We start from the raw sequence: 68,327 nt of genomic DNA on the forward strand, positions 1-68,327 counted from the left end.
GGTGGGTGGGTGGGAGAGAGATATACATACGGCGGGGAGGGAATATATACATGCGGTGGAGAGGAGACTGTCTATTAGGAGGTGGTGGGGGTTTTGGGCATTTACGGTGGCCAGTTTCGAATTGCAGCCTCCCGTAGGTGCTCTTTAAGAGCGATTTTGAATGTGGGTAGGGATTCACATTCCTTTCAGCTTTAGGTAGGGCGAGTTGTATTGTACTTGTGCTGTATGATGACAATACATTTACAAATCTAATCGAATTGTGATCAGTCGCAAATCGGTTCTGCACTACCTGTTGAATAAGGATGAACACAGCACAGAGAGGCAATGCAGACCCTCTCACATCCATATAATGAGCTGGTGGAGCGTGTCTGTATGCAAATTAGGAAAAATGTGAACGCGCCTGGAGTTGTGAATGAGTGACGTCAGTTCATTTAGCGGAGCACAGCTGCAAACGTTTACCCCCACTTACGAAGACCGTTTCACACGTTCAGGAATCCGAAGGAGGATTTCCGTAAATCTGTTGGTACGACATTTTTACCAAGCTAAACATTGTCACCGGTATGGCTGTCCGCAACATGTCATTAATTGTGTGCGAGAGGTCGATCAGTAACAACGTTAGCGCAAGCTAGGTTAGCGAGTTAGCGTGAGCTAGATGGAAAGACAATGTAACGTTACTGGTGAAAAAGTGATTTACCTTGGAATACTCCTTTGCCAACTTGCTGTACTTTGCTTGCAGGTCTGCAGCCATTATTTCTGGATTATGAATAGCACCCAACTTTAAAGTTAAAGCTAAAACGAGCTTTTCGGTTAGCTCTTCAGCTAATGCTAATAACACCAGCAAGCGAACACATAGCTCCCCGTCAACACCGCTCTGTCGAGCCGATGGCATTTAAGAAAGTATCTGCTGTTAAAATGACAAACAGCATTGACACTTTAATTCACGGTCGATTAAAAACACGTTATAATGCTCACTCTCAGCAGGAGGATACTGCACGTGTTGTTGATAAATGACGTCATATGGGATCGGAGGCTAGACTTTCAGCGTACTCACCAATACCGATACCAGCATTTTAGGGTGTATCGGAAACATTTCCGATACTGGTATCGGAACAACTCTAATAACCGCCCACCATAATCGCCAACCATTCCACCATACTTTGCAGTTCTATTAATTGATTGTACAAACTCTATTATGTTTGCATTTATTGTGTATATATTATGCATGTATGCTCCACGCAAATGAAAATGAGGGCTTTCCTTCAAACTTTCAAGTTGAAATAAAGATTTAATTAATTAATTAATTAGTCAGGGTGATGCTAGTTCACACCAGGTCATCTCTGTTTTATTGGGGCAAAGCCGCAAGTCATCATCCTTTTAACCTTAAAAGTAGTTGATTATGAACCTATGCCTAACCTTAACCATACCCTCTACCTAAAATCTAAATACATTTTCATCCGGGATCGATCATCTACTTTAGACAGACCACTATACTACTTGCTAGTGGTTGATCCCGTTTAGCCAGCATGGTGCTGGAGATCAGTTTTGGCCAGCCCTCATCTCTCAACCTAATAGCAGTGTACCATGAGAGCAGTCCTATGATTGTCAATCAGCACTTTAGCCTCCAAACACCATGGAATAATTAGCTTGCATATCCTGGCTGCCGGACTTGGAAAGATCCCTCTTGTTTTTCTCTCACTCCATTGTTCCTTTTCTTGTGTGTAGCAGAGACATTGTTTGCAGAATTTCTTGCACGCTGCTTGTGTTAGGGATTAGCCTATCCCTGGTCGTGAGTTCTTAATTGATTTAGTTGTGGACCAGTCGGCCGAAAGACGAAGCGGAGACAGAGTATTTCTCAAACGGAGCTTTTATTCATTAGAGAAGAAGACAGTCAGTCACCCCGCGCGGGCACATCACCAGTAGACAAAAGGAGGAAGGATGTCCATATTACATGTCACTTTATACACTCTTGAGAAAGGGGAGGGGGGTGTGTGTGTATGTCTCTGTGTGTGTATGTATGGGTGTTTGTGTGGTGTGTGCTTGTGTGTGTGTGTGTGTGTGTGTGTGTGTGCTGAAAGGGAGGGACATGATTTTGCATGTATAACTGAAAAACCTATCAATTATCTTTGAGTGCTCTGATGTGCCAGAGAGAGAGAGTGCCAAGGGAACTAGGATTTTGCATGTTCTGCTACATGATTTTGCATGTGTGTGCATAGGGCCCTGTGTAGAAGGAACCTCTAGCCAGAGGTCATCAGGTCACGCCACATGCAGGGGGAGAGAGACACAGAGAGCAGTGTGCAGCCTAAGCACAGATATCAGATATTACCAGGCATCATCAATGAACTAAATCTATCAATTCCCCCTTTTGACGTTAAATAAAACGTCAACACACAGTTCATTGATCTGTATCCGTCGATTGTCACCTCATTACATGCATCACATCCAATACCAGACGGGATAATCAACATCAGGAGAGCAGAGAGAGAGATAGAGGGAGGGGAGAAAGCGGGAGAGAGAGAGAGAAGAAAGAGAGAAACACAGATTCTGGCAACCTAACAGAAGATACAGTAACCCCGTTGGACCCCCCTTACTCAGGCACACACAACGTCCATCAGGGCGCTACCTTCCCTCTGTCACAGTGCACCGCCCACCTGGGTCGGCCCCGTCTTCTGGAGGGCAAGGGCTGACCTCCTGAGGTTGGTCCCCGTTCCAGGGTGCGGTCCCCTAGACAAACGTGCCTCCTCCGGTCCGCTGCCTTCCCAGTGTCTCAGACTGTCCTCTCCACCTCTCGCCGGCCGGCCCACCATCACTCCAACTCAGCTCAGTGTCTCTCCTGCGGCCGCTTCCCCCGTTCTAGTCGTGGATGAACTGCGTGTCGTAGACGACGATCAGCGGTGATTGATCTGCGGTGCCAGCGGTGCCTGGCTGCGGTGTTCCTCTCCGGCCTCTCGCACAGCTGCCATCTCCTCCGGTCGCCTCTCATCCTGGCCCGTCTGTCCTTCGTCTCCTCCTGCCTGTCATCCGGTCGTCTGGTGGTCTGGTCACGGACGTCTGAGGGGCTGCTGGTATCTCACCCCTGGTTCAGACGCGCTGCAGACAGCTGGTAGTGACTGCTGGATCCTCTGCACCGTCTCCTCCTCCTCCGCGTCCCCATTCCCCGTTCCGTCCTTGGTTGCGGCTGGCCCACATCAATTCTCACTGGAACCTCCATTTGTTAGGGATTAGCCTATCCCTGGTCGTGAGTTCTTAATTGATTTAGTTGTGGACCAGTCGGCCGAAAGACGAAGCGGAGACAGAGTATTTCTCAAACGGAGCTTTTATTAGAGAAGAAGACAGTCAGTCACCCCGCGCGGGCACATCACCAGTAGACAAAAGAAGGAAGGATGTCCATATTACATGTCACTTTATACACTCTTGAGAAAGGGGAGGGGGGTGTGTGTATGTCTCTGTGTGTGTATGTATGGGTGTTTGTGTGGTGTGTGCTTGTGTGTGTGTGTGTGTGTGTGTGCTGAAAGGGAGGGACATGATTTTGCATGTATAACTGAAAAACCTATCAATTATCTTTGAGTGCTCTGATGTGCCAGAGAGAGAGAGTGCCAAGGGAACTAGGATTTTGCATGTTCTGCTACATGATTTTGCATGTGTGTGCACGGGGCCCTGTGTAGAAGGAACCTCTAGCCAGAGGTTATCAGGTCACGCCATATGCAGGGGGAGAGAGACACAGAGAGCAGTGTGCAGCCTAAGCACAGATATCAGATATTACCAGGCATCATCAATGAACTAAATCTATCACTTGCCATCAGAATCTGCAATGTTGTGCAAACCGCAGTTAAACCTTATTGTTCTTCATTTATGTTGTGTTGTTTTGTAGGTGTGCTTTGTTGGATGGGTCTGTGAAAGGGGCTAAGGTGGGCCTGGGGGAAGCCATTTCTGATTTATCCCACATGGACATAACCCAGATGCGGCACTTTACCAGGCCTCAAGACATTAGCAATGGTTTATCCTCAGCTCTAGGTGTGCCGTCTCACTAGCCCAGAAACTCTTTGTCCTCAGCTCTAGGTGTGCCCTCTCACTAGCCCAGAAAGTCTTTGATCCATGTCTCACAAGAGATCTGAGCTGAAACAAACAATCAGGAAGAAACAAAAAAATAACTGAATGGTTAGATGGTGGTTGTGGGATATTCGTGGATATCCTGAAGAAGAATGTTCTCAGTCAACCGAGGTTTAGTTAATAACAAAGGTTTATTAACCAAACAGATAAAAACATACAAATAGTATTTAGAGAGAGAGAATGGCTGAGGGGCTCTCCCCAGGTGATCAGCTGAAATTACCCAGGTAAAGAGACCTGGAATGTTGTTGGGAGGAGTCTTATATAGTTAAAAGGGGGGGAGGTGGTCCCATTTGATAGGTCAAATGGGGGGGGGGATACAAGATTGGGGAGAGGGGGGGGGGGGGACAGGATTGGGGAGAAAGGGGAGGGGAATGTCTTTACATGAGGGAGTTGGGGAATCATTATATTATTCCACAGTTACTCACTTTTCTCTTCATAATGTGGGTGAGATTAATGTATTGGGGGATGTCTTTACATGAGAGAGTTGGGGAATCATTATATTATTCCACAGTTACTCACCTTTCTCTTCATAATGTGGGTGAGATTTATGTATAATATACCAGGATTATTTGGAACAGGTAAAATATTGAAAAGTGAATAGATATGGTAAAAGAATGGGACCGATGTAATCCATCGGTTATCAGATAATGAATGAAATAGAAACAATTAAAATAAATGAAAATTTTGGCCAATGTGATCTGTTGGTTGGCATAACAGTTTAAAATAGAAATATTTACATACGTGATTCATGACATGATTGACTGGACTAAAGTCTGTGTTATTTTGATATCAGAGATGTGGGAATAGATATCACCCTTTTCTTTTATTAATAATGGTCTGATTTAACCGCTCAATTACCTATATCAATGATTGGTCCTCAACTCTGATATCAAACACCAGACAACATAATCATTAGAAACTCTAGTTGTGCCTATCTTGGCACTTACCTCCAGTCATTCACGTCGTGAATCAGACATTTAAGTGGTAACTATGTGTCTTCATGATAATATCTATGGGAGCTAAGATCATGGTCGCACATACAGACATAGTAATAAACCAATTAAATACATGTGAACCCTGTCTCTGTGTGGTCAGAGTGCACAGGGTGAAAACACAAAATCGTGTGCATAATTATCAGGAATAGGATTTACAAATAGGCATTAACCTAGTGGCTAATGTATACAAAAACATTTAAAACATGTTAACCTAGTGGTTTGTATAAAAACTGATATAAAAGGTGATTATGATAATCGTTATGCATTGCTCTAGTATTTTGCTTACTATCAATGGTCAAAACAAAACTTGGTGTCTTGGAACAAACCAACTGGTTCTGCCCTCTTTAACAATATAATTTGCAATGTGACTCTGTGATCATTCCTTATTGTTTTTATAAAATTGGTTAATGCAATCTTACTGATTGTATTTCATCATATTCTTAGTTAATAATTTTCCAGATACATATGAACTTTGTGAAACAGTTCTTGTTTGTGAAGGCATGAATCTGACAGATGTTGCTTCGCTGTTGACAATCTGTTCTCTGCCAGGGGTGCGTCCTTCTGTGGTGGTCTTGATGTGTGTTGAATGTATCGTACATTCAGTTGATGTTTCTGTGAGTCTGTCGTGTGGCAGCGCCAGACAGTAAGACAGTAATCTAAAAAAATAACAATGTGAACAATATGTGCTAGGCCTGTTTTACTGCAAGTGTTAGGCGTTTCTCGTGTGTTCAGGTCCCCATCCACATCAAATCTCGTCAAAGGTCACAGGGTTATTGGGAGTGGTGGGGTGGTCGTCCACGGGGACGCTGTAGATTCCCCTCCCGGAGCCTGTGTTGCTCTTCATCTGTTGCTGTGCTCACGCTTGGCCTTTATCAGACCCAGAGACATGGCGTAGGGTGGTCTTGAGCGTGCTGTGTGGTGGTTGGTCTCCCGCTCCCCGTCATCGCGGTACCAGGGGGGGCGAACGTTTGCCGGTGTAGTGGCCAGTCAGTAGGACGCTCTCTCAGGTTGTGTCCGCAGCTCCTTGGCGGCGTCCCTCGTGGTCCTCTGCTGTTGTGGGTCGCTCAGGTCTCTGAGTTGTGTTCCTCTCTGCCTGGTCCCGCCGTCGTTCGTGGTTCAGGTCAATCACGAGTCACTCCTTCTCACTCATCGTGTCCTCTCACCAATATGATCTGAGGATGATAAAAACCTGCCTTAGATAATCCCTTACATAAATGATTCCTCGCCTTTCTGCTAAAGAGGAAAATCATTTAGGGTTAACTCAATTCATTGTGCAGTGGCACCATGCATTTTATATCGCTTGGATCTGATCTTTGCATGGAATCAGAAAAATTTCTTTTTATCTTTATAATCTGTGATGTCAAATTGAAGTTGATCTTACCTCAGGATGCGTGCGATGGGTGTACTTCAGGATACTTACCTCGTCACGACTTCTCTGGCTTTCCTCTCACCTCTAGTGTGGCTCATGTGACACGATATTAGCATAGAGAAAAACACAAAACAAAACCTCTAGGCAGCCAGGCAGTTATTTTTGCATGAAATACATCCATTCATTTTCTCGTCTAGTCTTAAGTAGCATTAATTCAATTACCTCTAATACATCTTGTGCATTTTGATAATCATTGTGTAACTGATTATCCTGCTGCCAACTGATACAAATAAATCTAACCCTAACTAACCTTACTGTTATGCACTTGTCCTAATAACCTAACCTACTCTGTAGTACTCAATACTCTGATGCAGGGGTTCCCAACCTCTTTTCCTCTTTAATAACAAACTGCTTATACACAGGCATATGCATCATAATTAGACCCACTATGCTTCTTTGACTTGTGCCTTCAATCAACAAATCTCATCTTGCACCATATGTATTTCAAAATGTTGGCCAATATTCAAATCCTGTATTCATCCTCTCAAATCAGGCCCTAATGGTGAACGGTTTGCATTTATGTTGAATGGAGTAAGAATCCACTGCAGTAAAAATATCCTCACCTCGAGTGGTGGTAGTAAGGTTGACTGACATGAGAATGTCCTGCTTCAGATCCTCATTTTCGATATACTGCACATAAACGATGAGCACAGCCTCGTCTGCGACAGTTGTAGTTTCATCAAGTTATATGGCAAATGGACCCTTTCTAAGCTTTTCTGACAGCTGCTGCTCGCAATCACTTGACATCTTATCAATTCGGTCTTTCACTACATTGTTCGAGAGTGGTACTGATTTTAGTTTATCCGCCACCTGTGGGCCGCACAGTTTCTAAACCATTTTGATGCAGGCTGGTTTGATGAGCTGCTCGCCAATATTGTGCGGTTTCTTTGCTTTTGCAATTAAAAGCGAACACTCAAAGGAGGCTTCGGTAGCCTTCTGTAAATCACTGCCACCCCTGCTCCACGCTACTCTAACATCAACAGGCTTGTTCGCCTTGAGAGACTGTTCTTTCCTCCGAAAAAAGTCCGGATCCTTCCCAACGGTTTCTGGGTGCTTAGACGCCTGATGTCTCTTCAGCTTGCTGGGCTTCAGGCTCGAGTTTGCCAACTTTTCTCCACAAATCACACACTCAGGTCATTTGTCTGGTCCCTCAGTGAAGCCCATGGTGATGTAATTTTCGCGATTGCTGTAGATCCTAACTTTTTTTGCAGATGAGCTGCCGTCATCTCCTTTTCGTTTGTCACACATTTTCGCCTCTGGCGGCTGACTGCAGACGAGCCGAGAAAGTTAACTAGCATGCTAGGCTAGCTACGGAAAGTGATACAGTCAACTGAATCATGTTTTAGCGGCTACTGTTAACGTTCAAAAATCATGTCTAGATGTTTATTTATTTATCTTTATTTTTTATTGTAGTGGAGAGACTAGTCATGCTTCTGATGATAAAAATATACTAATTAAATATTTCTCTGGCGGACCCCCTGCGCCCCCTGGCGGACTCCAGGTTGGGAATCACTGCTCTGATGGATGTTGTTACTCAGCTCATAGAGTTGTACTTTCCCGATGACCTGTCGCACAGAACTTGTAAGTCACTTTGGATAAAAGTGTCAGTTAAATGACCAATGTAAATGTACACCTTGTACATGTTGATAATTGTGCTCCAATTGGTGGTTTTGATATTTGCAGTCATGGAAAGTACTTGAAATAGCAAGGGTTTAGTGGTTATAAGCAGAGGATAGAAGGAGGAGATAGTATGCAAGTTATGTTATTTTCATCATTAATCTTTCATTTTGGGCATTTCTACTTTGTCTGATTTTATTCAGAAATCATATCTCTAATTCGTGTGCCTTCTTGAAAAGAGAGAGATGAAAACAACTGGTTAGATATTCTGTTAGTATGGGAAATATGGTAGCCTTTCATGACTGCAAATCCATCACCTGTGTCTAATTCATGTTAATTAAATGAAGGGGGCATGTTCGTTTTAAAAACATTGCATTCAATGCATCTTGTGGTTCCCTGTTGTTATCCATTGTCAGGTGAGTCTCGGTGGTAACAACGAGAACATCTGCATCTAAAGCGATACTTCCTACTATACTAAGTATAGTGGAGATACTAAGTTGAGTCCCTAGGTGTGGTCAGGGTCCTCTCTAGCTATTTGCATTGTCTTTCAGCTCCACATCGTCCTCAGCTGATTTTCGTGTTCACATGTAGATTATTTTGGGGTCTCAATTTACATGATTGTAGCTGGTCTTACTCTGTGACCTGTCTGTGTTCAGATGCAAATCATTTGAGTTTCCGTCTTTTGTGATACAATTTGGGTGTCTGCATTACTCTGCTTCTCGCCTCAAGGCCAGATCTGTCTGTCTCTTGGTTGTCTGTCAACACAAAAAACATGTTAATTTCCCACTCCTCTAGCTTTTAGATCTTGTTGATCTAAACCTCTTATTTTTAAACATAATTGTAAACGCTTATAAGGTCTAATCGCCTATACTGGGAGTAAGTGTGTTACTCATAAATTGTTTCTGCTTGGGGGGCTGGTTTACTCTATAGTTTGTGTCAGTAACTGATATTAGATGTGTCATGCATCATTAAGGTTTGTTTCATACTCACCGGACAGCTGTTGTGATGACGTCGTACTCATAGTTGTGTTCAGTTATTGCACACCATGTGACGTCATCGCTCCAAGCGACGTTCATGCGTTCTCATTCACCTCGGAAATAACGCTTTGCAATCCATGCAGTACTTTTCCGCGAGCTCTCTATAGCCTGGAATTCACCTACAACCAGCGTTTCGTGTAACCGAATGAAAGCGCCTGTGCATCATATGCGGTTCCATGTGAAACGTAAACAAATAGACAAGAAAACGCGATATCAGCAGTTTTTTTATCTTAATAAAGCAACGCGACGGGTCCTATAATACTGTGCACATACAAACGAAACGTAAACAGACAAACAAACAATAATACATACAAGATAACGTGTTTGTATACCTGATCTGTATCGGATCGCTGTTCGTTTAATCGACCAGCACCATGCTGCGATAATTTTGATTTGATTTTATTACGGATCCCCATTAGCTGGTGCCATGGCAACCAGCTAGTCTTACTGGGGTCCACACAAAAAACATACAAAAACAATTGTTGCAAAACAGAATTATTAAAAGCCAGTACTCAACATACAATACACAATGAAACTAACAATTAAGATGGCTAAAATGACATGCAAGCAAAGAAACAGAAAACAAAAAACAAAACAAAACAAAACACAAAATACAGTGTTAAATACAATTTAAGATTGTTTTTAAAATTGAATATTTTTAAGAATTGCTTTTAGAATGCTCATCAATGTTACTAATTATTAAAAGCCAGTACTCAACATACAATACACAATGAAACTAACAATTAAGATGGTGTGGTAGATTCTAACATAGATCATCCTAATGAGAGGTCAAATCAAACTAATGTGTAAAAGTCTTATAGAAACAGTCAAAGTGGAACAATTCATAGAGGGTGTGTGTGGACAGGGATCTTGAGCTCACAAACAAAGGTGAATTTGCTTACAAAGTGTGGGCAACAGCTGCAGACTAAAGATACAGAGTCATGTATCCTGTGTGATCTGTGGAACCGGTCCTGTGAGGACAGCTGCTGTAGACAAGTTTCCTCTAAGACAATAGAGCAACTGTTTACAAGCGGGGATGGGTAAACAGCTAACGCAACAATGATTAGGTCACATGCAGTTGGTATCTGATGGCTGCCTGTGACCATCAAAGGTCTGATTACACACACACACACACACACACACACACACACACACACACACACACACACACACACACACACACACACACACACACACACACACACACACACACACAGAACAAATGCATGACACACACACCTCATAAACAACTTAGTTTTGATATGAAATATAATTAAGAGTGTTTACATTGGGATAATAATTCTGAAGCTAAAAGTATTAAACTGTGTAAAATCAGATGATGTAAGTTAAAATATAAATAGAATAGGTTTGTTTATATTGGGGTAAGAATTCTGAGAAGTCATACTTAAACTATGTAATTAGTTTTCACTTAAAGTGAAAATAGGTTAATGAAAAGAAATGTGTTCAAGTATAATATCTCTGTGTTTATGTGATCAATGGTAATTCAAATATAGATATTAGGAATAGATATTAGGAAATGAATAAAAGCAATGTATTAAAGTAGATTGTTAGATTGAATGAAACAAATGAAAGTATATATATTGTTGACTGTGTAAGGACCGCCTCCGTTTGCATTCAAACATAGAGAGGCGGTGATTGGACAAACCACAGCTTATGATGTCATCACAACGAGACCCTGCGCCTTGAGATAAGATGGGATGTTGTGAGGGGGAGAGAGACTCTGGAAACCCAACTCACAGGACAACACCTCTTACCACCCATCCACACTCAAGGCGGCCAGGTCAGCAGGAGAACAAAGGACATCGCTTTTGGAGGGAAAACAAAACTATACTTTGTTTGTCAGACAGACAACAAAGACCATCAACAACTTATCAACTATCATTCTTTAATATTAGTCTGGTTGTTATCGAGACGGCATAGTGTCTTTGATCACAATTATAGCATTCTTTATTGTAATTTGTATACAACTCTTAACTTTGATTAAACAGCTGTTGTTATAACCTTTTCCTCCTGAATTCCTTCTGCCTGCACCGCTGAGAAGTTAAAAAGTAATTCCCAGAGCTTTAGAGTTATTGAAACAACGCAGAGTACTAACCACCCGGTTCTGATACAGAGCAGAACCGTTATTTAGCTTGGGAATCTACTTCATTTTGGTGTCGCGACCCGTGAACAAGCGGCGGCCCAGGACGAGAACCTTTTTTTTCCCCTTCACTCATCGACCTCATCAGCGGACGACGGAGGACACGCTGCGGGAGCTTCGTTCCTGAGAGAGAGGTGAGTGTTGGAGGAGAATGGGCTGTTCTGTTCGAACAACAAGGGGTTGGGAAAAGCAATTGCTTCATGTAGAATTATGTGAAGTAATTAAAAGACCTCGTATTGTTGTAATATGATGACGTATTGGGTGCACAGACTATCTGATCATGGTGTAATGGTATTAGCGTCGCATGACGGCAGATAAAAGGCTTTTCTGGCTAGGAAGCGCGGCGATCTGGTGTGTGCGACAGGGGCGCGTTCTGAGTATATAAATTCCCTAAAAATTATTCTCAGGAAGAGGGCGCGGGTAATGGTTGATTAAGATTTGATTGTTCTGAATGGGGAGAGAGCTGTGTATAAGAAGGGCTCTGTTGCTATTTAGAACATGCAAATCAGGTATGGTAAAGATGAGTTTGGCACCTGCATGATCAGGGAACTTGGTCTGTGCGATTACAGGATTAACATGTAGTAATTAATAGAAGGTAGGGGCCGGCGTGTTCATGAAGGCTCAATAATGAATGGTTTGCTGACTGATCGCGTGATACACAGGACGTATCTGCAGGAACCAATCGGCCGAATTAAATGAAGATATAATGTTCGTCCTTAGGCATAGTATCGAATTGGGTCCGGAGATCCCTTTTTAATCTTGAGCAAAACCGGCGTGTTAGTTGACTGCGTACGCTGTAATAATGAATAAGTACTTAAAAACAATTCGGTCGAGATGACTGATAAAGTACTTAGTGGAAATTCGATTATGAAGCTATGGTAAGCTTAAACATTCAGTATAAAAGTGTGTGCGATTACGTTTGGTCTCGTGTTTACTAGTCGCGCTGCCGTGCGACGTTCGAGAGACGATAATATGTGCGTGAATGGAGGTTTGTATTTTTATTTGTAGTTAGGAAGCGTGTATGGTTGAATGGTTGGAGAATGGCTATGGTTAGGTATGATTGGTGGTACGTATGAGAGTATTGTTGTATTATTATGTAATTTAAGTCACCGGTTAGCCGTGGGGAAATGTAATGATAACGCCGGTTTTTTGGGGCCCGTGGAACGCAGCGGCAGTTGGCTACTGTATTAGCCTCTGAGGCGACCGGAGGATGTGGCGGACAAATAGGCGTAGGTTCAAATGTATAAGGTCGATCGATAGTGTCTTGGGATTACGGGGATGTGATAGGCACTTAAAATTTTTCACATTGGACTTCTATAAAATAGTTGTATAATGTTTTAGGTGAACGGGATAGTATGTTGCGGGGACCCGGAAGTCGTTCTGAGCTCATTGGTGGTGACGACAGAGGGGTCAAACTAGTGTTTTGTGGCGGCCTATAGGCTGTTATGTTTTTATATTTCTGTTTAGATCACTACACTGGCGTTTTGAGGGGATTGGGGTTCTGTTGTGGGGAATGTGATGTTATATTAACATTGCGAGGAGACGGCCCGCGCGGCGAAACGGGTCGATGGGTCGTTGGGGAACGTTTTTATGGGATCATGGGAGAAGCTAAGCTAATGCTACCTAGCCGCGCTAACGGCTAAAGCGGTCGCCGGTTGAGACGTCATAAGGGTGCGCGGTCTGGCGGCCTGCGACGGAGCTAACGAAGCTAATATGCTAAGCTAACTGTGCTGACGTCATGGCATGACGGGACTCTCGGGATGTCTCGCGATGGGATGTCCATCTTAGTAGGGGCGCCGGCGTCCATCTTGGGAGGGGCACCAAGCGTCCATTGTTAAGGGGAAGGTGGATTTTATTTAGGAAAACGGTAGGGGGCAGAAGAGGACAGGATGAGTTTATTTTTTGGGTTCTGCTCACAGAACGTTTTCATTTGGGGGTTAGTGTGCTGGTGAAGTGAGATTGGATTGTTGTGCTTTAATCTGGTGGTGGATTGTGGGGCCTTGGCCCCCCCTCCCCCTCGTACACTCTCTCTCACCCCCCCCCTCTCTTTCTTTCCTTCTCTCACCCCCCCCCCCTCACCCCCCCTCTCTCTCTCTCTCCCCCCCCCCTCTCCCTCTCGCCTCCCCCCTCTCTCCCTCTCCCTCTCACCTCCCCCCCTCTCTCTCTCTCTTATCCCCCCCCCCCCTCTCGCTCTCTCCCTCTCGCTCACTCCCTCCCCCTCACTCCCCTCATGGGTATGGGCACAGACTATGTTGTGATGTGGTGTGGTATGAACGAGGGCTCTCGTTCCCACACCGCCTCTCTTCCATATTTTCTTCCCCCCTCGGCCCCCCCGAAACGCTCTCTCTTTCTCTCCTAGTTTGGGCCTGTATATAAATGTGTTGTTTTCTTTATGGGTTTCAAACGCAGTGTAGTGCTAGGTTTATTGTATATTGCTGTTTACTGTAGGGTTCAAAGGCAGTTGGTTGAGTTTGGGACTTATTTAGTGTATGTTGTTGTTCCATATTCAGTTTTATTGTTATTTTTAGGGAATTTCTAGTGCTGGTAGTGGTATTGGCTGGCGTTAGGGCAATGATGCCGTACTCTCTGGCTCTCTCCAGGTCTCCGGCCACCTTCCGGTCTCTTGACTTAACGGAGAAATGTAGCGCTGCTGACACGGGGCAACGCGGTGGGCTCCGTGTCAGTATTTTTTGTGTGGCGTTCATGTTGGTGGGCCGTAAGTCGGAGCATATTTACTCTGCTCGGCTGCGCCTGTGATGGGGGTGTGGGTAGATAGATCGTCGTAGCTCACTGTCTGCCTCCACGCGGTGACGGGGATGCGCTATGTGTGCGACTCGTCGATGCTCGCTGCTACACTGCGCACATTTTCATTTTAGCGGGGGTACGGGGACTGCTGGACGTCGTGGCGGGGGTGGGCTCGCTGTCTGCCACCGCGCATTAACGGGGATGCGCTATGCGTGCACTCGTCAAAGGCTCGCTGCCACACTACGCGCATTGGGTTGTATTGTGTGTGGGTATGTGGGTGACGGTGGTTACGGTGGTTGATTGGTGTCAGAAGTGCTGTGTGTGTGTGGCAGTGGTTGTGAGTGGAATGAACTTTGAATATCCTTGAGTAGGAGGCCCGGGGTTTCGCGTTCCAGGTTGCAAACTGGGGGTGACGCCGTGGGCCACAGGACGAGTTGACCAGTGGGATGTCATTGGTCGGCAGGGATTTCAATGTGGGGATGGTGTCGGCGCCTGTGTTTATGAACGGGTTGTGTGACACTGTTCTAAATGCACGGGGACTTCAGTGACATAAGGCACTGAAAATTGATTTCTGTTCTCGTGAGGAGCGCGTTTTAACACCTAAGGGGTTAGGTGTTACGGGGGTAATATAGTAATTGGGTGCGAAATATGTATGTTACTGATATGTATAATGTAATATGAGCGGAATACATTGTTAGGCTTTCACGGACAGAAATAAATATAGTTACACATAGAAGCGAAGATAAAGCGTAATTATACACATAGTCATTTGCAAAGAACAATTAGAGTAAAAGTGAGATTATTCACCTAAATTACCATGTCTAATACAGATGTTTAGAAATGATAGGCTGTAAATAACAAATTTCTGATTGACCAACAGAAGGAGAAGGCTGATGCAAAATAAGTTCCCCGGAGTTGTGTTAAGGAGGATCATGACAACGGGATTGAGAGTTCTGGTTTTCCAATGGAGACAACTGAAAAAAGATTAAGGCTGTGTCATTGATAAATCAAAACGAAAATTGCACAAATGCTCTCAAGTGATTTTTAGTATAGGAGATGCCCGACATTCCATCCTTAAAGATAAATTATGGATTGTGACCGGGAAATGTCACTGATAATTAAGTGTATGTTTTTTCTTCTCTCTTCACAGCTGCTCCAGGACGGACGGCCAGCGCTGACAATTTCGAACCCCAACAGGGAAATCAAAGAGACTGTTGAAAGTCGGGGGGTATAGTATCACACAGCGAGTTATCAATTCCTGTTTGCACCAATATAGAAGTGTGAGTGAAATTAACTCAAGTTTGGTAAAAAATAGTTTGAATACAGAGAAACTTGCTTTCCAAACGGTGACATTACGAGTGTTTGAAGAAAGGTGAGAATGGAAAATACACAGATAGGAGCAACTGGAGGGTTAGATGCACTAACCATAGAAAGGGTAGACAATCTGTCTATTTCAACGACTGGAGATGTCACAATAAAAGTGACGAAAAAATGGCCAAAGATATTCAGGCCATTACAGAACCTTGTATTTAAAGGAGGCCGGTATAGAATGCGTACCCAAATAAAAAAACAGAAAAAGAGATTACGAAAGGTGATAAAAAGAAATAATGCCGGTAGTGGGGTAATGCCGATAACCTCTGCAGACATTACATTGACCGAATTGAACAGTGACGTTAACCTAATTGACTGGAATGTGATCGACTCCCCTCTAGTGTCCAGTGTGACGGAGGGACTGGAAATAATGTCTTTAACCCCGCCACAGGGAGTCGTTGCAGCAAGCGACCCAGAGACAACTGTATTACCCGAGCCGATCCACGCTGAAGTGTCCGTTGCGGGAGACTGCCAGTTAACCAAGGGACAATGAAAGCGGCTGAGGAGAGCGATACATGAACAGTTTCTACAGCCCACTTGTGTCTCGTGCCCAGGTTTTCTCCACCCCCACCATCAGTACCAAACTGAGAGATGTGGCCCGATGACTAGGAGCCAGTCAATAAGGGCCAGGGTGGAGGAAGAGGGGAAGACGTGCCTCCCTCTAGAACAACAGCTAGCCGAGGCTAGACAGGTAGTGGAATACCTCCAAGGCCTAATCCAGTCCACACAGCCCGGAGGGGAGACAGGTTCCAATGGAGAACCAGATGGCCAGAGACGGGCCCAGTTGGGGCCACAAGGGGGTCCTGCGCCGGAACAACAACAAAGATCAAGAGGAGCAATCGGGTGGCAACCACGAGGAAGAGGTGGAGGCAGAGGCAGGAATCCGAATGGATACGCGGTGCGGCGGATGGAGTGTTGGGCGTGCGGGACTCACGGACACCTTTCTCGGGAATGTGAGTGGGACTATCTATCCACAACAGGAGGCCCTCGATGGGGGAACAGAGGAGGTGGGCGTGGGCAAAACCAAGGTCGGTATCAAGTACAGTGTCCACAGCCCGCAAGCTCCCCCTGTCCAGGACCCCCGCAGCACCAAAGCCAAGATGAGAGGCGGGGCCCAGCAATGGGAAGTCAAGCCGCCAGCGCTGTGATGGGGGAAGAGGCGGCGTCCTGTAGACAACAGGGAGCGTTTGTACAAAAACTGGTAGCGGGCCCCTCTCAACAACAGGCTCAAGGAACTGTGACTGAACCAAATAGGTACGTGGCTTTCTCCTCAGAACAGGCTCAAGGGAACCATGGCGGTGATGGCAGGCAGCAAGGACATGCTCTGGGCCCGATGACCCCAGGGTCATCCGATCACAGGCGGCTGACCCACCGGGTCCCACAACCCGGGGGATACAGCCAGTGTTGTTGGAGCTGTGGAGTGAAAGGTCATTTTCAAAGGTCATGTCTGCAGAGGCCACCGGCAGAATAAGAATATATGCAACTGACTAGGGTAAAGGTGGGATATATTGAATAATAAAATATGCTCCTAATTAGATTAGAATAAAAATAGAATAAAAAATAAATAGAGGGGCTAGGTGATTAGATTATGAATGGAAGTTACTAAAAACGGATGTATGATTGACTGACAAATGCATGAACTAATCAGACTAACAAGAAAATCAAATTATGTTAAACAGTTAATATTGACACTGCGGAAGCTAGTGGTCAGTAAATTATCCATGCTTGGTCAATATTCAGATTGGTCAAAGGGTGGCGTGCATGATTAGGAGATTAAAAAGACCCATAGTGGTTTATAGTATTGATAGATGGGTATTAACAGTTATGGGTAATATAAATAGGTGGTTACTTTTATTTTTACCTCTCTTTTCTAGTGTGTTACGAGCAATTCCTGACTTAGGCCGGGAGGGTTCATTTTGTTTATTCATCTGATTTCCCTTTTTTTTTTTTTTTTTTTCTTAGTTAATACAGGGGTGCATAAGCCTCTAGATGATAGGTTAAAAATGTGTTGAAAAGAAAAAAGAAAAAGCTCACAAGTTTGGTTTATTTTTTCATTTATTGGTTGGGCGTGGTTTTTCTTTGTATGTTTTGTTTTCTGTTTCCTTTCTTTCTATATATTTTTTCTTAGGGTACCTGGCAAGCTGGGAGTGATCTCGACACATCAGGACGGGGTAGTATGTCTGTAAAATGGACTGGGAACAAAGTGAATGGACATGAGCTGGTTCATGGATTTTTGTTCTCTGCCCATTGAATACCGGGTTTTAGGGGCTGGGGGTGTATCGTGATTGGTGAAAGTGTTGGGAAGCATGATTCTCTGTACATTGATAAAGCTCAATAGGTTTGGTCGCTATTGGCCAAATTAGTCTTTGTGTAGGGTGTGAACATGTGCAATTGATGATTGGCTTGTGGGGGACTCCGTGGGCTTGATGAAGGCTGGCGGAGAGTGTGGTAGATGTGTGTTTAAGGCGGACTGTGATTTGTTGCCATACACACAGGATTACTGGGAGAGTGGATATGTCAGTGCTGACCGTCCGGGCCGGGGTACAGCTGTCCGGGGACGAAGGTAACGATGTTTGAATGTATATTCCACATCGAAGGATGGTGGAGTATACTGTTTTGACAGCATAATATAATGAGAGCCATGTGAATTTTTCAGAATTTTGAAAATTAATGATCTAGAAGCCATGAAATATATAGATAAATGATTTGGAAAAGAAAGTTGTCAAAACTCAGACCAGTAAAGAGAGTCTGAGGGAGGAAAAGTATGGATTCTCAATCAATTGTTGTGGTAGAAGTGACCTGCACTGTCCACCGAAGCGATATATACTCACTGCAGGATACGGATGGGAGATTGGGGAGTCAGCAGTCATCAGAGTGTGGTACGAGGAAGACCAAGGACTCCATCGGTACTGTTGATCCAGGACACTGGCTAGTGTCTACCCAGCGGTTCCATGGGGAACCACAACACTGCGGGTACCAAGAGAACCAGGAGAAGCCTACCTCTCAGGCCGGGAGAGTTCCGGCCAACGCAGTGACCGGGTCTTGAGAAGCCTACCTCTCAGGCCGGGAGAGTTCCGGCCAACGCAGTGACCGGGTCTTGAGGCTTCAGAGGGAAACGACAGGCAACCAACGAGGAGACAGGCGGCTAGGCCTCAGCAACAACTCCGGCTGTCAACAAGACGGGCTGCAAGGCCTTAACCATTGACCAGGGGGTCTACAAGCGAAAGGGGGGAGCTGCTATCGCCCCTATCAACGACCAGGCGGAGGGGGAGAGAAGCAAACCTCTTCCACTAATCCAAGGGTCAACGGGGGTTGAGCAGCCAGCGACGACCTCCCCACCGCTGTGACAGCAATAGAAAAATACAGCAGGGGGTTCTACCCCCTAATAGAGGTCAACACGAGTCAAGATGTTCTCGACAGAAGACGGGGTGTGATAGAAAGGCAATTTGCGTTCTAATTCCACCTCCCAGAATGGGTGGCACCATTCAGCAGTCGTGAACTGCACCAGCTCTGAGCAATAAAGAGGAGGCCGGGTCAATCTAGAAAACATTGACCCCCCTCCTCACTGCTCCAAGTCAGAATTTGACAACTCACAGTTGAAACCAATGGAAATTGATCTTGGTACGAAAACAGGTTGTTAAAGACTGTACACGGGATAAAAAAAAAACTGAAACTGCTAATAACGGTGTTATATTGAATTTATAATTATACATAAGAAAGAGATATAGAAAACGAATGTTAGGTTGAATTTTAGGATCTGAGTGGGGCAACCCATATGTATTTTATCCAAATATGATTTAAAATGTCTTAAATTCTTATCCGGAAAGTAGTGTGTAGAAATTAAGATCTATGTTTGACATATTAAGGATAGATAAACTATCCGAGTGTGGAAATGTGGTAGATTCTAACATAGATCATCCTAATGGGAGGTCAAATCAAACTAATGTGTAAAATTCTTATAGAAACAGTCAAAGTGGAACAATTCATAGAGGGTGTGTGTGGACAGGGATCTTGAGTTCACAAACAAAGGTGAATTTGCATACAAAGTGTGGGCAACAGCTGCAGACTAAAGATACAGAGTCATGTATCCTGTGTGATCTGTGGAACCGGTCCTGTGAGGACAGCTGCTGTAGACAAGTTTCCTCCAAGACAATAGAGCAACTGTTTACAAGCGGGGATGGGTAAACAGCTAACGCAACAATGATTAGGTCACATGCAGTTGGTATCTGATGGCTGCCTGTGACCATCAAAGGTCTGATTACACACACACACACACACACACACACACACACACACACACACACACACACACACACACACACACACACACACACACACACACACACACACACACACACACACACAGAGGACAAATGCATGACACACACACCTCATAAACAACTTAGTTTTGATATGAAATATAATTAGGAGTGTTTACATTGGGATAATAATTCTGAAGCTAAAAGTATTAAACTGTGTAAAATCAGATGATGTAAGTTAAAATATAAATAGAATAGGTTTGTTTATATTGGGGTAAGAATTCTGAGAAGTCATACTTAAACTATGTAATTAGTTTTCACTTAAAGTGAAAATAGGTTAATGAAAAGAAATGTGTTCAAGTATAATATCTCTGTGTTTATGTGATCAATGGTAATTCAAATATAGATATTAGGAATAGATATTAGGAAATGAATAAAAGCAATGTATTAAAGTAGATTGTTAGATTGAATGAAACAAATGAAAGTATATATTGTTGACTGTGTAAGGACCGCCTCCGTTTGCATTCAAACATAGAGAGGCGGTGATTGGACAAACCACAGCTTATGATGTCATCACAACGAGACCCTGCGCCTTGAGATAAGATGGGATGTTGTGAGGGGGAGAGAGACTCTGGAAACCCAACTCACAGGACAACACCTCTTACCACCCATCCACACTCAAGGCGGGCAGGTCAGCAGAAGAACAAAGGACATCGCTTTTGGAGGGAAAACAAAACTATACTTTGGTTGTCAGCCAGACAACAAAGACCATCAACAACTTATCAACTATCATTCTTTATACTGTAATATTAGTCTAGTTGTTATCAAGACGGCATAGTGTCTTTGATCACAATTATAGCATTCTTTATTGTAATTTGTATACAACTCTTAACTTTGATTAAACAGCTGCTGTTAACTACCTTTTCCTCCTGATTTCTCCGCCTGCACCGCTGAGAAGTTAAAAAGTAATTCCCAGAGCTTTAGAGTTATTGAAACAACGCAGAGTACTAACCACCCGGTTCTGATACAGAGCAGAACCGTTATTTAGCTTGGGAATCTACTTCAATGGCTAAAATTACATGCAAGCAAAGAAACAGAACAAAAAAACAAAACAAAATACAAAATACAGTGTTAAATACAATTTAAGATTGTTTTTAAAATTGAATATTTTTAAGAATTGCTTTTAGAATGCTCATCAATGTTACTAAAACATCAATTTCACCATACCTTTAAAAAGAAAAGAAAAACACACAAAGTAATCAGAAGAAGTTTTGGATAACATGGCTGCAGCTACACTCATGCATGACATATATTAATTTCCTTCCGGATTATGGCTCCTTTGAGTTTCTTTTTGAAACTGTCCTTGTTTTCCGTCCGTATAATATGTAATGGGATCCTATTCCAGTATGTTATGGCTCTATACATTGCAGTTTTCTTTAGAGCGTTGGTTCTAGGCAGAGGTAGGGTGAAGCGACTACTTGAAGCATGTCTGGTATTATGGTCATGTCTATCATTGGTGGATAAAAGCATAGAATACAATTGAGTGGATTTACCCAAGGTACAAATGTTCTTTAAAAACCTAATCAAACTGCATGCTAGTCTCTCCTCCACCCTCATCCATGACAGTCTAGCATGCATTCCCTCCACACTATTCCTTATAGAGCAGTGAAGAGTGAGTCGGGCAGCTCTATTTTGAGTGAGCTGGAGTTTACTAAGCTCTTGCTTTGACACGCTAGACCAAATTGCTGGGCAGTAGTCAAGATGGGACAAGACTAAAGATTGTACTACCATTTTAATTGTTGTATTCGTTAGGAGGTAGGCATTTATTCTTATTATGGAGATGTTTCTACTTATCCTGGTAACCATGTTATTAATCTGGGTAGACCAAAGTAGTGCCTCGTCAATAGTTACACCCAACAATTTGGCCTCCTTCACTTGTTCAATACCAGCGTCTTGTAATGAGAGACTCAGTCTATGCTCCGACCTTAAGGCATATTTAGAGCCGAGTATAAGACATTTTGTTTTTGCTACATTTAATTTTAGTCTGTTTTCAGTTATCCAATTCGAAATCATAAATAATTCACTCTGAAGTATCTTATTCACTTGTTCTGTGCTCTCAGCGGATGCATATATAGTTGTATCATCAGCATAAAATCGCTGTACCTGCACTTTCCAATACATAAGGCATATCATTTACAAATATAGAGTAAAGGAGGGGTCCAAGACAACTTCCTTGGGGAATACCACACTGGAGTGTTACCATATTTGACATGGAACCATTAAATATAACACATTGTTGTCTATTAGACAAGTAGCTTCTCATCCATTCCATGGAAGTGTCTTCAAACCCATATGTGTGTAATTTCAATAATAATAGGTCATGATCTATGATGTCGAAAGCCGCACTGAAATCCAAGAGCACTGTACCCACAACTAACTTCCTATCAATCAGCTGTAGCCAGCTATCTGTAAGAGATGTTAAAGCAGTTCCTGTAGAGTATCCTACTTTGTATGCATGCTGGAAATCAGAATTAATGTTGTTTTCGTTGAAATACTTTTGAATCTGCTTGAACACAATTCCTTCCAATAACTTACCTATTACTGGTAAAATACTAATGGGCCTACTGTTTGAACCTGTAAATGGCTCTTTACAGTTCTTTGGTAGTGGAGTTACTTTGGCTATTTTCCAAGGCTGAGGAAAGACCCTCTCTTCAAAACATAAATTAAATATATGTGATAGTGGCTTAGCCACACATTTTGCAGACATTTGTAGCAGTTTGCCATTCAGATTATCAACACTGCAAGGTTTATCTGGTTTAAGTGCTAGGATGAGCTTTTCAATATAATTTGGACTTGTGCTCCTGAATTTAAATCGGCATTTCTTGTCATACATTATATGTTTTTTAATTACAGAGACTGACAGCTTACCACTCATTGGCAACATTTGATTTCTAATTGTGTTTACCTTGGAAACAAAGTAGTTGTTGAAATGGGTTGCAATGTCAAATGGTTTAGTGATGAATATACCATCTGACTCAACAAATGATGGCGTTTTGCTCATTTTATTTCTACCCATAGTGTTACAAAGGGTCAGATTAAACCGAATATATATATATTTATTGCTTGAGATCCCTTGTATAATATTTGTATATCGTTTGATATCCCTTGTATATTCTTTGTATATATACACGGAATATCCCTTTACCTAGGTACAAGCCAGACCATAATATTCATTCTCCTATTGGACAGCGACCCCTAGGCGCCAACGGCCATACCCCCAATGGCAAGTTCAAAGCCACCGCCAAGGCATGTCTCAACATGTCCAGGTTTGCGCAGTAATACGAGACAGAACTGAGGTTGGCACTAGATTATTCACCTTACGTATAAATACGTCGCAGGTGGATACAGCAGTAGTCTTATCCCAAAGTTGAAGCCTTCACCACGAGTCAACGACCAAGTGAAGTGAGCAACTTTGCGTCTAAATAGAGCACTTAGAACATGTGCGAAATTGGATAGCAAAGTGTCATAGTTTAGTGAAATAACGTCAAGTTCGACCTAGTTAATGTGAAGTATAGTGCACAGGAGAATCTACACCGGCGAATGCAGAGCCTTTTCCGGCTGGATTATATTGCTTTGGTACTGTGGCTGCTGGAGCAGAGAACCGTCTACCCCACTGCTGTGTGGGATCTACCCCCTGTGAGGAGCACCCTCGAGCCCGCCTCTAGGACCACAGAGGCTGGCTAGCTTTCATCCATGCTGTCGAGCATACTTGGATTATAGCTGCTGCTTTGTCTGCCGATCAAGGGGAGTACATGTACCGCCTCCCGTAGCTGGAGCTTCTTTATTCCTCGTTGACCCAGACTTTGCATCCGAACATTCCTCTACCCTGCCGGCTTACAACCGGTGGGAACCCCCTAGTGTCTCCAGCTGACTATGAGTGTGCCTTATGTAATTCTTATGCTACAGGTGGCGTCAGTTATACCCATCTTACTATGCTCATGGACTTACGCTCTTGACCTACTTTAAGTGTTCTTCGCCTTACAAGCGCAAGTATAATTCCCAATCTGTAACCTGCCGTTGCTTGCTTAATAATAATAAATCCCTCCAAATAGAACTTTAGGTGTCATTGTCGTATTCTTGTGTGGGTGTTCACCAGATATATCATGTACTGTATGGCCAGTAATTAAAGTACATAACTAAGTAGTGGTTTAATAATACCATACTCTCAATACAGTCAGGGAATTGTACCCCTCAGTTACACATAGCTTCATTCAATGTTTTCCATAGTCTCTTACTGTCCCCTTTACACTCCTCCAATCTGGTTTGATAATAATGTTTTTTCTTCTGCCTATTCATTTTGGTTATTTTGTTTCTCAATGAGCGGTAAACTTTCCAATCTTCTGGATTCTCTAATGCAATAGCTACTTTTTTCAGTCTGTCTCTTTCTTTCATGCCGTTTTTCAACTCAGGATCCAGCCAGGGTGTTTTGATTGCTCTGACGGAGAGCTTCTTTACAGGAGCATGTTTGTCACAGACATCTGTAAATTATTTCATAAACTTCTCTAATGCAGCCTCTGTATGCCTTGTCTCTAGCACATTATTCCAGAGTAAACTTTTTACATCATTAATAAACTCATCCTCAGAAAATGTCTTATATATTCTTTTATAAATTATTTTTGGTCCTACCTTAGGAACCTTCATCTTTAAGGTTAACGCAATAATGCCCACAGGCTCAGATACAACTTTTGAAAATTTGTCTCTGGCATTCGTAAAACAATGGTCTATACAGGTCGATGAGACTGATCCTGCACTATTATTAATTCTTGTTGGTACATCAATAATTTGAAACAAATTACATACAGCGGCCGCATCATTCAGTTTCTTCTTCAGTGTACAACTTCTGGAAAACCAATCAATATTCATATCTCCTAATATACAGATTTCATTATCTCTGTCGGTTACATTCTGCAGCATTGTACATATATTGTCTAACTATACAATGCTAGAGCTTGGTGGCCTATAACAACAGCATATAAGCAATGGTTTCAAATAAGGCATGTGAACTTGTAGCCATAAGGCCTCCACCCCTGTAATACTTAAGTCCTTTCTTACTTTGACCGGGATATGATTTTGAACATAGAGAGCAATGCCCTCTCCATATTTGTCTCTATCTAATCGAAAAATATTATATCCTTGTATATTCAGTGGTGTATCCTCTATTATTTCATCTAGGTGTGTCTCTGAAATAGCCATTATGTGTAAGCTGTTATCTAGCATTATAGAGCTCAGCTCATGCACCTTATTCTTCAAGCTACAAATATTCAAATGAGCAAGTCTTAGACCTTTTTTAGGTATTTTAAGTGACATTGTCATGATTTAGTTTAATTAAATGAACAAGATCAAATAAGAAATAAAAATAAAATAAGATAAAAACAAAATAAGATAAAAACTGGAAAACCGTGTTCCTCAGACTACACACATTAAAATGAGCAAGTAAAGCCTTGGGCGACAGTTTATTACTTCTACTTATTAGAGCTGTTTTGCTGTTCTCTCCTGGGTTGCACAATGAGTCTATCATATTTCAGATAGGCCCATTCTCCCATTGCTCTTGCAGCTCTCATCTGAGGTAGCAGTTCTTTACGTTTTTGGCGCACAGCATCCGAGAAGTCTTCATTCATATAAATGTTGGTGCCTTTTAGATTGTTAGCTTTTGAGAGAATTTCCTGTCTATCTTTATACCTGAATAACTTCACTAATATAGATTGTGGCCTCTTGCCATCACCATCAGCCGATGGCCTTCCAATACGGTGTGCTCGTTCTATTTCTATATGCTTTTGATCAATTTTCATTTTTTGACTTAAGATTTCTCTGAATTTCTTTTCAGAGTCCGACCAATTTTCGTCAGGTGATTCTGGGATGCCGTCAATGACAATGTTGTTTCTCCTAGACTGGTTTTCTAGATACTCAACTTTGTCCAGCCAGCGTTTGTTTTCAGCTTGAAGAGCCTCAGAGTTGGATTGAAGGTGTTTAATAGCACCAGTGGTCTCAGAATTAAGAGTGACTTTCAATTCATCCACTTCTCTCTGAGAGTATTCATGGCTCCTTTTAACCTCCTGCATTTCTCTAGACAGATCATCAATACGCTTATTGGTTGAGTCATTGATCATTTGCACAAAGCCCTTGAAACTATTCTCTTGTTGCGTGATAAGATCTTTATAGTAGGACTTTTGTTGGTCCAAAAGCTCACGAACAACTGAGAGAGCTTACGATAAGGCTTTTATATACCCTCGATATACACTATACACCGTTATTAACGCATAACGACCGAACCTGAACTTCGAAATTGAACAGCGCTATATTAGATTTTAATATACCGTTTAATCACACTCACAGCCCCTTCAACCCGCGACTAATGTCCCGTTTAATGTACATTCACGTACTACCGGGACGTCCCGTAGTCAGCTTCCCGCTATCTGTAGTGATCAATTGGTTTACCTAATCCGAATACATCGTTTTCAGGAATGGAAGATGTCGTGGGCTTGGTTGAGGTTGAAACTATGAATATTATGACGTTACTCTGGTAAATCTAATTATGATTTTATCAGCTCTCGGTCCTACTTCCCGCCTTTTGCAGAAGAATCACAGAACAGTTTCTAACAGAGTATCGTTTTCCACGGATATCATGTCTAATAAGCCGGCACCAGCTTGATCCGGGAATAGCACTACAACCCAGCAAATCCTCTCAGAACCGCCTGATAAGGACCCGGGTACACGCGTTTCCCCGGTAACAATTCTCAATACAGATCAGATATATTAATGCACATTACTCTCACTCAGCCATGATCTCAATATTTGACAACATTCCGTAACATTCACATGGCACAGAGAAAAGCGGGAAGGTTTTAATTCCTTGCCATACATTTTGGTCGACCATTCTATTATACTCTCTTTTCTCTGTATAGATGAAACAATACAGCACGTCGGGAGGACACAAAGAGTCCGTCACAAGTTTGTAGACGCCAATTGTGGGATATCCGTGGATATCCTGAAGAAGAATGTTCTCAGTCAACCGAGGTTTAGTTAATAACAAAGGTTTATTAACCAAACAGATAGAAACATACAAATAGTATTTAGAGAGAGAGAATGGCTGAGGGGCTCTCCCCAGGTGATCAGCTGAAATGACCCAGGTAAAGAGACCTGGGCCCTCATTCATCAACCTGACTTACGCACAGATTTGTGCTTAACCTGTGCATACGATCATTTCTAAGCAAAGAGTGGGATTCATCAATTTCAACTTGAACTTGACTTTGTGCTTATGTCTACGCACAGCTCTGAGCACACTTAGCTGACGCCCAGTGGTAGAATATCGTTACTACGCACAAGCGCTCCTCAGTACATGCATTCGTTCCAACGCGGAAATAAAGACACTGGCCGTGTTCTGTATGACCCCCGTAATTCATTATAGTTCATTGTGAAATAGCGATATTAGTGTAATTATTGTCAAACCCTAAATAGCATGTGGAATAGGTCTTTCTCTCCGAATGAATGCAGGTTTATATATATAGCGTTATGGGGTGCACTGACTGCGCTCGCAGGAACTGTTTTCAGAGATAGCATCAGATAGGGATGAATGAGGGGCAGTCTAATTGCAGAGAGAAGATAATATTAACTAGAGTCCAATACCCGAGACACCTCCTTCATTTGTACCGCAATTTGGGACCCAAATTGGAGCTACGAGCTTAAAAGCTTTTCCGTGCTTATTTGATCAAGGTCCAGCTGCAGAGCCGGAGAGACAGACAGCAGAGAGACAGACAGACAGACAGATAGACACTGTTCCACAGTGTGTGTGTGTGACCACTAGTCTCCTAGTAGAGACCCCCCCCTCTGGACCACCTCCCAGTAGAGACCCCCCCCCCCCCCCCTCTGGACCACCTCCTAGTAGAGACAAGTTTTCTGAAATGTATGTTTATATATGCAAATGAGGCACTTCCCCATTAAATATGTGGACATATATGGATGCAATAAGGCAAAATGAAGTAAAATGAACAACTAAATGTGTGTTATTGACGTTTTATTGTCACTAGTTTCATAGAAGACATGTTTAGGAAGCAAAATATAACAGAATCTCAAAATCAACAAAAAAGGTATATTTGCCTATTCACCTGCAGTGTCTCGCCTTAATCCTCATCTTCGTCTTCTTCCTAGAGAAGTCTCTACTAGGAGGTGGTCCAGAGGGGAGGGGGGGGGGGGGGGGCTGAGTCTCTACTATTAGACTAGTAGTCACACACACACGCACGCACGCACACACACACACACACAACACACACACACACACACACACACACACACACACACACACACACACACACACACACACACACACACACACACACACACACACACACTGTGGAACAGTGTCTGTCTGTCTGTCTGTCTCTCTGCTGTCTGTCTCTCTGCTGTCTCTCTCAAAATAGTATAAGTGCTATCTTGGCCCTGAGAGTTGCTCTCCGGCTCTGCAGCTGGACCCTCTCAAATCAGCACGAAAAAAGCTATAAGCTTATAAAACGATTTAATATGCTAAACTTCGTTTTAAATTCCTTAATTCACTTTTGTTTATTTCATAAAGATTTTCCCGACATAATGATACCTGCCCCGACCAGATCCGTGACTCTGTTGCGATACAGATGAATTATCTACTCAGAAAGCTTATAAAACAATTTAATATGCTAAACTTTGTTTTTAAATTCTTTAATTCACTTTTGTTTATTTCATAAGGATTTTCCCGACATAATGATACCTGCCCCGACCAGATCCGTGACTCTGTTGCGATACAGATGAATTATCTACTCAGAATAGTATTATAAAGTGGCTATCTTTTATGCTGTAGATCACTGGTGCAGAACCTTTATTTCAGCAGGGACTGTAGTATTTATTTGACGTTACTGTACAATATATGTGTATTAAAAGACGGAGCTGTCTTTTATTGTATTATAATAATTATTAATATTAAAAATAGATTAAGAAAGGCATTCTTATTCCAGCATGCATTAATGACACTAACGGGCAACGGCAAAACAGTGGTTAATGGTCTTTATTAGTGTTTGCGGTGTCCAGGCAGCAATGGTCTTTTAGGAAGTTAAGGTATAATATCCGACAGTGTACAACACCCTCGGTTTAGTCCATTCTTCCACATTTCATGGGGGTGTCCATTACCGTATATGGTTAATCGGGGCGGTTTTGGTATGCAAATACGTGTGTGCACGAGCCTCGGCGCAGGGCCAAGGTGAGATTCATCATGACAGGTGTGCGTAGAACCTGCGTACGCACGTGTGGTGAATCCCGATATTTCTGTGCGTACACTGATTCTACATTCTGTGCTTACGTGTGGAAATAGAACATGTTCTACGTCCACGTTGATGAATGAGGGCCCTGGAATGTTGTTGGGAGGAGTCTTATATAGTTAAAAGGGGGGAGGTGGTCCCATTTGATAGGTCAAATGGGGGGGGATACAGGATTGGGGAGAGGGGGGGGGACACAGGATTGGGGAGAAAGGGGAGGCGAATGTCCTTACATGAGGGAGTTGGGGAATCATTATATTATTCCACATGGTGAAGTAACACGTCTGCATTTAAAGATATTTTTTCACCCTCGTTCTTTCTCCATTTAATCATGGTTGCTACAATAGGTATAATCAACCAGAGAAACTAGAAAGGTGCACTCAGTAGAGCACAAATATCCACCAGGTAGCAGACAAACATTTCTACTCTCTCTCTCACAGAGCAAACAAACCCCTACAATATTTAACAAATGCACTATTACCATTACAGTATTACGCTATTACACAATATTACAGTACAGTATTACACTATTAACGGTACACTTATACCCTATTACACACTATTACCCTATCAAAAAGTATTACACTATTACACCATTACACAATCACACTATTACAAAAAAGTACACTATTATATATTACACACTATTACACAGTACTCCACTATTACACAGATATTTATTTCAAGTCACAAATATATCAATAGTCAGTTTTAAGTGATGTTCTGTTTCTTTTTCAAATGTAGCCAAGAGTGAATACCCTAACCCTATCAAAACAACAGTCAATGTGTATATGTTCAGCACTACGTTTGTTTAGCAATGATTTGTTATTAGAAAAATATGAGCTTGTAAAAAACTAGCATTGCATCGGAAAAAGGATGATTTAGAGGCGAGGACATGACAACGTCATGGAAGTATTGTAGTCCTAAGCAAAAGGAGATCCAGGGCATTCGACGGACGTTGACATTCCATAAAACTACAATACCAAGCTCACAACAGCCACAGTCAAAGGTGCAGCCATTTGATGCGAAAGAAAAGTGAAAATCGTGATTATATCTCATAGGTCAAACAAACCTGAACGTTATTGCCATAAAATACAACATATATAATTTCTTTACCTTTCTGTGAACGTCTAGGGAAAAAATGCATTGCAATCCGGTAAACAAATACGGAGCTATGGACATTATATAAAAGTAACTGTACTTACAGTAGATTTCATTCACAGTCTTGCCCTGTAATTGATTGATTGATTGATTGAAAATTGTATGAACAGATTGCAGAATGGGTACAATACAGTACAGCTCAATACACACAATTGTTAAGGGGATGCAGACCAGAGAAAGACTTTCGTCTTGTTTACATCAGGGTCCCCCATTTTCAATTAATCATAACATATATCACATACATGCCATACAGATAGACAGTACTGCTACATCTTTTTTTTTTTGATTTTTTTTGTTATTTTGATCCACTTTTTCTCCCATTTTCTATATTTTCTCCCATCCCAATTTCGTATCATCCAATCCAACCATCCCCTGTCACGGACGCTGTTTCTTGCCTCCCACAAGCCGGCTGCAATGTGGACTAGGTCATACATAGCACAAGTCCCCTCCGGTACTTGAGGTAACAGCAGTCGCAGCTCGATCTCTCAGTGGCGAGGAGTAACGTGTGGGAGGCTCACGCTGCCCCCGACACTTCCTGATTCTACTGCGCAGGCGCACCAACCGACCTGTAGGAGTCGCTGTCCACAACGCCCGATCCCCACCTATCAGTTTCCCACCCCCTAATACGGCCAATGTGTATTAGTACGGACGACCAGCTAAACTGAAAGCAAATGTGGAGCGCTGGGCTCGAACTGACTGAAGGGACTGTACATTGGAGGTGGTTGGGTGGGTGGGGTGGGGTGGGGGGGGATGGGTAGGCTGGGTGGGGGTAACTGTACATTGGATTATCGACGAAACCTTACGTGGTTCCAAGAAGAGGGTCTCGTAACGGGCGCCTGGTGGTACTAAATCCAGATTTAACTCTGCCATTGGAAATGGGAGATTTGGGCCATAATAAGGTAATTTATAAGCCTGATATTCTATATTTTATATTCATATTTCAAATAGCATGTGTCCAGATTGCAAAATTCAGTACTATCTACAAAAAAACCTATAAATCATCTGTCCTTTGTTCATTTGCTTAGATTGTTTGTACACTTGGTCTCAAGAAGGTGCTGCTTCACTTTTGGTCAATGTTAGCATGGTGTTATTCACCGTCAAAGATGAAAAAAAATATATAATAATTTATATTCTCCTTTCATTACAATTTACTCAAGCATATTAACAGACACATTATTTCTGACACTGGGAATACATTCCCTCAGGTCCATAGTTGTCCCTAGATAACATGCAAATGGACCTTGTAGAAGTGGAGCAATCTTCCATTTATGTACTTTTGGGCAAATTTTTTGAAAATACGGCTTTAACCTCTTAAGCCCGGAGCCTATTTTCTGAAAATCTGCCTAAAATACATACCTAAGTAAATGGAATATTGCTCCACTTCTACAAGTTTATTTGCATATTCTTGGTATCTAGGAACATGGACCTCAGTGAATGTATTCCCAGTGTCAGAAATATTGTCTATTACTAGGCTTGATAAAATTGTGATGAAACAAAGGAGAATATGAATTATGATTTGTCTTTGCATCTTTGACAGTGAATAACACCATGCTAATAATGACCAAACATTAAAACCTGCCACTGATCTCGTTCAGTACCTTCTTGAGATCATGTGTACAAAATACAAACGTCAAGGCAGATGATTAATGGAGCAGAAAAAAGGGAGTCCTATTTATTAGTTATGGATTCACTCTGACCTCACTTTGGAAGCCCTGGGCACTGCAAAGCCAGGTGCAGTCACACACACAGACTTACCTTACTATGCCTGAGGTGCCACCTAAACCCAGGTGTGTGTCGCAGCTGTAAATGTCTCCATCACCTTGATTGTAATTTCTAGTCTGACTGGCTCATACATCGAGATGGCGTTAGCAGAAACAGACTAAGAAATGACGTAAACACCATGATAAAAACCGCAAAAAAAATTTCATTAACAGCCATGTTTTCCTTTTTACCCCCTTGAATGCCCACATCCACTCCAATGTTAACGTTAATATCGCCTAATCTATGTTTTAAATTATGGCTATGTGTCTAATCTGCCCGTCGCTTATCAAAGACTCATTTTCCAGTCAACATTGTCGTAGCAGATTGTTTTTTTATCGCTTCATTTCCTTTTTTCTAGCATTTTGAAAATCACTTGTTTTCACGGAAAATATAACGTAAGGTTATGTATATAACCAAGTTCTATGAATACTGGTGACGCTCAGCGTCATCTGCACTAACCTCACTTAGTGCACATGCACTGAATAAAAATCCACAAATGTACCTTTACATACCAACATCCGTCTGGCCACACCCCTATCCGCTACCTTCATAAGCAGGTGTGTGGTTACCTACTCGCCTCCTTCCCAATCTTTCACCACAAGGCGAGATCAAGGGCCGCAGTGACGTCCCGACGCTGAGCGTCACCAGTATTCATAGAACTTGGTTATATACATAACCTTACATTCTATATCATACTGGCTGCCGCTCAGCGTCATCTGCACTACAGGAGCTGAGCGGGAGCCTGAAGCTCGACAAATGTACCCCGCCCTGGCCCCCCACAACCGTCAGACCGGAGAGGACAGAGGCCCCCGACCCTCCCTAATGGAAGACGGGAGGGAGACGGATCCGACCGTGCGAAGAGAAACTCGAGCAACTCAACGCACAGGGTGAGCAGACCGTGGCTTGACCCCACGACTACGCACACGCACAACCCGCATGCCACCAGGGAACAAACAGAAGGAACAAACCTCGTTACCGGACCCAAAATCACGTGGTTGAGAACAAACTCAACCCCGTGGAAGGCCGTAGCAGCGGAGCGCGAACGAAGACCCAGACCCACTGAAGGGACTGGATCCCCCGGAAAAAGGGGGCCCGGAGAGCAGCATCAAGCATCAAGACCTCACCAGGCAGTCACTTAGTGACACCGCCCCCCACATCGCCAGCATATTCAGACAGGGCCCCTCCAAGAGCGGGCCCTTCCCCCCACTAGTACGCCGCCTGGCACACTGACCCTGGCAAACTCAGGCAGTCAGCATGGCCATAACTTGAAGCACTCAAAAGGCTACACTACAGTGGAAGCAGGCAGCGCACCCGGGAGACGACCCCAGAGGGGGTCGATCCCTTAAACCAGGCAGCAGGCGTTTGACCCGAGCCTGGAGCACTGCGGACGAGACAGGCGGCAAAGGGGTCAACTGAAAACAGCACCCCGGCGGAAGGGGCGTATGCTGGCATTGTTGCGCACCATGACAAAGCCTCCACCAAAAAACCCCGACCCAGAGGGGCAGAGGCAGAGAAAGCTGACACGATTGGCAGGCGTCATGAACGTGCAGGGGCACACTCAACCGGGCAACCCGGGAGTTGACTCTGCTCCAACACACCAGGGAATCAACCACCCTCTTGGTTCCACATGCGGTGTTTGTTCCTATAACCCCTCAAAAAAAAAACTCCAAAACACACCTGCGGGTATACACTGGGCTACCAGAGGAGGTCCATAAGACCACCCCAACAGCCCCCTATTCGCCATGCGTGAGAGAGGAGCGAAAAGAATGGAGAACCAGCCCCTTTATGATAGCGTAGGGTACAACATGTACCCAACAAAGGGTCTCCATAACGCCCAACCCTGTGACACCCGGGCCGACCCGGCATTTTTCCCCCCGAAAAAAGCACAAGTCCCTCAGGGTACCAGAACAGCAGATCTGCGTCCCCGGCGGACAACAGGGTTAACTGACCTGGACCAGCGTGACCAGACCAGTCCCGTGCCCTAATCACGCGGACATTCCCACTCCAAGAGAGGGGATAGGTACGCGTGTCGATCTAAAACATGAAAAGAGGGCGCCACCCAGACGGTCCCATTCGTACCGCGCTCAGTGGCCCACCCCAAGGGTGTGAGACCCCTCTCTACCTATGTTTTGATCTATTCCTATAACATCCCCCAGATATGAATGAGAATCCGTCGAGTCCTAGCAACAGGCGCTCGGAAGAGAAAACCTCCATCCCAGTTGCCCTATAAAAACACTGTTTTAATAACGAGCAACCAAGCCGTACTAGCCTGATGCGTGATTCTTATCAGAAACACCCCGAGCCAGCACTATGTATGCGTCGAGACCCAAACACATCAATGGATAGTCTAACCAGACACCAGACATTGGTCCTTCAAGTCGCCTGGGAGAACGACAAGGAGTTGTTGTGCTTCATATTCTTCCCTCTTTTTATTAAAAAGAAAGAAACACAGACTGACATGAATCCCACGTGACGCGGCCGAGGGTAAAAACGTTTTACATTCTTACATCCCGCCACCCTCACCACAGAGAGGAGACGGGAATCCTCAGAGAGACTTCCCACGTGAGCCACAGATTGAAAAGTCACGGTAACATTGAGCCATGTGACCAACAGACTCAAGTTACACGTATATCGAGCGTAGCAGAACAGTAAGTTCCTACGCTCTGCCCCGAGAACTTGACAATGACAGACCCTACATACGGGTCTGAAAAAAGTCACGGAAGCCGTCGTCCAATAGAAACGTGCCTAGTGACGTTTTCTATGACGGGGGAAACCCATGACTCAACCGCCTGTGATAGGTGCGGAGTCAGGGAAACCCTTCCCCCCCCCGCCGTGCCAAGCTTGGCCCTGACCGAATGAAAAGAGAGTCCAAAAAAAAACCCGACCAATCAGAAGAGGGAAGGAGGGGTTTATCCGGTACCCCCTCGCAAGCCCAACCCTTGAATGTGACAACAACAAATAGCCATATGATACCTTAAGTAGCCAGTATGCTAATGAACAGCGCAAAGCTAATTCAATGCACGCTAGCCACAGACAAGTCTGTGAACAGGGTTTATAACAAGGTCAAGTTATGTATGTGTGAACCCGACACCCGTGTTTATGTTGCAAGACACAGAAAATCTGATAGAGAGAGAGAGCGGCCTGAACCGCGGTACCTTTACACACACAAGCATTACTGCAGACCAACACAACAGTGTTGCGGCTCAATATCACTGTTTAAGCAACAGAGCACACAACTAACCTCTACCTTTATGTGAAGACCTAACCTTCAGGTCGAGGCAGAAAAAACCTTTTTCAACCGAGTGTAAGCTGCAGGCCTTGCTTAAGCTCTAACATGAATGTAGCGACCAACAAGACTTAAAGTCTAGCCCTTCTATCAAACCCACACTAGCGAAAGGTTCACACATCGTATCCCCATCATATGTTAGTGAATAAACACAAAGTTTGTAACAAAAAATACAGTCCCTCCCAGGAGGGACTTTTTATTTCTCTTAATCATAATCATATGTTTGGGCCGGGAAGGGAACAAGGGGGAACACAGAGGGGAAAAAACGACGCCTGCCACGAGCCGCTCGGGACTTGCCACCCCGGGGAGCCCCGGAGGGACGGTAAAGAATAGGAGGCTGGTCACGACGATCCCTACCGTCACCTCCGGGCGTAGATGGGCCGGCTGCAGTGGCGGAGGCGCCCTCTTTCCTCCTGGCCTTCTTTGCCGAAGGTCCAGCAGTGGCGGTGGTAGCAGCGGCGGCTACGGCGGCGGAACCCCGACGACGAGCCTGCCGTCTGACTCCACTGGCGACATCGGGCGGGGGGAAATGAGGCTGGAGCACGGAACGCTCCTCCTGCATCTCCCTGCAGGTCGAGGTCATCAACTGCAGTGCCGACCCGAAAAGTCCAGCATCGAAGAGGGGTGCCGTCAGAAGTGGAGTCCTCTTCCTTTCCGGCACACGTGCCTGCTCCAGCCAAAGGTGGCGCTGGACTAGAGTGGCCAGGGCGCGTACTTTCCCAGCGGCGATGGCCTGCGGCTGGATCAGATGCAGGATGGCTCCTGCCGACTGGGCGAGCTGATCATGTTGCAAATCGGTCAGCTCCGTACCGCCCGTCAGTATCCCGGACATGAATCTCGCCAGCTGCGCGATGTTAGAAGTGGCAGCCAGAGATTGAGTCGCGGAGATAAATGACTGGTCATTCCAGTAAGCCAACCGCCTTGCCGATTTCCCTTGGGGAACTGGCTTCCATAACGGCTCCCACACCACCTCAGGACAAAGGAGAGCTGCCATCGGCCTATCAAGCCGAGGCACCCCCTCCTTCATGCCGTCTACCAAACCCACCACCCTCGTGACTCGCACGTAGGCGGGTGTGAGGCCCATGATGTGGGAGACCACCTGTCCCTGACGGACGTAGGCCTCCATCGAGGGGAAAAATGGAGAGAAAGAAAAAAGCAAGGAAAAATGTAAACACGTAACTCAACTTTCTTCAGCTAAAACAACCTCGTCAAGTGATGAATACAACAGGCATACAAGGAGGCGAGTAGGTGACCACACACCTGCTTATGAAGGTAGCGGATAGGGGTGTGGCCAGACGGATGTTGGTATGTAAAGGTACATTTGTGGATTTTTATTCAGTGCATGTGCACAAAGTGAGGTTAGTGCAGATGACGCTGAGCGGCAGCCAGTATGATATAGAACATGATAATCACCTTTTACTGGAAAATTCTAGAACGTTGTCATTGTTTGGCCTATTTATGAATCGTTTTCAAATAAATGCTAGATTATCGATAGTATATGTGTGTGCATGCACGCTCGTGCCGCAAGTTGAAAATCTATTCTCCTATTTCCTGACCGCTCGCACAGTGAAACAGCAATATCACATAATCACATAAAAGCTTATATCTCTGTGAAAACTAGTCTGATTATCCTAATACTTGTAACATAGATTCCTTACCTGAGATCAGATGGTATCAAAATGTATTATTCCAATTCCTGATCGCCATTCTAAAAAATAGATATTTTTATTGATTCACTGTGTGAATAAAATTATAAAACACATAATCTCCGCTGCTCTGAAACTCCAGAGTGAAACTGGTCGACGGCGGTTGCATGAGTGAGAAGTAAAATGTGGAGTGCCGGTTGTTTTTTCTCATTCATTTTCATTGTGTTCAATCCAAAAGTGTGAATTACCATCTGGGAGACGATAGGGGGGCGCTTTTTCCACATCTGAGCGGCTGGGGTGACTGGATCTCCAACGGTAGACTCGCTTGATGCAATATGATTTCAGATCGCTAATAAATAAAAAAATTATAATAAAACGAATATTCTCGGGCGTGGGCATTGAACCCGCGGGGGGTAAACCCGAATAATCTCGGGCATGGCATTCAAAGTGTTAATGACACAACTGAGGGAAACAAAAACAAACCCCGCAAACCTTGGAAATGACTCAACAACCAACTAGGCTGCAGCAAAAAACTAAAAACCAAATTTACAAACATAAACATAAAGACAAAGACAGAAAACACTGACAAACTGGATGTGGCCAAATACCTAAACATATATTCTTTACAAACATAGCCACAACACTGGTTAATAAACTACCCTCCGGGGCGCCCCAGTGGCGAACCACATAGCACGCTCAGCCGCGACACGGCTGACCCGGGTTCGAGTCGTTATTTGCTGAATGTCTTCCCCCCACTCTGTCTCCCATTCCTCCTCTGTCTCTCTCTACTGGACTGCCCAGTAGAACAAATAAAGCAATAAAACGCCAAAAAAATATATAAAAAAAAAAAAAAAACTACCCTCCCACTCAGGGCATTATGGGGTAGAACACATAGTAGCATACTACAAAAACCTAGGGGGCCGCAAAGACGACTTCAAACTGGAAATGGTAATAACAGATGAGGTACTAAAAAAACTGAGCGCCCTCCAACCTAACAAGGCCATTGGCCATGACAACATCCCCTCCAAATTCCTCAGAGACTCAGCAGCCGCCATCACCCCAGTCATCACACACATAATAAACCTCTCCATAAAATAGGGACACGTCCCCAAGGACTTCAAAATTGCGAGAGTGACCCCCCTGCACAAAAAGGGCAGCAAATTAGACCCAGGCAACTACCGCCCTGTTTCTATTCTTACCTCCATCTCGAATGTCATGGAAAAAGATTTCTACAAACAGGTCGAAAAATGTACCTAGCGGAAAAAAATCTAATCTACGAATTCCAATCTGGCTTCAGAACATCAGACAGAGATGGAGAGAGAGAGAGAAAGAGAGAGAGAGAGAGAGAGAGAGAGAGAGAGAGAGAGAGAGAGAGAGAGAGAGAGAGAGAGAGAGAGAGAGAGAGAGAGAGAGAGAGAGAGAGAGACCACAGCGGGTGCAGCTCAACAGAAGAGAGAGAGAGAGAGAGAGAGAGAGAGAGAGAGAGAGAGAGAGAGAGAGAGAGAGAGAGAGAGAGAGAGAGAATGTGCAAACACAGCAGCAAGATTTGTGAGCTGCTGTGACAAGAAAAGGACATCCAGCGGAATGCAACCACCATAAAGACTGTACTAGAAATTCCGTCTGTAATGTACTGATTTATTTTGTTTTCTCTGTTTGATTGTTTTGTTTTGTTTGGCTTTGGCAGAGAGAGATGTGGGATGCGGTTTCTGTCAGTTTATGCAAAACACGCCCCTTTTAGTTTGATTGATTGTAACCACGCCCCTTATTTTGAGATGATTTATGACCCCCTAGGGCTTCTCTGATTGGTCTAGGATGTAAGGAGGCGGGACATCCGGTTTTGAGGGAGGGACATCCGGTTTTCGGAAGGGGAGGAGTTTTTTTTATTTATTTTTTTCAGAAAGTGTGTATTCCCTGGTTTTGCAGAATATGTATTTATGTATTTCCAAAAGTTTTCAGAATATATCATCACAATTAAGAATATATGTATTCCCAAGGTCTTAAGAATATATCATCACAATTAAGAATATATGTATTTCCAAGGTCTTAAGAATATATCTTCACAATTAAGAATATATGTGTGTGTGTGTGTGTGTGTGTGTGTGTGTGTGTGTGTGTGTGTGTGTGTGTGTGTGTGTGTTCAGAATATAGTTTCACATCAATCTTCAGAAGGTGTTTAGTGTATTGTCAAATACCTTGTATTTCTTTTAGAAAGTGTATTTATTCCACGCGGAGATGTTTAAGAATCACCACCCGCGCGCCTGTCTCTATCCGTATAGCGTGTCGGCGATTGCCTGCTGCTGCTGCTGCTGCTGCCGGCAAAAGTCGTGCAGTACCGTTATGAATGGCTCACGACGTGTATGATAGCGTGTCGTGTTTTAGTAGAGTCTGAAGCAACACTCTTCAATGTGTTGTATTGAAGGCAGTGATGCGAGATGTTGACGGTGCCGGCAAAAGTTGTGCAGTGTAGTTATGAATGGATCACGACGTGTATGATAGCGTGTCGTGTTTTAGTAGAGTCTGAAGCAACACTCTTCAATGTGTTGTATTGAAGGCAGTGATGCGAGATGTTGACGGTTGTATGCGATGAGTGCAGGTGCTCTAGAGCGACTGAAAACAACAACAACGCTGCTTTTTTTAGAATGAAAGTGTAATGTCTGTCTGTCGAGGGGGGTGATAAGATATCTCTCTCTGTCAGAAAAGCCGTTTAATGACCCTGCGAATTCCCCCTTGCATGTGTGTGTGTGTGTGTGTGTGTGTGTGTGTGTGTGTGTGTGTGTGTCTGCTTTTTCAAAAGGATAGCGGTTGCAGACAGAACGGCGTCTTACAGTATAAAGTATTATGCATTTACGTATGACAACTATTAAAGAAAAGTTAAAACTTGCGAGCTGAAGATGTCTCTAGAGAGAATGGAAAGCCCTATTACCATGGACATCAACGCTGATGAAGATCAAACGAGTATTATATCGATGGAGAGTTTCACTAGGATATTAATAAACGCAAGCCTTATAAGTATATTCTTAGGGGGTGTTATGGGCGTTTGTTTTAGCGTCTGGATGGTTTGTGATATTATACATGACATAAAAGGGGGCGTGATGTAGAAAAAAAAAACTATATATGTTTCTGATCGTGACTGAAAGGCTTATGAACGCAATGGCTGACAATATTTGTACACCTCATATACACACATCTGGTAGAATACAGCGTATTAGGGCCTTATTGAGCGCTCCTTACAGATATGGAAGGGGTATTTATAATGAAGCATGGGCAACGAATGACGGAATATTGTGTTTGGAGTATGAAGGAAAATTGGATAGAGTGGCGATATACAAACTGGGCCCTGAGAACTTCGAAGACGAAGGAGAAAGACCGGAGATCTATTTAAGCGAACGCGAATTCTGGCAAGTGAAAAAGAATTCTTTTGAGGCGCTAGACGGTTTGGCCGCCAGAAAACTCCAGGAAGGACAGTTAATTAAACTGTTAACATGTTCCAGTGACTTAGAAGGTTATCTTGTATATTACACAGCACGTGTCTCTATACAGAGCACCCCCGGAGTTATTGGGGTAGGGGATATGACCATTTTCAAACTGTATGCAAATGGTCCATTGAGAGTTCTATTTACAGTGCCTGTGGCTACATGGTTAGAATGTCTCAAAACATGTGGAACCATCACGTGTGAAATGTTAAAAATCCAACAGGATATGGATCATTTAAAAAGACGACTCTTTCCTTACGCAGAGTCTGAGGATGAAGACATCCAGGGGGTTGGGGAGGGGGTGATGGAAGGGGAGTGTCAAGCGTAAAAACAACCTTTAAAAAGAAAAAAAAGTTACAATGGACTTTTAAAGCTCTTGACTTGACTTGACTAAGCATGGCATCTTTCAACAACGGATACAACATGGAGTCAGCTGTACCCGAATCTGCCTTACTCTACATTTATCCAACGATGGTTACCTACGAGACACCTGATCAATCATCACAAGAGACCATAGCCGATGGAGAGGATGGGGGCACACCACCAAACGATGAATGGCAATCACACACGCCGGAGATGGGTCTCCCTCAAGATCTGCCAACCGTCGAGAGAGGGAGAAGACTTACAGATGAAGCTTTTAGTATTCCTGGGCGCTTTGCCGCGACGCGCGCACGGTTATATCACGTCGTTTTAATTAATTGGGAACCCAGGGTGCTGTTCTGTTTTATGCCGCCAGGAGGCGCAAAGTCGCCCGGCGCGGCGGCGGTCTATTGATTATTGACTTCCTCATTCAACACTGTGTATCCGCGTCTGTGATTTGCCTAAACGTTATTATTTTGGTAACGTCTTATTTCTGACTACAGTACAGTATGTATTACTATCTATTACTACCTACTATGGGCCAGCCGTGTATAGGTGTAACAGAGTTATAATAGTTCAATGGTTGTGATGGCGGAGTTACAGTAGCGACGCGTCACGTTCCTTTGCATATTGTTTTATTTACTACTACCTACACTATGCTGCTATGTCTACTATCTACTACTACTTTGTATCACAAACAGTACTGTATTTGCAAAACTGATATGTCATAAATGTATAGATGTACACTAGCAGTACTGTCTACCTGTATGTCATGTATGTCATTATGAATTGAAAATGGGGGACCCTGATGTAAACAAGACGAAAGTAAAAATAAAACGTTCAAACTGTTCCAACTTGTGTATTGTTTTCATAAAAGTTGACTAAGATTGTACTCTTGTATTTTGCACTGTACAGTATGTCACAGGTGAGCTTGCTAGCCATTTGATTGTTAACGTGATATAAAAAAAATAATCAATAATTGATTGATTGATTGAAAAGTTTATTAACAGATTGCAGAATGGGTACAGTACAGTACAGCTCAATACATACAATTGTTAAGGGGATGCAGACCAGAGAAAGACTTTCGTCTTGTTTACATCAGGGTCCCCCATTTTCAATTCATCATAACATATATGACATACATGACATACAGATAGACAGTACTGCTACATCTATACATTTATGACATATCAGATTTGCAAATACAGTACTGTTTGTGATACAAAAGTGTCCAGAAAAAGAGTGTATATACATTTGGCGTAGAAACTGTACATTGGAGGAGGTTGGGTGGGTGGGGTGGGGTTGGGTGGGTTGGGTGAGGGCTGTACATTGGAGGTGGGGGGGGGGGGGGGGTGATCATACGGGTGATCATACAGAAAGCATCCTTGAAGCTGTCATTACAAACAAAGTTTTAGTTTTGAATCACTTCTCTTGTAACACAACTCCTGGTCTACAGTTCTCCTGGTACAGTGTGTAAACCCATCTTAGGTCCCGTCATCTATTAACAGTCTATACTGTAGTTGAGGGGAACCTGTGTCAGAAACAAAAACAAAATTACAAACATCTCAAAACAATCTGGTCAGACTACTGCTTGACCTTACTCCTAGAACCCACCTCACCCCTGCCCACTTTGACAACCTAGGATGGCTTAGAGTAGACACAACTTGCAATGGGCCTGGTCTACAAGATACACTACACGACCAAAGTACCCATGTACATGTCAAAATACTTCCCACTTTCAAAAACACTCTCAAAAAACACCTACGGGAGACTGCAATTCTAAACTGGCCCCTGTAAATGTCCTAACACAACCCCCCCCCCCCCCAATGTACAGTAAATGACCAAGTATAATAATAATAACTTCGTTTTATATAGCGCCTTTCAGAGGACCCAAGGTCGCTTTACATAGGGGGGGGGGGAGATGACAAATTAACAAACATAGTGGACAGACACAACATATACATATAAAGTGAGAAAGTTAGGGGTTGAAGGCCAAGTTGAAGAGGTGGGTTTTGAGCAGTTTTTTAAATTAGTCCAGAGTTGGGGCGGTGCGGAGTTCTGCTGGGAGGGAGTCAATATTCCAATGTACAGTTTTGCTTGTTCAGTTGTACAGTGTCCCCCACCCACTCTTCCTACCCAACCTGTGAACCTGATGTAAACACGACAATTTTTCTGTTTGATATCTCAATGTTTTGTAATAAAAAAAATATTCTGATTGGACAAGAGATAACAATTATTTGCATCTTTATTGTAACAAATGTATGAACAGTCAGCAATAGATGTCAAATGATTTACAGTAATATCAAGTAACAAGTGACTTATATCTCGACCATTAGCCAATGGAAATGCATCTTCAGAAATAAGATCAGATAAACAAGACTGACACAAAACTGATGAATGATGAAATGAGCACATAAAGTGCAGACATACTATAAAATCCTATCTACATGGGTGTTCCAGGTTAGTGTGTTATCGACAAAAATCCCAAGATATTTATATGAAGAGACCTGTGAGATGGACTGTGTGTGGATGACCACAGGCCTGTGGTCCCCAACACCTCTGGGGTCAAACACCATCTCCCCAGTCTTCTTAACATTTAAAACCAGACAGTTATTGTCGCACCAGTTTTTAAAACCTCTGGATTTCCAAATAATAGTCAGCTAGGTCACTGTCATTCTTAATTAGAGCTAAAACTTTATTTAACAGATTGCAGAATGGGTACAATACAGTACGGCTCATAGATAGATAGATAGATAGATAGAAGAAAAACAAACCTGTGCGAGTCTTAATTCTTTATTTTTGTCAATATACTATGCAGTATACTAATATACAATGCTATATTACATCTGTTCTAGCAATGTTGTACCAATGTTTACCATATGTTACTGTTTTACCAATCGTATGCTACAGCAGTAAAGGTGTTAATAATTGGAATGGTTTGAAATATTTTTTTTTATAAATCATGGAATTAATGTAAAAACACAGAAAGTATATTTAGATTCAAAGGCAATTTTAATAGCTTTCAATGAATACAGTTTCTCTCCTGTGAAATACAGTTAAAGCATTCACTTTTGACAGCCCTAGTATTTACAGGACATAACATTGTTCAAATAACAATGAAAACATGACAAACTGAATTTAAATAATCCACATCAGTAAAACTAAGAGGCCTTGATTTTCCATTTTAGCTTTAGCATAACAGATAACAGATAACTCCGTCTCTCCCTCACTATCTGGTAACGCATGGTCTGGTGGTTTCATAACAACACTGTGGCACATATTCGTTAAGGCACAGCACACAGTCACAATCTTGTCAATGAAAGAAAAGTCCTCGCCTTCAAATGGAACCAGCAGTTGGACTGGTATGGTATTATGTAGCATGCGATACTTATTGCGTACCAAACCGATCACTCTTTCAACATGGACCCTGAGGTGAGCTATTTGCTGTGTCTCTTCTACAGATTTTGGATCCATCTGGGCACGTCCGCTTGTGAATCCAGGGATTTTCACCGATGCACACATTAATGAAACATGGTCCCCAATGTCAAATCCACGGTCTGCTAAAACCAAGTCTCCAGGCAACAGTTTATTGAGGAGACCACTGTTCTCGGTCAGATGCTTGTCACTTACACGCCCTCCCCACCCTTTGGAAATGAAAGAGATAGACCCCTGTGGTGTAATGCCAATCAGGTACTTAACAGTGTGCTTTTGCTTGTAGTGGGAATATGTCTGTGCCTGCGCTTTCAGATTTGATGGTCTCAGTGCCAATTTCAAAGCAGTCCAGAATAACCGCAACACGATTGCCAAAAGCCTCTACAAACTGATGTGGCATGGTTAGTTGGAGGCAATGTCTTGGGCCAGGCACGTGGGGGCATCATTTGAGCTGTGGGCATCCACTGTGGTGCCGGCGGGGTCTGAGATTGAGGCAATATGGCTCTTGCAAAAGTCCCCATCATCTGCAGGAAGAGTTGGGTGGTGGCCTGCTGCTGCTCCTGCATGGACCTACTTGTGCTGTATAATGACAATACATTTTAATCTAATCTAATCTTTAGACAAGGTTTAATAAGGTGCAAGGTTCAAAGTAATCTATTATTAGTATCAATTTATTTGTCTAAAGATGATCCATGATCCTTTTTGATGACTGCTATGGTAGAGTGTGAACTCTCAAATGGCAACGATAAATACTAGGTGGTGGACAATTAGCATTTCAATGGTGTGGGGGTTGCAGCCATCGCATTCCAATGTAAGTGTCCTTGAGCAAGACGCTTAACCCCCTTAACCCTCCTGCAAGACTGGGTCTCGGGCTGCCTGTCTGTTCTCCTCCTCCTTCTCCTTCAGCTGAGCCTGTAGCAGTGAAGGGCTTGGGGTAATATGTGGACTGTATGAAGGCATCTGAAATTCTCTCTCTTTAGTATCTTGCCAAATTCTGATGCAGTCAGCCTGCCCTCTCGCTCCTTGTGCCACAGTGGACATGCAGCCTGTCCCGTCATTTGCAGTTGTAGTTGTCTTGCTTCCTCAAGATCAAAGCTCTGGATGTGCTGTGGTGTTGGTATGCCTATGTCTGGAGAGAGGGGCATGGGGATGGTCTTGGTACAGTGAGAGGATACAGGCAGGGATGTTGTTGGGTTGGTCTGTGGTCGCTGCAACAGTGGGAGCTGCAGCGAAAGAAAAAATAAATAGATTAGAAATAATTTGTCTCATTTCTTTCTCTCCCCCAGAACCATTACCATTGTGGTTGGAGCCCAGGCTCAAAACGGCTTAAGATCTTGAGGTAGAAAAATGCTGTTTTTGAGGACTTGATTAGAAATACAAAACAATGAATAAAAAAAATATATATATTACAGAGGTGTTCCATAGACTCACAGGAATTGTGTAAAAGTGCCCAAATAGTGAAAGAAATAGTAAAATAGTTCCCCTTTAATATGATCTATGTCTCTAATTATCATATTGGCGCATTCTTCCAATTCTCCTCTCACAATATTCACCCTCACTGAACTGAGTCATCTGAAAATGTGCTGATTTGTGATGTCAGAGACTCAGCTGCATGTTGAGACTCACACACTAAGCACAGTTACCATTGTGGTTGGAGCCCAGGCTCAAAACGGCTTAAGATTTTGACAACGGAACAACATATGAAGTAGTGCAGTGTTGTAGTACTCGGGTCCAGGACTTGGACTTGAGTCCGAGTACTGGACTGATTTTCAGGACTTGTGACTTGACTTGGACTTGTGCACTGAGGACTCGGACTTGGACATGGACTCGAGCATTGACTGCATTCGGACTCGGAAGGTGCAGACAAGGACTTGTGAATTGATACATTTATTTTAGTTTTTATTTTGTTATTTATTTAGTTATTTTTTGGTAATAGGCCCTAATCATTTGTAATAAGATATTGATGGCTAGTGCATTTGTTTGGCTATTTACATTTACATTTAGTCATTTAGCTGACGCTTTTATCCAAAGCGACTTACAAGTTCTGTACGACAAGTCATCAGGAAGGGTACAACTCTATCAGCTGAGTAACAATGTTCATCAAAGTGTTGAGTGCTACAGTGTAGGTTAGTTTATTAGGACAAGTGCATGACAGTAAGGTTAGTTAGGGTTAGATTTCTTTATTGTGTCTATTTATTGTGGCTATTGTGTCACAAAGTAAATAAACATTTTAAATGGTGAACGCTGTGTCATTTATGTATAATGTAGACCTTTTTTTATTTGTATGTCAGCTCTTCGACTGCCAGAATGGAGTGGACTCAACCTTGATGACTTGGACTCGGACTCGGGTAATGGGGACTCGACTTGGGCTCTTCTTTGGTGACTTGGACTTGGACTCTGACTCAAACACTGGGGACTCCACACTCGACTCAGACTCGATATTTAGTGACTCGACTACAACACTGAAGTAGTGATGTACTGACTGTACACAGTACCAACGGAACAACATACTGTATGAAGTAGTGATGTACTGACTGTACACAGTACCAACAGAACAACATACTGTATGAAGTAGTGATGTACTGACTGTACACAGTACCACCAGAACATATGAAGTAGTGATGTACTGACTGTACACAGTACCAACAGAACATATGAAGTAGTGATGTACTGACTGTACACAGTACCAACCGAACAGCATACTGTATGAAGTAGTGATGTTTTAATGATTACTCTACATAAAGCAACTTTGATATTTCAATTCTTACATTTTCCATCTCCTTACCTGCACAACCATAAATTCTTTCTTTTCAAAATCCAGCTCCAAGGGTTTTTGGACCATGAGTTGAACTTGAGTTGCGCTTTCTGCAACGGTAAACACAGGAACTACGGCGAACACATCCTTGACGTCTCCAGCCAGGGTTAGCTTGATTTGTCCTCCCTGCACAATAAACATAATGATTCATACTTAATCACAAGTAACCACTCAGGTCTTGTTATGTGTCATACAGTTGGACAGTACAACAGGACAACATGGTCTCTGCTTTTTTCATTGAAGTGTTTTGAAACAGTGATAATAATTATATTATACAGTATATACTGTATATATATGTATCTATAATTGTTGGATATGTCTGCATATATCCCTCCCTATTCACATACCTGTATAATAAAATTTAATAATATGTACAGTATATATTATATCTATATCTGTATATATCCCATACCTACTCTCAATAGTTATACCACTGGCCAGCATGGCTTACCACCATATTCTTATATTCAGAGTTAATTATATTGTTTACACTGCTTATTTGTATCATTACAATAGTTGTATTGCCTATATTAATGTATTATACTATTACCATGCCCCTCTCCCATGTACCCCCCCCCCCCATGCTACTACTGTATGATGCCCGCATTTCCCCAAGCGGATCAATAAAGGAATATCTTATCTTATCTTAGTACATTACCTGTATCACTTTATATAATTATACTGTAAATACATGTTGCATATATTACCAGTAGCTTGTTATATATATCACATTTAATTACTTGTACATTGTATATTATTATTGCACTTAACTGTTACAGTCTGGTACACTCTGGTTAGATGCCAAACTTCTTTTTGTTGTACTGTACTTGTGCTGTATAATGACAATACATTTTAATCTAATCTAATCTAATAAACATCAAATTAGAGACTGTTTTTTTCTTTTCAATATCTCTGTTTTTGTTTATCTTTTTAAAGAATTAAAAAAATCCTGTGACCTGGTCCGCATCTCTGACAGTGATGTCGAGGGGGATGGATCCTGATGAGTGCTCAATAATCTCTCCTGTGAAGGTGTCCTGCGGGACACATGTATCTTCGCACCTGTAGAATTCGGGTTTGTTGTCGTTTATGTCGAGAATTCTGATCTGTACCTCTGCAGTGGTGAAGGCATACACCCCATGGATGTTCAGATTAGCCTCAGTAGCCTAGAAGAGAAGAGAAGAGAAGAGAGGAGAGGAGCGGAGAGGAGAGGAGAGGAGAGGAGAGGAGAGGAGAGGAGAGGAGAGGAGAGGAGAGGAGAGGAGATAATTGATAACTTTACTGCTAGGCTCATATTTAATACTAGTACTACTATTACTACTACTACAACTGCTACACTACTACTGCTACTACTACTACTACTACTACTACTACTACTACTACTACTACTACTACTACTACTACTACTACTATGACAACTGCTACTGCTAAGACTAGTAGTAGTAATTTAAATCATTATTATTGGAAATAAATAAATAAAAGAGACATGTACCGTAACAATCACAACAACCTCAACAAAACTTCCGTTGCCAATGGTTTCACGGTCGATTTCGGACTTGACTGATATTTCTCCATTATCTTGGTTGATTTAAAAAAGGCATGTATTGTGTTCAATTACACTTGCTTGACTTGCTCACAATATAAACACACAGTAATACAGTAGATGCTTTGTTTTATCCTATCCAAGGGATTAGTTTTGTGACATTAATTCACATTACCTGGCATTAGCAATAGAATGACAAACAGCAAGATGCATGTCATGATGTCAGCATGTATTGTGTTCAATTACACTTGCTTGACTTGCTCACAATATAAACACACAGTAATACAGTATGCTTTGTTTTATCAAGCGCGCACACAGTGTTATATTAACAAACGCATTAATCAATAGTAACATATATCGCGCACGCACGCACACACACGACGCACACACGGTGTTATAACCAAATAACGCTCTGATTAACAAATAGTAATATATAGGTTTCTTTAGACTAGAATAAGTTAAATTAACTTACCGTCTCTGGAACGTTTAACGCTGGTCTGTAACGCTGTGACTGAGCTATAATCCAAATGTTGAAAGAGTGCCAACAAAGATCCAAAAACAGTTTAACCTATTGGTAAACAAACGTATTGTTGAAAATATACACTGACTGCTGACATTGTTTAAGATAGTATTGACTAGTTTACATTTGAAAAATAAACGCGACTCCAGTTGCAAAACAAAAGTCTTCTTCTTCTTCTTCTTCTTCTTCTTCTTCTTCTTCTTCTTCTTCTTCTTCTTCTTCTTCTTCTTCTTCTTCTTCTTCTAAATGTGGATACAGCATTGCAGCATCCACAAACTCACAACAGCGCCACTATATGGCCAAAATAATACATGGTCTAACTTAATGGTGGTTTAAATGCATTAACAAAAAGCCGGCGCGTCGGGGAGATGTCACCAGCTGTGTGAGAGCGCCCCCGCTGGTCATTGTTACCATTAACCATGCAAACGGCGTCAAACCGGCCGGCAAACAGCTGTTCCATGACTAATTCTGGCTGGATCTGTACAGTACTCCCAGTCGTAGTGGATGAACGAGCTGGATTCCTAGATCACCAAATGATAGCTTGCATCAAGTTACTTATGACAGAAGTTTTGAAGTGTTGTGTCGATCTACACCTCATCGAGCATTGCTACGGCTGTAGCATACAGCACCCGAGTCAGCGTCAGCATGAATGTCTATTTGAACCTGCTTTGTATTACATGATTAACGAACCAGCCCTAATGACAATGTTGTGGAGTGGTGAACTGACACCTACCATCAGTGCGCTCCTAGGACGTATGAGTTTACCCATCCCTTCCCCACTAAGATTGCAGGGGATCTGCGAAGGATTGCTCTTTGAGTTTCAGTCTTTTAAAAACAGCCAGTGTCTCAAGGATATGGCTAAAGAGATTCACAATGATTACCCAGAGATTGATACTGAGGCTGTCTTCGATTCAGTACTGTTATTCATGTCCAGTGTGCCAAAACTCCCCAGAGTGTACAGGATGTGATTTGTTTATTCCTGAAAAAAAAAATAATAATTGTGTGTTTTTTTAAAAAAAAGAAAAGTTTCCTGCTTACTTATTCACTCGTGTATTATAATCCAAAGGGGTTGGTAGTTTTGAAAATATGGATGGTATACTAGCTAAAATATATTATGATCCTGCAAATCCTGGGTCGTTTGGTGGTGTTGCAAGGCTTAGAAAGGCTGTGGAGTTTACCACAGGAGATAAAGTAGGAATAAATATCATTAAAAACTGGTTAGCTAAACAGGATAGCTACACTCTACATAAACCGGCTAGAATACATTTCAAGAGAAACAGAGTATTCGTACCACGGCCTCTTTATCAATTTCAAATTGATTTATGCGATATGCAAAGCTTAAGTCAGTATAATGATGGGTTTAAATATATAATGACCGTCATAGACGTCTTCTCTAAAATGGTTTATGTAAGGCCTTTAAAAAAGAAGACAGGTTTAGCTGTTACAAAAGCCTTCGCTAATGTTTTAGAGGAGAGTCAAACGCCTGTAAAAATACAAACAGACGAAGGCAAAGAATTTTTCAACAAAAGTTTTCAAAAACTAATGCGTGTATATAACATTCACCATTTTGCAGCAGGAAGTGAATTGAAGGCCAGCGTTGTCGAACGACTTAACCGTACATTGAAGGATAGAATGTGGAGATTTTTCACAGCTAACAACACGTTTCGTTATATAGATATGTTGCCCGATATGGTACAGAGTTATAATAACACGTTTCATTCCAGTATTAAAATGAAGCCTTCAGAGGTCACTAAAGATAACATACTACAGGTGTTTCAGAATCTGTACGGGAGTCAGCCTCTAACGCATAAAAAAAATAGATTTAAGTTTGATTTAGCCGACACAGTGCGTTTAGCTCAATATAAATCTGTTTTTGACAAACGTTATGAGCAAACGTTTACATTCGAAACATTTATTATAGTGAAGCGTTTAAACCGTGTCCCCGTTGTGTATGTTATTAAGGACCAAGCGGGTGAAACTGTAAAAGGAGTTTTCTACGAATTGGAGCTGCAGAAGATTGTAGAGTCAAAGAACAAAACATACATGATAGAGGAGTGTCTGGGTGATAAGAAGCTAAAAGGGAAGCTGTATACCTTTGTGAAATGGCAAGGTTGGCCTGCTAAATTTAATTCTTACATCTTAAAGAGTAGTCTCAGAGCTGTATAAATAAAAAAAAATTATATATAATCATATACTTTTTAAAGACTGCACTCATAAGTCGGTATATTAGCATTATGGAGGGGTTCTATGTCACGCTGCCTTCCAATGCATGCATGTCTGTGTTTCGTAATAATAAGGCTTAGAGTTTCAATATTAATCTGGCTAAAACTCTTCAATTAAAAGGTGAATGGCTCGTGGGGTTGGCTGAAATAACTTACCCTCATACATGGTATAATATTCCCCCAGAGTCAGCATATTATGAATGCAGACATATAGAACAACATCCTCATAGGTTAGTTGAAAAAATAATCGTTGGGAGTGGTGGTTACTATAAATATACCAAGCCTTTAATAAAACTAATCACAGATACTTTACGCATGACAGGTGATATAAAAGCAGAGCTCCAGTATAACGAGATCACTAACAGATGTACTTTTATGGGGAGTGGTGTGTATGAAGTGAGATTTTCTCCACGGTTATCATACGTTATAGGCTTGAAACCCAATAAATGGTATGCTTTGACGAACCTTGAAGCACCGTATCCAGTAGATTTGGGGTCCGGTATATATAATTTATTTATATATTCTAATCTCTCGGAGCACCAGCTCGTAGGGGATTCATATGTTCCATTATTATCAACGGTGCAGATCAAAGGTTCATATGGAGACATTATTAACATACATTACGATCATATTCATTATTCAAAAGTTTCTAAAACAGATATAAACACGATTCACATAGAAATCAAGACAGATACGGATCAGTTGGTAGATTATACGTACGGGAAGGTTATAGTAAAATTACATTTTAAACCCTTGGAGATAGGCTTGAAAAAAAAAAAAAAAATATTATGGATCAATACATACATCCTAACCGCTTCGTTAATTATTATGTAAATCAGGTGGGACACGGCTTAGCGGGATTTGCAGGGGCCCCTGTGCAATATGGTAGGGGAGTAGGGTCTATTTTCTCTAGATTATTCAAATTTGTTATGCCTTTTCTTAAAACAGGTATTAACATAGCTAAACCACACATCAAAATAGCGGCTAAAAATATAGGCAAAGAGGTTTTAGACACCGTAATACAGAAGGTCACCACTAGGATGGGGGAACAGAACGGTTCCGGTTTCGGTTTGAGACCCTTGAGAGGGGTGAGGTCATCTAAAAGAAGGATACCCCCTGGTTGTAGATTGACAGCTATAAAGAGCAAGTTGTCTTATAAGAAGAGACCTTTTAAAAGAAGAGTTGTTAGTCAGAGAAAGAGACCGACAAAGAAACGTGTAAAGGATATTTTCTAAGTGAGCCATGATTCATCAACGGTCCCAAGAGTGTTCTAGATCGGAGTTGGATATTTTTACAGCCCCTTACACACAGCTATCGATCGAACAAAGTGATTATATCGAAATATCACCCATAACTGCTCTAACTAGAGACTCACCTATAGAATTTAATATAACGGGTGAAGGGGAGCGTTACTTGTATCTCAACAATACCTTACTATATTTAAAGGCCAAAATTACAAATACCGATGGAAGTAACTTGGCTGCCGATGCGAATGTCTCTATAATTAATTATCCTTTAAATACCTTTTTTAGCCAGGTAGATGTAACTGTCCAGGATCGTTTAATCAGCCAATCTAGTTCGACGCATCCTTATAGAGCTATGATTGAAACATTACTGAATTATTCCCCCGATAGTTTAAAAAGTCAATTTACCGCTGGTTTATTCGCTAGAGATACAGGAGGTGCTATGGAAGATATCCGTCTAGGAGATACAGGGTTAAATAAAGGTTTAAAAACCAGGGGGGTGGAATGCGCTCTATCTCGAGAGTTTCATCTACTGGGGGGAATCCATTCGGATATATTCTCTAGCGATTGTTAAACAAGGTTATTGTTAAATAAAGTGGATTTAAAAATAAAACGAACTAGAGCTAAAGACGATTTCTGTATAATGTCTGCGGCCGCTGGAGGGTTCAGACTACATATTATTAGTGCTACCTTATTTGTAAAAAAAGTTGTTGTATCCCCCGCTGTACAGTTGGGGCATGCTACGGCTTTACAAAGGGGAAATGCTTTATACCCTTTAGCGCGAATTAATGTAAAAACCTTTTCAATCCCTATTAACTCTCGGGTATCAACTCATGAGAACATCTTTCTGGGTTTGTTACCAAAATATGTCATAATAGGCTTAGTCGAACACGAAGCTTATAATGGTACACCTATTAGAAATCCATTCAATTTCCAACATTTTAATTTAGAGTATGCTGCCTTAAGCCAAGACGGTCGACAGATCCCATCGAAAGCATATCAGCCCCAGTTTACGCAAGGAAACGCTGTTCGGGAATATTATAGTTTATTTTCAGCCACAGGTCGTCATCTGAAAGATTCAGCATTAATTTTCGATCGAAGTGATTTTCTAGCAGGGTATGGTTTATATTATTTTAATCTAGACCCTGATGAGGAAGGCCTAGCCTCCTCCCCCGCTGCTACAGGAAATCTACGTCTGGAGATGAGATTCCAAGAACCTCTACACACCACAGCGACTCTAATCGTATATGCGTGTTTTGACTCAATTCTCGAAATCAACGACCGTCGACAGGTTATGGTTGACTACTATTAAGCTATGAATAATGTAGAACTAAACACGTTATGTACATCCTTGTTGGGGTCTCGTTTCCATGGGGTTTGGGCTTGTAATGAGCTAAAAAACAATTTACAGAATACAGGGACTAGACCTTTTTATTTTATAGTTAATACAGATCCTAGCAATAAACCTGGTGTGCATTGGCTCGCTGTGTGCCTTGATAACGAACGAGAGGGTGTTTTTTTCGATTCCTACGGACTCAGCCCCAACTCTAAAGCATATCCTTCAGACATTACTGAATTTCTACAAGAAAATGTTACAGAATGCTATTATTATTCAACACGTAGAGTGCAGAATGAACTCTCTGCCTTTTGCGGACATCATTGTGTATATTTTCTATGTCAAAGAGCGAGAGGATGCAGTCTTAACGACATCATATTTAAACATTATACTGGCGATAGCCTGAGAAACGATCTCCTTGTTCGTAGATATGTCATGAAATATAAGAATTGCATATTAAAATGTAAAGGTAACCATAGACAAACCTGCTGTAGTTTAAGAATGTTAAATGAATGTATGTAACAAAAATAATAAAAAAAAGACACATGTTGAAAGTATTTCATTTTTTGTTGTTTTTTATTAAAAATACAAAACATTAATGCATTTCATATAGAGAGCCAATCTGTAACCGTATCATTATTATTATTACGTCTCCTTTTTCTATGGGTGTAATAATTTTCTTCTGAAAAGACATTCTGATTCTTTAGAGAATTCAAAGAGGATTGTGCCTCTTTATTTGCAATATATGATAGAGGTATATTAACCTCCGATAAGGTTTGTAGAAATACATCATAACCAGGACCTGGTGCAGAATGTTTAGAGTTAGTAGTTAACGTTTTTAAATAATCAAGCATATGCAAGCCTTTTATAGGGACACCGTCGCTAATAAACTCGCCTTTAAGATTCCATGATTCAGTGGGTAAAATTTTAAATTGTTGCATAATCATACGTGCTTTTATTTGACTTCTAACGGGGAGTGCAGAGACTAATTGGTCAATATCTTGTGGGGTTCTGACCTCCGTTTCTATCGGTACTGTCATAGGTAAAACTTTGGGTGTAACATGTTCTTTTTGTCTGAGTAAACCTAGATAACGGTGTAGAAGAATATTCATTCTCTTAGATTTATCCGAATCCGAGGCATAAACAGCAGGATTATGTAATCGTGATGCATTGGTGTTAATTGGAGGTAACACCTGTTCCTCTTTGTCTGTAATATCGTTCAGAATATTATACATTCCTGAATGTAATTTATCTGACGCTTTCTCAGTGATATTAATAGGATTTGTAGAGACAGTGTTCCATTGACTCTTAGGAATTAAAATCATCTTCTGCATGTTGATCCTTATTAGTTATTTTTTAAGGAATAAAGATGTTAAAAATGGAAGGGCTACGCTTAGTAGCGGTAGAAAAAAACCGTTGCCAGTCTGCATAAGCTTTTTCCTCTTCTTTGACAAATTAACTTTGTTATTAGCCAAAAGCTTTAGAATCTTCTTTTTTCTACGCAGTTTATGTACGTGTACTTTTTTAAGAGGAATAACCCCTTTCAAAACATTTAAAGCTATCTCACACACACACCTCAACAGATCTGGTGAAGCCCTAGTTAACATCTGCTTTCGAATGAGGGGTGAACTGTTATATAAAGCTTTCAACATATTCATATGACCCCGTATACGAAAAGACATGATCCTTATTTTCTAATGTAGACGACAGGGGGTCCTTCTTGAGGTAGTAGGCCTGTTCTAAGTCGCAACTGATCAGGACAATGAGGTCGTAGGTCTATTAATAGATACGAATATGGTTGTATAGTAGCCTCTTTGAAACTATCCAATAGGAAGGATCTCTCCCCCGGATACATTTGACCCGCTAATACTGAAAGTTTCAACCTGTCTCTGGGATTTTTAAATAAAATCAAATAGCTTGCGTTAAGACTAATTGTACGGTTGTGTTTACCTTGTTGAAAAAGATTCTGTGTAAGCATTATCACACTCATTTTGCGATGGTGTCTGTACTGGGTAAAATTTTTGGCCACTTCCATATGTTCCCCGGCTGAAAACACCATATCATCGAGAATAATTAAGTGATTCATATTCCTAGGGAATAGTGTCTCATCGTTAAATGATTCTGGTAACCCTTTGACAAAAGTGATTTTTATTGTCTTCAACAGTTCATCATACATAGGTTGATAGCAGTCGTAAATCCATACAATATTATCTGGTACATTTGACAAAGATTCATCACAATTTTCTAATATTTTCTGTACAAGATAGGTCTTCCCACAGCCGCTAGGACCCGCTATAATTGTGGACATGGGTAGTTCTAAACGAGGATCAAAATCATATTCAGCTGTAAACTCCATTTTTCACTCAATACCCAAAAGGTTTCGTAACCGTCTTTTATCGTAAACCACTCTGACCTTCTTCAACACGTTGGCGTTAGAAAGAGTTAAATCTTTTTTACATCTGTTTATAAGGAATTGGGGTGCAAATAGAATGTGTTCAGGGGTTGACGGGTCACGTTTTAGATAATGTTCAACTAAATTACACATAGAACCAAATGAGACCGTTTTGCAGCTATCGTAAGTCTGTGTAATCCCCTTAGCCTTCAAGACAACATTATCTTGGTTTGTACGATAGGCGTATGATTTGGGTCCACATGTTACCCAATCGATGATGGATTCGTCTGGACGTAGCTCGCTAGTCAGTTCACCTAAATAGGATCCTAAAGGCAAACTCTCATCATCTTTAGCTGTCTTATAAATTACACTATCAGTGTCATGATATAAAACATTTTCACCAAGTTTATGTAGATAACTATACAAATGCAGACGGCCGTAACCTGTTACAAAGGATGCTATGAAAATATTGGTATCTCTTTGACTGAGAAGATGCCGTTCTGTATAAATCCACTGCACTAATGCTATGTCATCATTAAGGAATGAAAAGTATTTGACCTCATATTCTTCAGAGAATAAAAGTTTGAAGAAGTCTGTGGGGTTTCTTAATAACACTGTGTTTGGTAAATTGGTACGTTTAGCAAATTTACCCCAAAAAGAATTCAACATCAATTTGAACAGACACCTTTTAGCGGGGTTCGATGTGATTGAGGCCTTATCTAACAATACCCCCTCACGGTTATGGTATTCGGTTATGTATCGATCTTTTTCAGCCTCGGTGATCACGTCAGCGGGGTATCCACTAGCTTCTGTCTTGCCTTTCAAGAAAGCTTTAATGTACGATCCAAAGATATCGTTACTACGTTCAGGGAAATCCCATACTTGGTGGATTTCAGCTACGCAATAGCCTAGCTCTATAGCTTTGTTTAACTCGGGGGTGATCCATACACCTGTTAACGAGCGTTCAACATCAGTGTGCAGACATTCACTTTCCTGATTGTTTGCGAGAGCACAAGTTCAGCATAAAGGGAATAGAAGTTTACCGTTTCCTCTATAGGGGAGTACTGGAAAGAATAAACCTCTCGGTGGGATCACAGTGGCTTTGACCAATCCAAAATAAGTGTTTAGGTCCTTGAAATCACTGCGTATAATAACGGGATGACCTGTAGGGTAAAAACACTCTGCACTACTCATAACATGGGGTATAAAGAACACACATTGTTATACGATATTTTCTCAACACCTGTTGTTGTATATCGTAATCTAATAGCGGATGTCCGTCCTCCATACAAAGCCTCTCTAGGATCAAAGCATTGGTCGGTCAGACTGTACGGATATTGTTTAAGGAATGCTTGAAGTTCTACGTCTGTATCTTTCAAAACAATCCAATCATGTTCCCACATAACGGTTGCGTCTATACCGTACGTTGATTTTAAAACATCTATCTTAGTTAAACTATCTGTATACATTTCTCCATACAGTTTACGGGTCAAAGGATTCAGATCGTGGGCTTTGTAGCATTTTGTACACCCGTGAAAAAAGCAGCCATAAAATTCGAAAGCGTGTTTCTCTACGCCATTGTCCTGATATCCATCTAGATAGTAGGGGCCTACATGTGTCTCGCCACCATTCAAAGCATGTTTTATGGAAATACCGTGTTTTTTAGACATGTATTCGAGCCATTGTATGGATGCACTAGAAAAACATTTCTGATTTTTATAATTGGACGGATCTGGTATGGCTAAAACGTTTGGTTTTAGATATTGTGTTTTGAAAACTCGTAAGCATGCCGATGCTATGGTGATAGAGTGAAAAGGATCGACCGATGTTTCTTTAATGAAATCCTCCCGAAATTTCACACAACCGCGGCTGAGTATATCCACATCGTTGGTGCAGTAACGTTTAGCTTCTGACACAAAATTAAAAACACCTGTCTTAACGCTGTCGTACTATTGAAAGAATTTCGCTCTTTCTGACGGTAACATTCCATCAGGGTTATAGCACTCGGGTGCCGGATAGTTACCGATGTAGTTAAGGTTTTCTAGAGAGCTGAATGAATGGGGGAAATAACCTTTCATTTGATCAGTAAACCCCATTGCTACGGGTATTTGACTTAATTTCATAGGTAGAAAGGAGACGGAGTCTATATAACGCTGATGAAAGGTCTTATCGTTTAAACATAGGATTTTACCACCTTGTGTGATCAGATTGGGGGTTAAACCGTCCATAACCATCGGTTTTAAAACTAGATAGCTATCGAAACCGCGACTATTATGGGCTATGAAGGTGTGACGTGCATAGCGAGGTTTTTGAAAATGTTTAAGAATTTTTTTTACACAATCAGGGCCACTCCAACACTCCTTACGATTATTAATTTGACAGCAAATGAGATACGGGACATGAATATTATTACAGTCGACATAAGATTCAATATCGTAAAACACTAAACAGGGAGGCTGATTAGTCTCGACGGTTAATGTTTTGAAATAACATTTATGATCACGTTTGGTTATCTCGTTAGGTAAAGGGTCCTTACAGGTGTAACAGGTAGCCGCCCTGCACACGTGTTTTTTAGGTTTCAAGGCTGCAATGTAGACGATCTCACCAAATTTTTCACATTTTTTATTAGCGTCGCAAACAGATCGCTGTTTTAGCACGGTCGGACGACTTGCTTTATGTTGCTCATAACAGAAAGATAATCGACAAATCCTATTACAATCTTTACATTTCCGTATCGCTTTAGGCTTTGTATGACAATCAGCGTGGTGACATATGGAACAAGTAGTCTTACATGAGTGTGCACCTTTACGTGTGTAGCCTGCATAACACCCCGGACACATGTACGATGTGCCTAGAAAAGCCTGTAGTCTTGTTATGCCGTAGTAATGATCAGAATGTAGGAGAAGATGTAGAGCGGGCTCCGCTCCTACATACCCTGAATTATAATGCGAGAAACCTTTATCATCTCGAAAGAATACTATTATTGAACGATTTAAAACCCTCTCGAAGCGTTGTATATCGGTGAAACTCACACCTCCTTCAGGAAGATCTGCAAGTGTGTGTAAATCATTACCTCTCTGGTAGGCAGTATCTTGATTTATAGAAGGATCTAACAGTAGCGCAACGTTCGTGGCAAAACACTGTTGATCATCGGGATTTATTATGATGTTTAAGCGACAACGTTTCTTGGCCAAAATCTCGCTGTCTAACACCTCATCTATTTTTCTTCTGACACCACCTTCACCCCTAGGCACTTGTACGATCTGTGCCATCAGATGTAAGGTTGGATCAGCGAGTATTGCATGATTTGATTGCAATATCTGTTCTGTTCGAGTATCAGGTAGAAATTCTCAAGATCATCACGACCTTTAGTGAGTATTCTATAAACCGCTTCTGGCATAGTCGCACCTATTAACGATACCTGTATGACATCACCGTCGGTTGTTAAGTGTTCAATTCTAGTCAGAAGACATTCCACGGTGTCCGTAATATTATTATGGAATGCAACGAAGTCGGGGGCTCCCTTCGTGGGTTTTAAGTTAAAATGTTCTCTCAGTTCTAGGTTATTATAGCGTCCGCGATTATGTATTGTAGCGCCACCTCTACCAGTTTGGATAGTAGGATTCTCAGCGTTTGAGGGGGTTGTCATGCTTGTATCAGTTGAGGTAGATGCTATGGGACTCGCTAACGATGCATGCATTTCATCTAATTCTACAAATAGCTCCTCCATTTCCGCAGAATCTTCAGGCTCATTGTCATTATCATCGTAGGTATTTGTGCATAGCATTCGCATACTAGCCTCTGCCTCAAGTAAATCGCTTGATAAGGTATCATTTTCGAGCGATGTATCTGAGTGTAAGGCTAGAATACTATCCTGTGCTTCACTTATAGCTGTGCGCAAGGCAACGTTTTCGAGAGACGTTTGGGTATTTAAACATGTAAGAACGTTAAGCATTTCTATTGACTGCCTATAACCGTGAGTTGTGTTTTCTAGATTTTCTAAATCTATGTTGTATAGTAGTTGGGGGTTCGATTCATCGGCGTTCGGATAGCCATCAACTCTGGCTCTAAGCGCGTTAAGCATTTCTATTGACTGATTATAATCACGAGTGACGCTTTCTAGATTTTCTAAATTTGTGTCTGATAACCATTCGTTAGAGTTATTAGAGAACACATAGGCTTCAAGGTCTTCTATATCCGGCATTGAACAGTCCAGTATATCATCCCCGTTTAAAATATTATCCATGATTAGTTATTTAAAAAAAAAAAAAAAAAAAAAAAAAGCGACTCCCCCCCTCAAGTTAATTAGTTACAATCAATGATATCTGCATTTCTGATACACCTTGCCTTAGGGTATAGCACCATGGAGTCTTGCATGGCATGACAGTACTGTACGTTTGTATTTCATGGAGTACGGCGTTTCAATGGTCCTGTGACGGTGTCGACGGTAGGCCTCCAGCTTGTGGTGGGCGACGATGTCCTCGACGGCTTGTTGGTCTACGGCTTGCTGCTCGATGGCTTGTTGATCAATGAGATTCAACTCGTGCAGCGCCGCTGGGGTCCAATTATCTTCATCCTCGATAGTGCAGGCTGTGTAGAAAAGAAAAAGTTTAGAATACTATAATCTTAAGACATACACACACACACACACACACACACACACACACACACACACACACACACACACACACACACACACACACACACACACACACACACACACACACACACACACACACACACACACACACACACACGTACCTGTATTATCGAGGACGGTAATCTCGGCCAGTGTTTCAAAGTCCCAGACATCCGTAGAATCTTCTTGACTTAGATGCTTCAATCCTGGGGGCGTAGCCGGTTTGTACACCAGCTCTTCCTTCAACTCCTCCTCCTCCTCCTCCTCCTCCTCCTCCTCCTCCTCCTCCTCCTCCTCCTCCTCCACCACCACCAGCACCTCCTCCTCTTCCTCCACCCTCTCCAACTCTGACACCTCTTCGATTAGATTCAACCACGCTCTTCCGTCTGTAAAAAAAAACATGATAAAGAGGGGTTTTTATTTCAAGTAAAAAAAATCACATTAATATTTTAGTGTTATATAAATGTATTAAAAAAAACACACCGTTTGCATATGATCCCCAGATGATATCGTCGCTCTCTATTTGATTTACTCCAGCTTTAGAAAGAAAAAAAAAAGCAGTAAAATAAGTCACATTTTATAAAATCAAACCATCCAGATATTTTGTATATTGAATAATACTTCAAGGTACTTACCAAGTGGTATTAATATGTCTGCGTATTCCCCCTGGTTTGCTGTAAGGTAGAGATCGATGTTTAAAAATAATATAGAGTTATAATCATGATTTATAAAAGGCTTTATCAGGAATCATTTAAAACGCCATGCGAGCTGACGTACCATTGTTGTTGTGATATAAAGCCATCGTAGATTTCGGATGTCGCTCTATTTTCAAAAAAGATACAAATGCTTGTAGGACCAAGGTATCATTTATACAGAGGGCCCTACTTCCTCTTTTTTAGGCCTTCCTACTTGAAAACGTATTTTCTTTATACTTTAACACCTAACAGCATCAACAACTTTCACTGCCTGCTCAGAGAGTTTACATTGAGCTCTCATTAACAAATATTGTAACAAAAGATGAGCAGAAGTATTACAATTATTAGACGGAATGTCTATTCTGCATTCTGGTCATATGCATCCTAACAAGACTTAAAAAATACTTATAAGGCTTGCGTTTATTAATATCCTAGTGAAACTCTCCATCGATATAATACTCGTTTGATCTTCATCAGCGTCCCGCCTCCTTACATCCTAGACCAATCAGAGAAGCCCTAGCGGGTCATAAATCATCTCAAAATAACCTACCCTAAGTCCCGGCCCCTTAAACCTCTCGACCAATCAGAACGCTCCAAATTCCCAAAAGGGGCGTGGCTACAATCAATCAAACTAAAAGGGGCGTGTTTTGCATAAACTGACAAAAACCGCATCCCACATCTCTCTCTTTTGGCAATGTAAACGTATAATAAAGCCCATTTGAATTGAATTGAATTGAATTGAGAGAGAGAGAGAGAGAGAGAGAGAGAGAGAGAGAGAGAGAGAGAGAGAGAGAGAGAGAGAGAGAGAGAGAGAGAGAGAGAGAGAGAGAGAGAGAGACGGATACCACAGCGGGTGCAGCACAACAGAAGAGAGAGAGAGAGAGAGAGAGAGAGAGACAGAGAGACATAGATGGAGGGAGAGACAGAGATACAGAGAGAGAGAGAGAGAGAGATAGAGACAGAGAGACATAGATGGAGGGAGAGACAGAGAGACAGATAGACAGAGGGACAGAGACCACAGCGGGTGCAGCACAACAGAAGAGAGAGAGAGAGAGAGAGAGAGAGAGAGAGAGAGAGAGAGAGAGAGAGAGAGAGAGAGAGAGAGAGAGAGAGAAAGAGACAGAGAGACAGAGATGGAGGGAGAGACAGAGAGACAGAGAGAGAGAGAAAGAGAGAGAGAGAGAGAGAGAGAGAGAGAGAGAGAGAGAGAGAGAGAGAGAGAGAGAGATTTTTTGATTTTTAAACACAACTTTATTTTCTCACTCAGCAATCAACAATACATCAGAATGTATACTGCAAAAAACAGAACAGCAACTCAAATCAAGAAAAATAAGACAAACTTCACATCAGAACAAAGCCAAAAACCAACTCCAACTCCTCCACAACTGTACACAACACCCACTTGTAACACCATATCATCTCAAACTCTGCTACATTGCTGGTCAACTTGTAAAAATGAAAATCCGTTCGTAACCTTGCCTTTACCATACCTCTAAACAAAATAGTGGTATCTACCAGCACTGAATCCTCAATCTCCTCCTACTTAGATAAATGGCCATTTTTGCCTGACCCAGCAGGAAGTTGAAGAGCTGACATTTTAACCTCCTCTTCCTGCTGTACCTGAACCCCAAAATAAACATCTCTGGAGTAAGATGTTCATCAAACAGCACAAACATGCGGGTCAGGAACTGAAAAAAAACCAAGAGCCTGTCACACTTTAAAAAACAGTGAAAAACTGTTTCCCTCTCTGTGCAGAAAGGACAGGTGTCTTCAACATCAGAATTAATCACAGAGACAAAAGCGTTCACAGCAACTGCACCATGTAAAATTCTCCATTGTAAATCCCCAACCCTTTTAGTTAACGGTGGTTTGTACAGTGCTCTCCACTCAGGCCTCTGAGCCTCCTGTAGGCCCAGATGAGCTCTCCATGGAGTGTCAACCCTATCCTTCAGCCTGTTTTGGTTCAACACTTTAACACACAGGTAGTACATAGCTTTGCCCACCATGGTGCTCAGCCTGCAATCAGCAGCACTGCTCACCTCTAACAGACAACCATCACATTTAAAAATAGGGATAAGTTTCACCTCAGGAAAATAATCATTTACAGCAGGCAATAACTGACCATTACAATAATCAACACACATTTCCAGTTCATTATCAGTCAGCTGCTGTTTCCAGCCTCCCAATAGGCGGCCCATCACCCTGACAGACCTTGTGCCCAGCTGTGAGGCCAGACCGGCAGCATTATCAAAAAGGGGACCGCACACCTCCAGCACATTACCCAACGTGAACATCTTCGCCTCACACAGCTTTTGCCTCAGTGCTGGCTCGGCCCCACCCTGAAAACGAGTCCCATGAACCACCGGCTCCCTCAGAAGCCAGTACAAAGAGCCACCGTCCTTCAGTCTCTCTTTCGTAAACAAGCCCCACACTGTTAACAGTCCCTTGTAGAAACGGGGCAGGTTTTTCATTGTACAACCCTTTAAATCCATGAGGAACATCGGCTCAGCCAGACTTAGCCCACCACACCGCTCCAGTATGGCTCGGGCCACAGGTCTCCAGACCAGATCAGCCGGTCCTGTCAGGAGTCTCTGAATGAAACGGAGCCTGAACGCAGCTCCCCTACTTGCCAAGTTGACAAGCCCCTGTCCCCCTTCCTCCTTGGGCAGGAAAAGGACGCTCTGTGGGACCCAGTGCAACCGGTCCCAGAAGAAGTCCACCATCAACCCCTGCACCTTAGACAGTAGGTTCAGTGGCGGGTCCGTACATGTTAGCCGATGCCACAGCATGGAGGACACAAGATTGTTGATAATAAGGACCCGACCTTTCAGCGACAGTTTTGGAAGAATCCATTTCCATCGCTTCAGCCGGCCCTCCACTTGCTCCACCACACCGTCCCAATTCTTGGAAGAAAATACCTCATCCCCCAGATAAATCCCCAAGTACTTTAGGCCTCCCCTCTTCCAAGTCAGGCCTCCAGGTAACACAAGTCCATCAATTGGCCCTTTACCCACTGCTAAGGCCTCACTCTTCTGCCAGTTCACCCTAGCAGAAGAGAGAGTACCAAAAGCCCTCACATTTGAATGTACAATATTAATATCGTGCTGGGACTTTACCATAATCATGACATCATCAGCATATGCAGACAGTTTGAATTTCATGTCACAACCCGGAAAAGAAAAACCCGACAAATGAGTCCTTAATCTGTGTAACAGCGGCTCTATGGCCAGACAGTACAACATTCCTGATAAAGAACAGCCCTGTCGGACTCCCCTCTGAACCTCAAAAGGCGCACTTAAACCACCGTTAATCTTAAGTACACTCTCAATGTCTCTGTACAAGACCTGGATCATAGCTATAAGCCCAGAGCTGAAACCAAAAGCCTGCATTGCTTTCCACAGGTACTGATGTTCAACTCGGTCAAAAGCCTTTTCTTGATCTAGAGAAATCAGACCAAGTTCACAACCCAAAACACCAGAGAGGTCCAAAATATCTCGAATCAACGTAATGTTGTCAGATATCAACCTGCTGGGCACACAGTAGGTTTGGTCCACATGGATGACCCGCTCCATCACCTTCCTCAGTCTCATTGCCAGTACCTTTGAGAGCACTTTATAATCGGAGCAGAGTAAAGACACTGGACACCAGTTCCTGATGTTCTGTAAGTCTCCCTTCTTGGGCAGGAGAGTGATGACCGCTCTCCTACAGCTCAGAGGCAGCCTCCCCTTTCTCAGACTATCACTGAGGACACTCAAAAGATCCTCACCAATCACAGACCAGAGAGACTTGTAAAAATCAACCGGGAGCCCGTCAATCCCAGGCGCCTTCCCACTCTGCATGCTCTGCAAAGCCTCTAGCAGCTCTTGGCCTGACAGCAGTGCTTCCAGCTCTGCGCCGTCCTCAGCTGAGACTCTAGGGAGGCCCTCAAAGAAGGACCGTGCCACCTCCGGCTCTTCTTGGTACTCAGTTCTATAGAGCTCTTTGTAGAAACCAACCGCACACCGACGGAGGTCGGCTGTCTCATGCAGCATCTGCCCAGTGTCTGACCTCAGAGAGTGTAGCAGCCTCTTTTGGCCATTCTTGCTCTCCAAACCAAAGAAAAAGTGAGACGGAACATTCATCTGGACCACGTTTTGAAAACGGGATCTAACCAGAGCGCCCCCAGCAGAGATACCCAGCAGGTCAGACAGAGCTGATTTTTTCCTTTTGAAAACTTCAATATGTTCTCTTTCTCCAGTGGAGCCTGCCAACTCCTGCATCTCCATCACTTCTCTCTCCAGAGCTCTCATAGATCTGGCCATGTCTCTTGTAACATTGAGAGTGTACTGTAGGCAAAGCTGTTTTATATGTATTTTACCTACATCCCACCACTGTTGCAGTGAACTAAAGTCACGTTTAGTTTGCCTATAGTCAGCCCAAAAAGAACCAAAAGCATCCTTAAAACCATTGTCAGCCAACAGAGAGACATTAAAGTGCCAATATGCACTTTTACACTTTACATTTTTTATAAAAATAGAACACTGGACAAGGGAGTGGTCAGATAAACCCACCGGACATATGGAACAGCTTGTGACCACACTCATGTGATGTTCAAAACAATACAAACGATCAAGCCTGGCTAACGATAAATAATTATCCCTGGAATGAGCCCAGGTATACTGCCGCTGATTACTGTGGAGATATCTCCAAATATCACACAGTTCAATGGTTTCAACCAGTCGTATTAGACAGGCTTTAGAAGCCGCCTCTTGATGATTCCTGTCTAACACGGGATCTTCAGTGCAGTTAAAATCACCACCCACAAACAGATACTCCTCACTACTACAAGCACTAAGAGTATCTTTTAATTTATCCAAAAACAATAACCTTTCCAACCCCACCGTTGGAGCGTATACATTTACAAAACACATCTTTACATTTTCAAATACAGCACAGAGTTTAAGCAACCTGCCTGGAATGATCTCATCAACAACACATGAAGCAGGTAGAAAATCCCTAGAAAAAAGAAAACCAACTCCCCCACTGTTACTACTCTTATGACTGAAGAAAGCTCCCCCACCCCACTCCCTCTTCCAGTCAGATTCATTTTCAACCGTGCTGTGAGTTTCCTGAAGAAAAGTAACATTTAGCTTCTTGCCCCTGATCAGGCTGTACAGGGCAGCTCTCTTACCATCTTCTCTAGCACCATTAACGTTTAAAGACCCCAGTTTAAATTCACACATGTTTAGTATACAGCACAGCAGCAACCAAACAATAGCAAAAAAACACATTAGGCCTATACATCATCAGGACCAACAGCCTCCTCATTGATTTTTGCTCTGACTCTTGATAATATTTTCTTTAAGCGGAATCCCTCTTGGTGAGAGAAAAAAGGTAGCCCTGCGTCCTCCCCACTCCTCATGTGTATTGTGACAGAATCATGAAACTTCCTTAAATCAGGGAAAAGTTCCTCTAATTTAATAGATTTACCTTTGGTATCTTTCAAAAATGTTTTTATCTGTTCGAAAGAGAACTCAGGCTGTGATAAATCACTCAAGAGCACATCCTCCTCTTCCTCACTGCTGTTACTACTGTCCTGTGACTGTGCGTCCTGTCCTTTCTTTCCTGAGCCTTGCCTCGTTTGACAGGGGGCGGGGCTCTGCTCCTTCCTAGCTGCCTTCGCGTCCTGCCCGCCAGTAACCCTCGGAGTAGCCCTGCTTTTCCTCTTTCGTACAACTTTTGAAACATCCATATCTGTCTCATCCTCCTCAACCAGTACAGACTCCGCTATCCTGGTTGCTGTACTCTCTAAATCCTCTCTCACTTCGACCTGAGTATCACTGTTCAAATCAATTAGCAGATTCCCCTGAATAGTGCTGATGCTTTGCGCGGCTTGCGCCTGCACAACATTTCCCCCGCTCTCTCCACTGTGTACCTGCGCTTTTGCAATAATTGCAACTGGCCTCTCACTCACACTTGTTTGCGCTGCTGTGCGTGTAACAGTAGGTGTACTCGCTGCAGTGCGGGCAGCTGCCGAAGGCTTATTCGCTGCTGGCTGACTGCTATCTGCGGTCTTTGTAGCCTCCGCGCCAGCAGTCGGCTGTTCACCCCTTTTCGCTGGGCACACACGAATTAAATGATTCTCTTCCCCGCATCCAAAGCATTTCATTCTGCCTGAGCTCACATGAATGTCGTAGTCAAAATCGTCCAGCCTGAATTTGAAAACTAAACTCAGTTCCTCATCTTTCTTCTTCAGAATCATATGCACTTGTCTCCTAAAAGACACGACATGTTTAACGTGACGCGAGGTCCCCCCGAGAGAGAACATTGTAATCGGTGAAACTAACTGCCCGTGTCTTGACAGTTCTTTCTCCAAAAGTCCATTTTTCAAAAACGGGGGGACATTAGATATTATAACACGTTTGGCTGGGTTCGGGGGGGTGACGAGTGGAAACACCGTAGTAAGCGTCTCCCGAATCACCACTCCACTTTCCACCATCTGATTCACTTTAACGGTAGAATCAAGGAAAATTACGACTGCCCGATTCATTCTAGATGCTGACTTAACGCTCGCATATCCCACGACTGCGCCGATAGCCAAACAACATTCTTCCACTGAGACACCGTGGTCTGGAGAGAGTCGCAAGCCGTGTTCGCGTGTAAGTCTCTCCAAACCGGAGGGTGCTCCTCCCTGCTCCGCCATGCCTGTGTAAAGGCACGACGCAGCGGCAGCACTCACCAAACAATTGTCACTTAGATACTACGGC

General features: G+C 42.5%; 1 long non-coding RNA gene across 1 annotated transcript; it reads right to left on the bottom strand.

Annotated features, from left to right (window-relative positions):
* Positions 1-43,727: 43,727 nt before the first annotated feature.
* LOC311231379 lies at positions 43,728-48,086 on the bottom strand. Its single transcript, XR_014619861.1, has 3 exons — positions 47,950-48,086; positions 46,964-47,119; positions 43,728-45,401 (listed from the first exon to the last, which is right to left on the bottom strand). It is a non-coding gene; the product is annotated as an uncharacterized lncRNA (long non-coding RNA).
* Positions 48,087-68,327: the final 20,241 nt, after the last annotated feature.

Source organism: Notolepis coatsorum (assembly GCF_963971535.1).
Source record: "Notolepis coatsorum genome assembly, chromosome: 7".
Classification (NCBI taxonomy): Eukaryota; Metazoa; Chordata; class Actinopteri; order Aulopiformes; family Paralepididae; genus Notolepis; species Notolepis coatsorum.